Source organism: Apium graveolens, chromosome 9 (genome assembly GCF_009905375.1).
Source record: "Apium graveolens cultivar Ventura chromosome 9, ASM990537v1, whole genome shotgun sequence".
NCBI classification, from domain to species: domain Eukaryota; kingdom Viridiplantae; phylum Streptophyta; class Magnoliopsida; order Apiales; family Apiaceae; genus Apium; species Apium graveolens.
The window spans coordinates 248608645-248680408 of NC_133655.1; the positions used below are offsets into that span (position 1 = coordinate 248608645).

At 34.3% G+C, this 71764-nt stretch overlaps 5 protein-coding genes across 5 annotated transcripts; 4 read left to right on the forward strand and 1 right to left on the reverse strand.

Annotated features, from left to right (window-relative positions):
* Positions 1-6970: 6970 nt before the first annotated feature.
* Positions 6971-10755, forward strand: LOC141686942 (putative 4-hydroxy-tetrahydrodipicolinate reductase 2, chloroplastic). The gene is made up of 9 exons (XM_074492055.1): positions 6971-7127; positions 7258-7480; positions 7577-7814; positions 8626-8759; positions 8841-8915; positions 9370-9471; positions 9763-9872; positions 9950-10037; positions 10488-10755. Exons 2-9 carry the CDS (start codon positions 7271-7273, stop codon positions 10554-10556), a joined length of 1026 nt encoding a protein of 341 aa, XP_074348156.1. The 5' UTR covers positions 6971-7127; positions 7258-7270; the 3' UTR covers positions 10557-10755.
* A 603-nt stretch (positions 10756-11358) lies between these two features.
* Positions 11359-17988, forward strand: LOC141686462 (dihydroorotate dehydrogenase (quinone), mitochondrial). The gene is made up of 11 exons (XM_074491497.1): positions 11359-11763; positions 12173-12255; positions 12537-12860; positions 13171-13426; positions 13875-13955; positions 14075-14182; positions 14259-14288; positions 14703-14840; positions 15012-15049; positions 15164-15263; positions 15855-17988. The coding sequence occupies exons 1-11, from the start codon at positions 11629-11631 to the stop codon at positions 15927-15929; spliced, it is 1368 nt and encodes a 455-aa protein (XP_074347598.1). The 5' UTR covers positions 11359-11628; the 3' UTR covers positions 15930-17988.
* LOC141686463 (glyceraldehyde-3-phosphate dehydrogenase A, chloroplastic) lies at positions 16527-18821 on the reverse strand. The gene is made up of 5 exons (XM_074491498.1): positions 18625-18821; positions 18298-18408; positions 17698-17996; positions 17364-17608; positions 16527-17279 (listed from the first exon to the last, which is right to left on the reverse strand). Exons 1-5 carry the CDS (start codon positions 18664-18666, stop codon positions 16777-16779), a joined length of 1200 nt encoding a protein of 399 aa, XP_074347599.1. The 5' UTR covers positions 18667-18821; the 3' UTR covers positions 16527-16776.
* Positions 18822-40589: 21768 nt separating this feature from the next.
* LOC141683482 (superoxide dismutase [Fe] 3, chloroplastic) lies at positions 40590-45672 on the forward strand. Its single transcript, XM_074488219.1, has 9 exons — positions 40590-40787; positions 40997-41109; positions 41714-41803; positions 42834-43025; positions 44415-44586; positions 44837-44910; positions 45020-45046; positions 45169-45192; positions 45305-45672. Exons 2-9 carry the CDS (start codon positions 41008-41010, stop codon positions 45428-45430), a joined length of 807 nt encoding a protein of 268 aa, XP_074344320.1. The 5' UTR covers positions 40590-40787; positions 40997-41007; the 3' UTR covers positions 45431-45672.
* Positions 45673-50288: 4616 nt separating this feature from the next.
* On the forward strand, positions 50289-62177 carry LOC141683481 (myosin-1-like). The gene is made up of 24 exons (XM_074488218.1): positions 50289-50745; positions 51009-51597; positions 52020-52121; positions 52198-52341; positions 52449-52599; positions 52714-52741; positions 53142-53307; positions 53433-53496; positions 53654-53667; positions 53746-53830; positions 54635-54738; positions 54857-54995; positions 55333-55451; positions 55576-55728; positions 55812-55901; positions 56067-56144; positions 56584-56742; positions 57071-57271; positions 57912-58117; positions 58215-58350; positions 58573-58702; positions 58808-58954; positions 60512-60579; positions 61058-62177. The coding sequence occupies exons 2-24, from the start codon at positions 51262-51264 to the stop codon at positions 61670-61672; spliced, it is 3435 nt and encodes a 1144-aa protein (XP_074344319.1). The 5' UTR covers positions 50289-50745; positions 51009-51261; the 3' UTR covers positions 61673-62177.
* Positions 62178-71764: the final 9587 nt, after the last annotated feature.

A 71764-nucleotide genomic window follows, 5' to 3' on the forward strand; every position in this document is an offset into this window, starting at 1 on the left:
CAGCAACATTACAGAGCTGAAATTGATAACATTTCCTTGGATGCTGACACTTTTACTCATCTTGTTTTAGCCTATCAACTGTTGGCTGCTCAGGGCAATGTGGAGGCAGAGCAGACTTTGAACATTGTACACACTTCAGAATCTCTTCTAAGAGACAAAGCTGCTGTTAATAGTCTGCCTTCTCAAGCTGGTGAGCCATCTGAAGAATTTGGAGCAAATTCTAATGACGATGACTCTAATTCTTTGGATGGGAGCATGAACTTAGGGGGAGATGCAGGCCCAAGTTCTGTCCAAGTCTACCTGAATGGGCATGGGCAAAGGAATCTACACCAGGACAGTTTGGTGTAGCTTTGGTCAAGCAAGTAATGACTATTCAAAAGGCCCTTCAGGAGACTACAGATGCTGGTACAAAGGCTATTCTTCAAGTCATCTAGACTCTCTGCATCTCTTGCAGTTGCAGCATATCAGACAGAATTTAAGTGTGGATGAACTCAAGCAGGATATTGCTGATCTGAAATCCAACAATACTGAGAAGTTGGATTCAGTTATGCCTTATGGTACTATACAAGATTTGTTGGTGAGATTGAGGAGAGAATCTGATGCTGACAAGAGGCTGGCCAGGTTGGAAAACAGAGTTCAAATCATTGAAGACTCTATGGTCACCATTCTTCAGAATCAACAATCTCAAAGAAATCTACTCATGCAGCTGGCAAAAGCACAAGGCTTGACCCCTATCTTTGATGATAACAAAAAGGGGGAGAATAAAAGGGAAGGGGAAGGAGAGCCATCAACAATAGTTCAAATATCTAAAGTGTTAGTTCCTGCCATCACCACTTCTCCAACTCTTCAAATTAAAGGAAAGCTTGATGGAATTGATCTAATCCAGATAGCAGCAGCTGAGATGAAAGTCAAAGAGCAAAGGAAGAAAATTGATGAAAGGATGCAACAAATCTTTGGTTCTACAACTTCTAAATCACAATCTGTGAAGCATAGCACAAAGGTGGAGCCAATCATTATGGAGCTCAAGCCAGTTATGAGGAATAAGGTTGGAGAGACTTCTTCCAAGAATCTGAAACTTATGGTTCTCAAGCCCAACAACAGATCCAATAAGGATTCTACAAAGAACTCTCTAAGCCTTGCTCAGCTGAAAGAAGTTGACTTTCCTCTTCCAAAGCCTGATGAAGGCAAGGTTTTGGGTGGTAATATCATGAAGCATAAGGAGACCAAGGATGTGGTTGAAAGGAGGAACATGGCTATTATCTTTAGAGAGGGAAAGAGTATCTGTGTGATACAAGGACATCCCAAATTCTCAATAGCCAAGAGGGAAGAAGCCATAAGGTTAAAGGAGGAAGCTAAAAAGCTAAAGGCTGACAAAAGAGCACAAGCAAAGCTTGAAAAACAGCTAAAGTCAAGTCAAACTGAAGATAAGAAAGAAATTGAGGACAAAAGTGAAGATGCAGGTATGGGGACATGATTAGTGATGATGTGGAAGAAAGGAGTAAGGAAAGAAAGGAATGGCATAAAGGGAACAGAAAGAAGGCCAATACAAAAAGAAAGATGGTAGATGAGACTAAAGAAACCCAATAAAAATCCAAACCACTACCTTCTATTCCTGAACCCATTGTGCCTGACCCCTTTATAAACATCCATGGTGAAACAATCACTCCTAAGGAGGAACCAATTGATTGGGACACCATCAAATTGCCCACCTTCTTAACCACTTCTCCACCTTCAAAGAAACAGAAAAGGAAAATCAAATCAACACCTCCTCTAACCTCAATTAAATTCACTCAGAAGCCTAAACCTGAGCCACAAGCCTCTAAGGATGATCATGTTCACATTTGTGACATAAAGGAATTTTCAGACATTGAACTCTATCTGGATGAGCTGGAGGAAGTAAGGGGAATAGATGCCTACTGACAGCTTCCAGAGAGATTAGTATTCAAATACAAAGAAAGTGGGGAAAGGACTTGGCCTCTCTACAGGATTCTGAATGAAGGCTACTCTACCTTGGTTAGAGTTTACTCAGCCATAAAAAGGGATTCTGGCTTTACCAGGACTGTCAAGACTGAGATTCTCAACAAGATTGCCATCATAAGGAAGACTTGGTGGGAGCCCAATGCCTTGCCTAGAACATTACTCATCCAAGAAAGAGGAATTACAGTTCATAAATCACCTCACTGGTTGATGGAGTTCAGAGACAATAAAGGAGTCAGAAGATTTTTCAGACTTGAAGATCAGCTCAAGATTGCCAGTAATGAAACTCTCAAGGATATGCAATCTAAGTTGGACATCAATGAAGAAGATGAAGCTAAGTTCTACAGACAACTCCAACTCCAAATAGAGGAGAATGACAGGAGGCTAGGAAAGAAAACAAGGGGTCAAAGGAAAAGAAATTAATCTGCTCAGGTTAAAGGAGCACCCTTGGAAACAATGTAATTCTTCAATTCCATCTCAGCATACACATTTTTGCAGCACTTTTGAATTTCTGCTTTATTACAGTTCATATGTTTATTAAGTGTTTTGTTATCATCAAGTTAAACCCAAATTTATGCCTACAATTCTAGTAGACATAAATAGGGGAGATTGTTAGGAATATGTGTATTAGTTTGATGATAAGTTAAACAAAACACTTAAGTAGAAATCTAGTGTTTGTAGCCTCAACGGATAAGACCATCTTGGCTATCCGTTGAAGGAGTAGCTTCACTTAGAAATAAGTTTAGTATTGTAGCACATTTCAGTCTCTGTATTTAAGTTTTACTTCTTAGATGTTGTGGGAAATTATCAGTCATGTTGACTACTAGTGGATATGCAAATAGGAGGGCTAATTGTAAATATTTCATGCCTTGTAATTTTGTATAAGTGAAAAAGTATCAACTGATATTAAAGACCTTCAACGGATAAGAAACAAAGTTTCAACGGATGTCTCTATAGCTTCAAAGCAACAATACTAAACTAGAAACTCTAAAGCTTCAAAGCAACGTACATTTGTGTTTGAATATATATCTATCTGTATTAGCTCAAAGCAATTCACACACTTGCTCATCAAAACACATAGACTAGAAACTGCTCAAAACTTGAAAAAGTTTTGAGATTTACATTCAACCCCCCTTCTGTAAATCTCATTGTTAGTTCACTGGGAATAACAGCCCTTATAGTTACCATTTATAAAAAAATATTTTTTGTGGGAATCGAAACCTGGTCTTGCAAATACTCTATACAACAACATACCACTAAGGTACTAAATCATATGAGTTGTTAATCATATAAATATTAGATATGCTTGTGTGTCTTGAAGAAGTTAATATTTAATATTATATTTACTGTGACTAACGAATAATTTTTAGTTATCTGTCTTTTTTTACATTTACCATGCTTTTAGAGGGAATCGAACCCGGTCTTAAAAATACTCCACACAACATAATATCATTAAGTCATGCAACCATATATATTGTCAATCATACACATATTAGATCTGATTGTGTGTCTCGAAGAAGTTAATATTTGGAATTATATATATTGTGACTAACGAATATTTTCAGGGCTTAATGCTCCTAAATGCATGGGTATTTTTATGATTATAGAATTTGATTAAAAAATTAGACTATTAAAAATCCACTACAGGCTCATATAACTCTTTTAAGTACGTACTTTGGGATATTTTTCTCCAAATTTTAATCATTTATTTCTTTTTATATATTCTACTTCAGTCATTTAATCAAATTGACTGTAAAGTTATAAAAGTCAACAATAATAAGATAAACCGAGTACTATTATGTGTACTTACGGGTAAAACTATTTCAAATTTTTATTTAGACTAATATATTTGAGCTTATTCTAAACTCAGCATTAGAATGTCACTTAATTTCTAAAAAATACTCAAAATTTGATCGTTTTCCACAAATGATGTCAGAGCTTTATCAAGCTAAAATGTATTTTTTTACTTTCGAATTTAGTCAACGGGCTAGAAAATGATTGAGAATAAGCTGTTTCCACTGATATTTTTCATACATTTTATTTTAAATTATTAGGGGCTATATACTTTATTTCTAACAAAATCGGCACAAACTAAATTTTTTTAAATTATACGCTATGTATTATAAAATATTATTAGATAATGACCCGTGATAGCCCAACATGGGGCTATTTGTTCAAAAGATATTTTATTCCATATAAATATTAAGATAATTTATTCAATTTAAAATGTCTAAATTTTCATTAGACTTACAATTTTTTTAAAAAAAAAATTATTTAAATGGATTCGAACTTGAATCTATACACTAGATTGCACATCTCCTACAACGAGACCAAACACTCACATGTGTTTTTAATCATGCAAATTACATGTGTGTATGGGTGTCGCATGAATTAAAATATAATGACAAACTTATCATTGTGCTTACTTTTGTAAAATATAATTAATATTTAGGGCTTTCAAAATTGAGTATATACATTAATTTATATATATTTTTACCAATTGAAAATCGCTCATTTGTGTTTTTTATCACAAATTATAAGAGTGTGCATATCGCATGAATGAAGAAATTTTTGATAGTTTAATTATTGTGTTTCTATTAACATATTTTAATATTGATCAAATTTGTATACTTATTGATTCAGACTGTAATATATTATGTATCATATAAGGTCTCTTTATACAATTCTAAATTATTTAATTTAGTGTAAAAATAAATTAATAATAAAAATTTACTATACATAAATAATTGCACTGAAAATTACGTTACTTGTGTTTTCAATCATACACATGGTATGTATGTGTGTGTGTGTGCCGCGTGAATGAAACAATATTTGGTATTATTGTTATGATTTATTAACAATTTTTTTTATCATAATTTTAGTTTTACATATCTTAATTCGGATTATAATATATTATTTCACATTATAGTATGAATAAATTATATATAATATATAAATGAACTATATTTCAAAGTAGTGTTAAATAATAATAATAAACTACTACATATGAAAATCAGATCACGCGCCCACCTAATCTTATATTTCCACTCATACACGTGATACGTGTGTGCGCGTGTCGCGTATTATATAAATATTTGGTATTTTAATTATTATAACTTATCAAAAATATTTAAACACGGTATTTTTTTGTATTTATTTATTCAAATTATATTATATTACTTTATGATTTAAAATAAAACAATAAGTTAGATTAGAATATAAAGTAGCGCATACCTTTAGTGAATTGCAAACAACATTCCCACATATGTTAAATCGATGAAGAACATCAGGGACACATCAACACAATTATAGAGAAGAAAATTTGACAGATAGACCATTATGTACCAATATACATTTCAAACCAAAATCACATCATGTACCAATAAATATTTCACACAAGAACTGTTATGTATGGATGAAACTATGTAAGCTGGAAAAAAAACTCTACTTTTATGAATTGGGTACATAAAGAAATTTTGTGTCCACAGTTTTGTTATTTATGTGACTCTTTGCAAATATGGACCAAAAACACAAGTAAGTCGGTTTATAAACATTATGCACAATCTTGTAAACTATTAAGTATCTACACTACTCATTTCGCAAAACAAAAAATATTTCAATTATGAATAGTTTTCATCTATAACTAGGTAATTATATAGCTAAAGTACAATATATTCATCAACAAATAATGAATATCGCACACACCACAAAATCTCGAAAAATTAAAATTTATACTAGAACATGACCCGTGCCTCACACGGGTTTTCATGCTAGTTATAATAATAATATAAATGTTTGTTGTTGACGTGATTCGAACCTGGAAACTTGTGAAGTATATTTTTTAATATTTAAATCTGACGACTCTTATTATTTGATGAAGAAGATCCGGCGGTGGTGATGAAAAGATATAACCAAAATGAGGGGTTAACCAAACTATAAATTATACCTCATTCCGCTTATTATAGTATAATATAGTATAAATATAGATAGATAGGGGAATGATCAAATAAAAACCCAAATTAAAATAAAAACTAGAAATCAATCGTGACTGTCCAATCCTTACTTCAGTTTTTAATCTGAGCCATCTATTTTTACTAAATAAGCTAACCTATTACCTTTTTCTACTCAAACATGTTACATTTTCTATTTTTTTCTAACTAAAACTCTTTTTTTCATAAATACCATGGGCAAGAATAATTATATTAAACCCCCTATTCTTATTTTCAACATCGACAATTGTATCTAAAAGATAATTTTTTATATTTATTTTTGTTCAAATAATTATACTTTAATTTAAAATTTTAGATGCTTATTTTTTAATATACTTATAAATCAATATAATCAATTTTTTGACCTTACAAATTTGTTTGAAACATGTTTGATCTAATAAACGTTACATTCTGGTTATAGATTTAAAGTAGGAAACTTGTAGAGAATCAAAAAATATTTTCGAAAAAATTCATAATCAATAAATTTCGGTTTAAAATAATTATTTTATGATTTGTTTGAAGTGATTAAAATATAAGAAAATTTTAAAACGACATATACCTATTAAATATATTAAATAATCGATTTTATTTCATAAAAAGCTAAGATGTGTTTTATTTTTTGTAACCATATAAATGATATTTTGTTTTACAAATTTAAAGTACAAAATTTATTGAGAATAAAAAACTTTATCCAAAAAGTATAAAACCAATAAATTTCGACTTATGATAATTTTTCGACAAATTTGTATGAGTGGTTATTATAAGAAAATTTTAAAATAAAATATACCCATTAAATTTTTTATAAAATCATTTTTTTAAATTTTGTATGAGTATATCTTAATTAATTTAATAAAATATAATAATCTACTTTTGTAAAAAGTAAAATTTTTGGTAAAAATAAAAATTCATCATTCGAAAATACAAATTCGATTCAGAAATCATAAATTGAACAAAAAAGAGGCAGAAAAAGAAAATAAACCCAAGAAGGGGTTTTAGGGTCTGCCCCTGCCTATACATACATACATACATAATGTGTATAGCATACTGAGTACTGTTACTGTACCACCATTGCAGCTGCTACATAAGTATCCTTTACAAAAGCCTCTACTCAAATCTAACATCTGGGTCTTTTACACCTCACTCACGTCTTCTTATAAACAGGTAAATTTCACCTCCATTTTTATGATGTTAATTACACTAATATTTAGCTGCTATTGTCTTTTTAAAATTTGTTAAACCCTAGTTCTTGAAAACTTAATTAGTCTTAAAGTTCTCATTTAATTATTTTTAGGGACATTATATACATGATGATGGCAGTTCTTGAAGTCCCAATTAATGTCTTTGGACAAAGAAACAATTTTTCGTTTTCGAGTAGCAGGAGACCCCCTAATTATGCTTGCGGTATTCGAAAGCCGAGATCTTTTGTGTTGATTTCAGCTACGTCGCAAACCCCGGTTCAATCTGTCCAAGTGAATACTTCGATTGTTACACAGAACTTTGCTTTCCCCATTATGGTATTAGTACTTGTACATTCTTGATTTACGTTTGGTATTAATGTGAATTGATATGTTTCGTAATTGGTCGAATGGTTGATTTGGGTTTTGGTTTAGGTGAATAGTTGTACTGGGAAAATGGGGAAGTCGGTCATTGAAGCAGCGATGAATGCTGGGCTTGATCCGCTTCCTGTATCGTTTGCTTGTGAAGAGGATTCTGGTAAAATTATTGAAGTTGGGGGAAAAGATTTTGAGCTGTACGGCCCTTCGAATAGAGAAAATGTTTTGGCCAAAGTTTTTGATGAAAATCCGGGTTTGATTGTGGTGGACTACACAGTGCCTATGGCAGTAAATGGTAAGCAATTTTTGATGGTTTTTTTGGGTGATGTAGGAAAGTAAGAACCGAAAGTTGCTTATACAGCTGTCTGTCTTCTCAAACGCCTTCAGTTATTGTTTGAAAGCGTAGAATAATTATATTCTGTAGTTGAATTGAGAGTAGGATGAAATTTGTTAGGAAAACGAGTAGGACGAAGGATGAAACATTGCTAGAAATCTAATGGAGGAAGAATGAAAATTACAAACATTCACTTGTATACAATTGCAATTCGTTCCCTTCCAATTACATTCACCCCAACCAAACACAACGTATTAGAATAGAAAAAATATATATATGTAGTGAGTTCTATCTGTATGATCTGGTATCTACCATCAGGCTCTGTACATATAGCACTGCAACAGCATTTGAGCTTACAGTAGCTACTCCAATTAAAAGGGACACATCCTAGACATTGAATGCCAACAAGGAGCATGTGATTTATATTAAATTTGAAAAAATGGATGCACTATTCCGGATATCCTGCCTTATTAAAGGTTGTAAATCTTGTATTCATATTACATTATATGTTATCTAAGTTAAGTTTCTCTGAGGTGTGTGCTTCAAAAGACCGACTCACTTTCTGTAAAGTGCTACTTAACTGTAGCATTGATGCTGATAATTGTCAGTGGCTGAATGTCGGATGGTCCCATAAGTTGGCGCAGAAGCAATATATTGGACAAAATTTGTATAGTACGAATTGGAAGTTGATATGTAATTTACCTTAGTTTGTTAATATGTTTATTGATGAGCTACATGATTATTTGGAACCTCCACTGAACTTGATGATCAGATAATGCTGAATTATACTGCAAACTTGGAGTACCTTTTGTAATGGGAACCACTGGCGGCGACAGGGAACAACTGTACAAAACTGTTAAAGACTCAAATAATTATGCTGTAATCTCACCTCAGATGGGAAAACAGGTGTCAAATTATTTACTTCGTAGTCCTAGTATCGTGTGACATTATATTTAAATGTAGTCAACTTATTCAATTTCGGTTCAGGTTGTGGCTTTTCTTGCAGCAATGGAATATATGGCCACACAATTTCCTGGAGCCTTCTCAGGGTATAGCTTACAGGTACATTGTTTCTGTTGAGATTCCACAGATACTTAGTGAATAATTAGACACCCAAGATCATGCATCAACATGCCCCCTGTCATCTTTAAGTTTGAATATTAACATTTGTGCAATTTTTTTAAAATATGTAATGCACACATCTTTGATATATGTTATCTGTGTGTGAAACTGCGAAGAGGATATATCATGTGGAATAACTACCATTCTACATAATCTGCAATGTATTTGTTGACAGTTTCACTAAGGTTATGTAATAATTATGTGAACTTCAAAATGAACTAAAATTATGTAAGAAAGGATAAACTAGCCCACGTAACCTAGAATACAATTTAATTTTATATTGAAATCTTTTAAACTACAAAAGCTACATAAAATTGTTATAAAACTATTGCATTCCAATATCCTGTATAAGTTTGTCAAATATATTTTGATACTTTTTCCTTAAACTTTCCAGGTTATGGAATCCCACCAAGCCAGCAAATTGGATATATCCGGAACTGCCAAGGCTGTCATCTCCTGCTTCCAGAAACTAGGGGTGTCCTTTGACCTGGATGAGGTATCTTTGTGAATTATGACTTTATTTAATATTCATATACGTTTTGTTAGGATGTTTGGGATGAGTATTAAACCTACACTGAACTATATTAGCATGTCCATGACCATGCCTGTAAAATTGGTTCTTGATATAGACTCTGACCCTTCACCTGTAGTTCAATGTCATGAGATTTGTATTGTCGCTTAATATACTTTATATATCTATATATATATTACAGACATAAACATAACCATCTGATGGATCTCTAATCTGTTATGATTTCTGAAGTTTCCTTATGAGTATTCTTGTTAGGTACAACAAATTCGTGACCCAGACCAACAACTTGAGTTGGTAGGTGTCCCCGAGGAGTACCTATCTGGTCATGCATTCCATATGTATCATCTTACATCCCCTGATGAAACGTAAGTTTAGCCTGTCTTCGTTTCAGTTTCTCTTGTTTCTATTATGTCTGAGAACTCATTAAGTTTATTGTTTGCAGAGTATCTTTTGAGTTTCAGCATAATGTTTGTGGTAGATCCATTTATGCAGAGGGTAGCATTGATGCGGCATTTTTTCTTGCCAAAAAGGTTCTTGCGTGCCTCAAGTTACTAAAATTTGAATCAGTTTGATATAATTCTATCTTAGTCTTTTCAGAAAAAGCTTGTTCTTTACATATAATCTGTAGTTCTAAACTTATTACATGTCTGTTCTATATAGGCGTGTGTCTACCAGTAGAGTATGAAAAATAGGAAATATGATGAACTTTCTTAAATGAAGAAACCATTTATTTATGAAAAAATAATTCCCGTAAAAAAATGCTCTTCATTGTCTCCTTTTCCCTGTCCTATAACTTTTTTGCTAATGACCTATCCCATGACCTTGTTACGGGATTGAATCCTCATTAGCCTTTGGCCTGTACATGGCTTTTCCCTATTCCTAAAAATCTAATGCATTGAAAACTAGGTAGCATACCATTAAAATAAAATATTCATTTGTCTATCCTTTAGGCTGATTGTAATCATTGTGTAAATATGCAGATTCGGTCAAGAGCAGAAAAGCGGATCTACAATATGATCGATGTCTTACAAGAGGGCAACATGCGGTGAAGGGATTTTTTTTTTTGATTAATTGTGTATTAACTTCAGTTTTTAGACTGTAGAGTGAGAATAGAATCTAAAATGTAGTATGGTCTTTTTGAGTGTAATCCATGATTCATCTTTTCACATTTTCAAAAGCCTGAGTTGAGCTTAAACTTCGATTGAATATTTTAATAGTAGCTTATATGAACGGTTGAATATTTCAATATTATCGTATATGAATGTTTTTCTTCTGTATGATGATAATGGTATAAAGATCGCATAATAATTATTTTAGCTAAATTAGAATATGATATGAGCATTATGTACTTTTAGAAATTTTTGGCACTTCTATTGTACTAATAAACTTGGGAAAAAGTTAACATCTGAGTGTAGAAACTTTTTTTTTTTTTGGGTAAAAGGTAACATATCTAGATGGGCTTAAACCAGGCGTATAATATTGTAGGGGACTTGGTAGTATGTACATTACGAACACCGAAGATCAATTTCGAGCTAACAATTCGAATCCAAGCTCATATTAGAGTAAATAAATAATTTAAATTTGAGTTCGAACGCAAACGTTTGAATTCGATTTAATAAATATTCAAATTTAGCATGAAAACTTGAATTATTTATGCTAATTAAATGATTAAATATTAAAAATTCAAGTAAATCTAATTTAATTTTTTAGAGGAGATAATAGATTATAAAATTTCCATTTCTTCCCTTTGTAATTGTATGAAAGAATTTTTTTATTTGAACTTATAAATTATAATATCAAATAAAAATATCTCTTAATACAACTGGCTATCTTTTCGAAAAATCTAAACTTAGCTAAAACCCCTCCGCCGTTGCCCTCATTCCAACAAAGCTAACCTATAAACCTGTCATCCCCCTTTCCTACACCTTAAACCCTCTCTCTCTCTCTCTCTCTCTCCAAACTTTACCGAGATTCCATCTTTTTGCATCAATAAACATATATGTATATCTTGTATTTACAATAACTTTGCTTTTTCAAAGTTGGTTTATTTTAATCTAATTAGGTCGCGTTGTTTTGAGGTTTAAGGTTGTCTGAATAAGAACAAGAACAAGTTTGAAGAAAATGACAACACGGGTTGCTTTGAAATTGCTCAAAGAACATGTTTTGCATAAGATTAAATCTGGGTTTGCTGCTTCTAGACATTTTTCATCTGTTCCTCCACCTCCTAGATCCAAGATTCCTCAGTTTTCCAAAAAAGTAACTGCTTTTAACTCTCTTTATATGTATATATGTGTCTATTCTATCTCAATAGTTATGTTTATGTTGTTTTAGACTTGGCCCATGTGGTAATATTAAATTTTAAGCTGGACTTGTCAATTGTGTAGTTATGTGCAAAGAATCTTGTTTTTGGTCTAGTGAAGTAGATATTATGCTAATGAAGGATTATTTAACTATCCCAACATTGATTTTACGGAATATGAGATTTTTTGTCATATAAGATATGCAGATTTATTGATGGAATGTAGTGATTAGGTAATGATTTCTTAGTGATGGTTGATGTGTGGATGTAATTAATCATATTAAATATTTTTTTTAAGTTTGAAGCAGTTCTTTTGGAAATGTACATTTTTCTCTTACTAAGACATGGGGTAATTTTGAAATGCAGGGGAGAATACTGACAGGAGCCACCCTCAGCTTGCTTATTGGGGGAGGAGCTTATGCAAGCACTGTGGATGAAGCAACTTTCTGGTAGGAGCTAAAAAGGTTCTCCTTCATTTGTTTCCAGCACTCGTTCATTTTAAATATGTCACAGTTCACAAATAAAATTTTAATCATGCAGGCTTTCGCCCATTGGGGAAAATTCCCCACAACTTGTTTTACTATATAGCCTTTTCTTTGAAGTTCATGAATTGATAAATTTTTACACTGACTTTAGTTACTTTCCAGTGATGTGTTTGTGTTACGATGGACATAATTTTTATTATGATGACTGGCGAGTGGCGCCTTATTGCTCTTATTTCAATTTGCAGTGGCTGGCTGTTCACAGCGACAAAAGCTGTGAATCCATTCTTTGCATTTCTTGATCCAGAGGTTGCTCATCGGTTGGCTGTATCAGCTGCTGCTCGTGGATGGGTTCCAAGAGAGAAGAGGCCTGATCCTTCAATATTAGGACTCGAAGTTTGGGGGAGGAGGTTTTCCAATCCTTTAGGCCTTGCTGCTGGTTTTGATAAAAATGCTGAGGCTGTTGAAGGCTTACTAGCAGTAGGTTTTGGCTTTGTAGAGGTTGGCTCTGTGACACCAGTTCCACAGGAGGGTAATCCAAAACCTCGTATATTCAGATTGCCAAATGAAGGGTAAGATTCATCTCTGCGTAATCTTTTTCACTAAAATTTGAAATTTCTTTATTTCCGGGCTAAAGTAAAGCTGTAAAGGTGTGATTCAATCAGTCATTTTATTTTCATATGGAAGCGACTTTATGCATAAGAAAAGTGCTTTACCATGATTACTATGGCTCTTAAGAAAGTACAGTTTCCTCTTATAATTGGCTATATGTAAGATGTTTGCTGAGCCTATTTTATTTTTTGTGTGTAAAATTCTCGTTCAGTTGTACTTGTTGGATTTTCTGTTAAAGTCAACTTCTACTCTTTTGCTTCCTTTGGACAGTGCTATAATCAACAGATGTGGCTTCAATAGTGAGGGAATTGTTGCTGTTGCCAAAAGGTTGGGAGCTCAGCATGGTAAAAGGAAACTTGATGAAACATCAACGTCTTCATCCCCATCAAGTGGTGGAGTCACACAGGGAGGAAAAGCTGGTCCTGGAATACTTGGAGTCAATCTTGGAAAGAACAAGACCAGCGAAGATGCAGATGCAGATTATGTACAAGGGGTTCACACATTATCTCAGTACGCTGATTACTTGGTAGCTTTCTTTTCTTGGCAAATTCAACAATTTAACGTTCTTTTATTTTTTTTGCTGTTGTTTGAGGAGTGATGACCACTGCTTAACGATTTAATTTACTGTTGTTTGAGGAGTGATGACCACTGCTTAACGATTTAATAACAAATTTAAAGATTAAATGTTAAATTTGTTTACAAGGAGTTCCGTTAGTTTTTTTTGGCTAAATCGTTACTCATAGTTATAGGCATGAAAGTAATTATTTATTGCTTCTCTACTCTACTGGAGCCAGTTTTCCTACTTTATGGAAGCGACATTATGTGCAACATATACATACATACATACATACATACATACATACATACATACATATATATGTGTGTGTGTGTGTGTCTGTGTATGTGTATTTACTTCTCAGAGTCCAAGTTTAGATTTTTGTCACCAACATGCTTGTACACATTTGTTATATTAGGTTATTAACGTCTCATCTCCCAATACACCTGGACTGCGCCAACTTCAAGGAAGAAAGCAGCTGAAGGACCTTGTAAAGAAGGTATTGTGATCTGAATTCTGAATATTACCATAATGTTTTACTGCTGAATGAAATTTGGTCTGTTGGTGGATTATAACGCAGATCTCAGGATTTACTTATATCTTTTGCTTGTCGTGAAGGTTCAAGCAGCTCGTAATGAAATGCAATGGGGTGAGGAGGGGCCACCTCCTCTGCTTGTGAAAATTGCCCCAGACTTGTCTAAGCAAGACCTTGAAGATATTGCAGCAGTATGGAAACCCTTTTGATTGTGATGCTATTCTCCTTTATTGTATTTGTTCTCATCAATTTTCTCTTTGATTGTAGGTTGCTCTTGCACTTCACTTGGATGGATTGGTTAGTTTACTACAACAAACCATAAATGATATATGTATATAAAAATGTTTGTATTCACTTGTACAGTAATAATAATGTAAATTTTGTACAGTAGTGTTTATTGGTTATATATAAGCTTGTGAACATTAGCAGATGTATGTTTAGGTTTTTCTTATATAAAAAGAGAATGACCTTTTAAAAAATAGTCCTTTATGAAATATGAAAGAGTGCTTTGGACTTCTCAATATATTTGTTTGCAAGTCACCTCCGCATACCTATATCCGGCTTGGATATTGTTTCTCTTGACAGAATGATTGTCCTCGAATTTTATGTCATGGCATTATATAACATTGTTTGCTTATATTTTCATTTTTGTGGTGCGGCTGTTGGATTTTTATACTCAAGGCGTCTTAATTATTTGCTTAATCCTTGTAGATAATATCAAACACAACAATTTCAAGACCAGATCATATAAGGGAAGATCCAGTTGCTAAAGAATCGGGTGGCTTAAGTGGGAAGCCTCTCTTTGATCTATCCACCAGTATCTTGAAGGAGACATATTTATTAACGAAAGTATGTTTATGTATTAAAAGCTTGTGGAATATTTCAATCTACAAGGAGCATATTGTATATACTTGATAATCTTGTTTCTGTCCCCCCCCCCTTTTGGTTTCTGCCATATTTTTGTATTTGTTTCCCAAATTTCTGCATTTGAGTCCCGAAACTATGTTTACTTCTAACCAGGGGAAGATCCCTTTGATTGGCTGCGGAGGTATTAGCAGGTAACTGTCTAATGCATGATTTAATGATTGACAATTGTCACATTCCTAATTCTAGTATGTAATTTACTATGTACTTTTTAATTTTGGATATGAACTTACTATGTGCTTTTTTAGTGGTGAAGATGTATACAAGAAAATAAGAGCAGGTGCAACCCTCGTTCAGCTTTACACTGCATTTGCTTACGGGGGACCTGCCCTGATACCTCAGATCAAGGTACTACTCTCATACTCTACATTGTCACAAAGAAATTGATGCCTGAATAGCATAATTTTGAAAATAATTTATAATGCAGTAGATAATGTATGTGGTGACAAGTCTCGTTGGTTTACTTAATTATTTCTATATATGTAGTATGTTCACATTTAATCCATGATTGATAATGGCCCACTGAAATTTGTCCCCTGCAAATTTGTAAATCAGATAGTAAGTGTCTGTATCTTTTCCACGTGTATATTCTTTGATTTCTTTATCTATGCAATAGATGTATTGTCGCCAGTATCTGACCTGACAATATTACACAGGGCTGTTCGAAGAAGTTTTATGGAGATTTTTTCTATAGAATTAGTTAGATTATTATTTCTAGTAAAAATATTGTCAGTATTGAGATAAATTAGTGCAATATGAAACATAAAGTTCCTGTGTCCTTGGAATGGTTCAAAGACCGTAAGATTATTTGGGTTCCTCTTTTTAGGTTTGTACACACGAGATAAATAATATAATTTAAATTAATTAAACACAAAATTCTTTATGTTTAATTTACTGTCATTTGTAAACTTTTAATCAAGTTTGTCTTCTCTTTCTTAGGCCGAACTTGCCAGATGCTTAGAAAGGGATGGCTTCAAGTCTATTCATGAAGCAGTTGGAGCAGATTGCAGATAGTTTTGTGAGTAACCACGCTTATGCTGTTCGATGTATCGCTATATCTTTACTAATCTTTGACCACATGAGAACACCAACCTTTTCTGGTCAAAGTTTCCAATTTGATTGGTGCAATTTTGTATCTTGCTAATTTTTCTGTTGCTTTTGATGTCTTGAAATGTGAGATGGTGAAAATTTTGGCATATGAATGTATCAGCTCCCAATAGGCATGGCAGCATGAACTTGTTACTAAATTATTCTATATTCCAGCTAACTGAATATCAGAATCTGTAAACTTAGCCAATTGTAATGGAATATGTAGTATAAATCCTTTTTGCTCACTGCCAGAAAACAACTAAATTGGTGAACCTTTTTTTTCTTCTTCTTTATTTTCTGTAATTTGACAAATCTACAGGACTACAGTATGTACTTGAGAGGCATCGTATACAGAAAACATTTGTATGTGCAGTACACTTTTGTAATATGTGTTGGATCAGTTTGTAATTGAATGATACTTGATTAATTAGGGTAATATTATAAATTCGTGTAAATATGTCTGTATCATGTCATTGGCGCATATGAAAATTTAGAACCCATATACAAGGGAGAATTCAACAATGCAGGCAAGACCAATGTGGTATATCTTATTCTTATTATTGTGATATAATGCCTAAAATTGCTTTACATACAGAAAAACTCCCCAAATCCGAAGCATCAAACTTGAGAAAAAAGTCCGCTAATGGCCCTTGTTTCCAAGCTGAAGTTGAGTTTCCAACATGAATTGATGAAGTTGATACTCATATTACAATTTTCAACAAATTCAGAAATCTACAAATGGGAGAAGTTAATATAGCAGTCCTGAGAGAGATTATTTCCACTGGTTGGCAACAATGTCTGCCAAATCAACCACCCTTTGTGAGTAACCCCACTCATTGTCATACCACGCAATCACCTTAACCATGTCGTCTCCCATAACCATAGTAAGTGATGCATCAACTGTTGAGGAAACATCTGAGCATCTGAAATCAACTGAAACGAGTGGCTCCAAACACAAAGCTAGGATGCCTTTGAGCTCGTTGTCAGCACTCTCCTGGAAAGCAGCATTGACCTCCTCAGCAAATGTCTTCTTGGAAACCTGAACAACAAGATCCACCACTGACACGTTGGGTGTGGGCACACGAAGGGCAATGCCATTGAGCTTGCCCTTGAGATTGGGTAGGACAAGGGCCACTGCCTTTGCTGCACCAGTTGAGGTTGGGACGATGTTGAGTGCTGCTGCACGTGCACGCCTGAGATCCCTGTGGCTTGCATCGAGCAACCTCTGGTCTCCGGTGTAGGAGTGAGTTGTGGTCATAGTTCCCTTTATAATACCTAATATGTCATATTTCAATCATGTCAGCCTCAAAGCATAACATTACTTTCTTTAGCAAAAGAAGCCTAAGGGAGAATGTTTACCAAATTTCTGGTCAAGAACCTTAACAAAAGGCGCAAGGCAGTTTGTAGTGCAGGACGCATTACTAATTATAGTCTCAGAATGATCATACAACTCTGCGTTGACACCAACAACATATGTGGGTATATCACCCTTCCCAGGGGCTGTGATGAGCACCTTCTTAGCTCCAGCTTGAAGATGTTTACCGGCACCTTCTCTGTCCACAAATACCCCGGTTCCTTCAATCACCAAATCGATTCCTAGTTCCCTGTCAGTTTTTTGTAGAATGAGTTACTGTTGAAATGTGTCATTTATAAGTCAATAATTACGGTAATGAAAACAAAGTAGGTGATATACCCCCAGGGAAGATTGCTTGGGTTGCGGTCAGAGACAACTTGGATGACCTTTCCATCGACAGAGATGCCATCAGTACCAACAGGCTTGACATCTGCATCAAAGATCCCGAGGGTGGAGTCGTACTTGAGAAGGTGAGACGCTTGTTTAACACCGCCAGTGTCGTTGATGGCAATAACATCAAGAGGCGAGTCTTTCCTTCCGTGCCAACACCTTAAGAAGTTTCTTCCGATTCTTCCAAATCCATTGATGGCTACCTTAAGCTTGGCTTCCACGACTCCCCTTCTGTTGCCTCCACCAATCTAAAGTCACAAGGTCATATAAGTTCTAGGCTTTAGGCTAGGATATACTTTCCAAGGCCTTATATATTCAGTGATCATGAGGTAATGCACATTGCACACCCGGCTAAAAATATCATAAACACTCTATGTTGTGTTACTGATATCACTGTGTAACAAACTATTAGCTATTAGCTATCTAAACGGAATTTACATTAACAGGAAAATTGTAAACTAATGCAAATAGAAATGTGAAAGCTTGATATATATATTAAAAAATAATTTGATTTACTGCTTACAGTGTCACTTAATTGAAGAGACTTACAACAGAGGTCTGGAATGCAACAAGAGAGAGCAAGTCATCAGATGTTTTCTTGTTAAATAGAAGAGCAGCAGATGAGCGCAGCCCCGTGAATTCTGAGAATCCTTTGTTCACCTGTCATTCATCACCGACATGCATTACTACTTTGCAGCTTAGTAGAAATTTATACACATAAAAAAAATTCATCTATGTTTATAGTATATATGATCAGTTCCTCAGGTCCTGTCTAGCTGTTTTTACAACATCACTTAAAGGGTTACATAGTCAAGTAAAATAGTAACGATCACAATAGTTTTTTAAGTATGATTTGTGAATGGGAATGTAAGAGACCTGGAGAGATGAACTGCCCATGGAAAGAGCAGCAGATGCCATGGCTGTTGTGATTGTTGTAACAGTAGAATGAGATGATTATTGTGAAGGATTTATTTAGGAGTGGGCACAAAAAGAGAATGTGGCTGAGAATATATATGATAGATAGACCTCTTACACATTATATGGCTATGCTTTTGTGTCTATTTGTTGCATATGTTAATTGCATTACCTTTTTTAGGTTTCTTCAATGGCCTTTCATATCACATCCATCTAAATATAAGGTTGTATTACATCAAAATTCTGCAACATGCACCTTATCTTTCAGAAATGCCACTCTGGCAATTCTACTTGTTCCTATAGGATGGCAAAGACTTGGAAATCTACATGCTGCCAGTACTTGCATGTTATTTGGTAAATCACAAGCTCGGAAGTATAAAACTCTTGTTTAATTCTGTTCAGGGAGTGTTGTGCACCTTTGGAGAATTTTTTTGCAAAGAAGTTTTGCACAAGTGTTCTACATATTTCCAAATATTATGATTTCATTTCTAATTATTTCGTCAAGGCGGCTTTGAACTAAAACCATTTTTGTATTTCAATTTCCCAAAATATCAATTGACGGTAATATCCGCCCAAAATACTCATAAAATACATATTAGAAAAATGTTTATTCAATTTTTTAAATTTTAACTAAGTCTACCCATAGTAGACACGCGTATTGCCTTTAAAAGCTATGCGTTCACAAATATGTGTATAACAAAAAAGACAAATGAAATACGAATGCTAGTCATGCGTTTTTTTTGTTAAAATTTTAAAAAACGAATACGAATCTCCCACATGCGTGTTCCGTGAGAATTTTGGACAGACACTCCCGATTTTGGGCATTTATCCTAAATGATGGGGTATTTTGATTTTACATCCTTTGAACTACGCCCAAGTACCATATTTGCCAATTGTCATATTCAGTTATACTCAAAACAACTGATATTATCTTGATTGTTTTGTTTGTGTCTCAAAACTTCCTGATTACTTTTTTTTGACAAAATTTCTTTCAATACTCCAAATAATCAGACTTAAGAATTCCCACCAAACAACTTGGAGGAGATGTAAAATCGACATGGCTAAAAGCAATACAGGGGTATCTAGCAAGCTCGTGAGTTGCCCTATTTGCTTATTTTCGAATAAAGCTAACAGTGGTGTTACTCATACTACTCAACTTCGCACTGCACTCTCTAACCACATCCCCCACCTCAAGAACATTTAGAAATGGACGACTGATGGCTTGTGTTATGCCAAAACTGCACTCTCTATATGACAAACTGACTTGTCGACATCTCCACTTCTCTATAGGCCAAATTGACTTGTCAATATCTCCATATATCTATAGGCCAAATTGACTTGTCGATATCTACACTCTTATACAGGATAAATTGACTTGTATACAAGTAAAGTGACTTCTCTATAAGTGAGATGACTTCTCTACAAGTCAAATTGACTTCCCGATAAGCTTGAGTAGTTCTTGATATACTTCTTGACATTTCTTGATGTCTGACTTCTTGACATTTGAATTAGAACATTTTTCAATTTACAACATTATTCTTCACCAAGCTGTTTATCTTCATTTTGAGGCATGATCGGGCTTGATCTTCTTCCGGAGACTTATTCCTAACTTGTTGATTGTTTACTAAAAAATACTCCAGTCTAGTTGAAAGAGATGTGTCCTAAGTCCAATCATGTATGATGATTTAGGAATAACTTTTATGTAATCTGTTTTGATTTCATTGATATTAATAAAAGACTTGTTTTGATTTTATTACGGGCTTTATCTATTTAAGTGTTTAAATAAGATATACCATAGTTTAGAGTAAAGCTTTTTATGGATTATGATGAGATCATAATAATGAGACCTAAAAATGATAACTCTAAACTTAAATATTTCCTGGTCGTAGGATTACTAACTGGTAATTAGTAATCCGCAAAGATCGGTACATACTATGTTTGCTTCATTATGAACGATGTCTGTTCTCATAGACATTTGTGTGGTGACACTATAACTAGTATGTAGATGCTTATTATATAATAAGTTCACTGAACATGACTCACACAGCTGAACAACTGATGGAGTTCACTCACGTGTTAGCAGTTGTTCACATAGTGATAGTTGTACAAGTATCCTTAGACTTGAAGTCATCATAGTCATCTTGTGTACACTGAACTATACTTTGGTTTAGTTCTTAGTCTCCAGGGACAATTATAAGGGCTTTACTGGGTATAGGAATTTGTACACGAAGATAGTGAATGATCAATAAAGGATCTACCCCTTCCAGTGAAGGAAGAGAATGTTCAATGCTGATCCACTTATGCTAGTTCAGGAATCTCTGGCCAGAGTGAATGAAATTAGAAAGGAGTTTCTAATTTACATTAAATAGAACTAAGCATAGTGAATGGGAAAGCAAATGATTAAATAAGATAGGCTTGACACAAGTTTCATTCCTTGTATTTAATCGTGACATTGCAGGGTGGAAGGAATTGATTGTACGGTAACTACTCACTTAATGGGTTCTTGGTATTCTAAGCAGTGAATTCGTATTATCCGGATAGTCGTGATATGCTGAGAAGTATCCCTCACGATGTAGAATAAATATGATTAATTAATTAATCATATTTAATGAATTAGAGAATTTATATAAATAATGATAAAATAGTTTTATTATTATTTATTTCTACTACCGGCTTAATATTGAACCTACAGGGTCACACCATAAAAGAGAATGATTTAATGGTGGAGGAATTAATTAATAATGGCTGGTAATTATTTATTTGTGAAATAAATAATTAATTAGCAAATTTAATAATTGATTAAATGAGATTTAATTAATTATAAATTAATTAAGAAAAGTTCTTAATATTATTAATTAAGAACTTAATTTTGGAAATTAAATCAAGTAAGAGAATTATTTCTAAAGTGTTTAGAAAAAGGATTAATAATTAAAAGGTATTTTAATTATTAGTTAATAGGTTAATAAGAATAAAGGGTTAATAATAATAATATTTTATGGGAAAATTTTCAGCTGAAAATTTTGCCTATAATATACTATTATAAACCCTTATTTTGCTTCAACCTAAAAAGTTAAGAAAACCATAATTCTCCCACCCCTTCCTCCTCCATTACATTGATCTCTTGGTGGATACCGGTGGAGTGCTTCACACTTGAGGAGCAGCTGCTAGGGATCTCCGCTTATCGTTCTTGGATCGCTATTAAAGACCTCCATCTTTCCATTAACATAAAGCTTTTTAAGGTAAACATATTGAACTACGAATTAAATATTATTTTTCGCATGGATCCTGCGGAGGGTTTCGTTTTTTTTAAGATTTAAATTTACGTTTTCGTTGCGTTTATGTGCTAAAAACCCTTCACTAGTATTCTTCAACATTTTTACAGACTCAAGAAATACCATCATAGATTACATAAAAAATAGAAGTCAACTAAATCTTAGGATTATCAATATGATTTAGTCTTGTTATATTAAGGCATATCTTGCACAACAGTTATTGATACTCAAATTGCTGATATCTTTACAAAACCTTTATCGGAAGAGCGTTTTCAGCATCCTAAGAAGAGAATTGGGAATGTGCAATGTTCAGTAAGCAAGCTAACAAAGTGATATCGGGTATTATTAGCTTACTCTTAAGCTATTAATTTCATTTATTTGGATAGCATGAAGGGTTTATTATGTATCTATTTTGAAATTTATATGCTATACGATCTGACCGTTATGAGTGTAAATTGATCAATATCTAGAAATATGTGTTTGCATAGTTTTAAAATTGTGTTATTAATTTATGCCTCATTTAAATTTTGAATTGCTATGTTCTCTGATATAATTAGAGATTTAGTGTTAGATTTGATAATTATTTTTGCTATTTTTTTATCTGTTTTAACATGAATTTTATAAGGGGGTTTAGTTCTTTTAATTTTTATTCCTAAAAACACTTTTTTTTAGTCACTAAAAGAAGTATTTTAGAGGCATTTTAGATAGACTCCTCAACAACCTATATACTCGCTCATCAATTAGATCTAGGGTTTTTACTATTCTATTCAATAAATATTCTCTAATCGCGATTGCTACGATCGCCGGTCGATTGATGAGGAAGAAACAGAAGGCACACGCCAAAGGTCAAGTAGGTCGCATAACTGACAAGGATTCACAGTCTCATTTGAAGTCTAAAGGACTTCGAGATGAAGAGATTTCAGATACGGAGGGTAATCCAGTCACTGTTGAAAGTGGAGATGAACAGTCAAGTGTGCAAAAAGTAGATATTGGAGTTGGTCGTGCTTCGGAGAGGGTGAAATTGAACTTTGGGATTCGAGATGAGTTTCAATCGAGGTTTGAATTGAAGCATCTAGGCACACGCAAAATCATTTTTGGTAAACCCCTTGCTGGTAAGGTTTTCGATAACTGTGGTACTGTTAGGATTTTTCAAGAATTGGGGTTTGGTTCATTTTTAATTAATTTACCTCAAATTTGTTACCCAGTGCTTCTTAGAGAATTTTATGGTAATTTGCATGTTGAAAAAGATCGTTATATATCTTTTGTTAACGGGGTTAAGATTAACTTGAATGCTGGTGTGTTGAGTGTGATGTTGGATGTTAGTATTCCTTATGGTTTGTCTATTTACAATAAGAGAGGTCCTAAAGATTTAGATGATTTTTCTGCATTAGATCAAGTTAAATTAATTACTGAAAATGGTGATTTGGTTGAGTATTATGCTCATAATACTGCTCAAGTGGTGCCAATGGCTCACTTATTGTTTAAAGTTTGTTTGGAGAATGTATGTCCTAACATTACAAGAAAAAGGTTAATAGACATCACACATCAGACGTCGGTCACTCATGCCACCGATATTAAAAGATTCATTAACATCATGCTGCATAAATGTGATGTCTTTCATTTTTTAAGCATCACTTATTTTAGAACCGATGTCTAAAATACCCATTAAAAAATTGAATTCACACCTAGTCCAATTCTTTTCCGCCTTGCTGAAAATCTTCCCCCTTAACCAAATTTTTGTTCCCCCATATTCTAACACAATTTAAAACAAAAAAACTCAACCTACTTCGTCTCACAGCAATCTCACCCAGTTAGGTCTCACACACTGTAGAAGGGGGTTGAATACAGTGTTTATCACAATCAAATCGAATGTAAGAACACAGAAAACAGATTTTATTTAACACAATAAACTCTGTTACAATATGGAATTGTCCTCTCTCAGTGATGAACAACTTATCACGAGAGCTGCTAGGGTTACAATGAATAATAACTTCGATTATGATAACACATCTAGTGTAAATCCTATGTCTGTGTTTATATACTACACAGTTACAAGTAAAATTCTAATTGATATGGAATATAATTCTGCTTCCTAAAATATATCAACTAGTTATCTTTTCTTCCAAGTATTCTATTCTTCATAGAATTCCTTCTTCATGCATATCTCTTCTTGCGTTTGTCTTGATCTTCTTTCCTTTCAATCAGCCGCCTTTCTTATCTGAAAGTCTCCTTAAGTCATGATATTATCTCCTGATAAATATCTCATGATAACTTAAGTTCTGACAACTTAAGTTCTGATATCTTAAGCTCTGACTTCAGTATAATTACTGATTTCCAGTTAAGTACTGATTTGTCCTGTTAAGTAAGATCTGAAAACTAAACACAAATCATATTAGTCATGACATTATCAAATATATCTAACAATCTCCACCAACTTGTAAATTAGCATAATATACAAGTTTAACAGATATTTGATGATGTCAAAAACATTAAGTACAAATGCATGAAAATTTGACTAGATAACTACAACTTACAGTCCTTGTAGCTTTACCATCCTCAAGGTCTGATAACAGCTTCAGTCTGTATACACATCAGAATTTAAGCAGTTGTAGATCTTTGACTTGACTTCATTTACTGATCTCTTTGATATCAGGAGTTATTCTGAGATAGTTCTTTAACAAACATCTCTCAGCATATTCAAGTTCATTAACCATCCTCATTTTAGCATTCTTCAATTCAACTGTATCTTCACCAATTTGAAAGATAGCAGCCCTGAGATCATTTATTCTAGCTTTCCTTATATCCTGATCTAGTCTGATTAAATATGCCTTGTCAGACTCAAGATTGAATTCCACAGCCTTATAACCCAGAAAAGTAGTTATAATCTTAGCAGAGTTAGGCTTCATCTCGACAATATCACCTTTGTGATCTCTGTACTTGAGATAGTATGTGCTGTCAGACTTTACAGAGTAAAGCTTCTTCTGTCTTTGAATTTGAGTCTTCAAATAATTTGCAGCACTATCTGTTAATCTATTCTTCACTTGAAGTAAGAATAGAACATGTTCCAGTTCCTCAAAATACTTCAGTGGTATAGCACTCTGCCTAATATGGTATACCCTTCCATCTGTCATAAAATATAACAACATGTGTTCTTTCAAAAATGTATGGTAAATCATCTGTACAGATTCAAGCTGATTCAATCTTTCAGGAGTTGCTCCAACATCTGGTTCACTTAAAGAAGTTGGATCATTGGTTGTGTTCTGTATTCTTCTTTCATCAGCACTACCCAATCCAGATTTATCTTTGGCTTCTTTTCTTGTAACAACTCTTGCTTCAAAACCACTTGTTGCAGTCTTCAAAGATTGAGTCTGTTTAGCTTTGGTGAATCCTGGTAGGAGTAACTTTGAAGGTTTAACATGAGCAATGTCAGAGGTTTCCTTTTCCTTATCTTCTGATATCAAGCCAACTTGAGCTATGTCAGAGGTTGCTTGCTTCACTGTCATATCAGAACTTACTATATCTTGACTCTGAACAACATGAGCCATGTCAGAGGTTATTTGAGAAATCTTCCTTTTTAACAGAGTAAGACTAGCATCTTCATCAGATATTTCTTCATCCATGAATGACACATAAACCTTTACAGGTTCATCAACTTTTGCTTTGCCCTTGGACCTTGGATCTATCTCCACTTGTGATTTGGCTTTAGTTACCTCAGGATTTGTCCTTTCTTTTATCACAATGCCTTTAGCCTTAGGATGTTTCTTTTCAACAACAGAAGCTTTAGATTTGGAGTTGACTTTTTCTAACTTAAGTCTAGCTTTTTATTCCTTTAGACTCTCAAAGTCCATTCCTGGATTTTCTTTCAGAAATAACTGTCTTAAAATTTCCTCATCAAGTTCCAGATGTTCATTAGAACTTATCCTTTTACCAGTATCAGAACTTATCCTTCTCCCAGTATCAGAACTTGTTCTTTGACTTGTAGTTCCAGCTTTGCTTGATGAAAAACATTTACCTTGACCATGACCTCCACCCATTCCAGAGTTTCCCTGGTCATCTTTTTCATAATCCTTTCCCTTCAGTGTCTTAACAGTTTTGTATTTGGACTTAATTACTGTCTCCCCCTTTTTGGCATCAGCAGGTAAAAGAAGAGAGACAAGCAATTCCACTGAGGATTTGATCTCTTTGAGTTGATTTTGATGAGAAGCTTAATTCTGCAAAATTTCATCAATCTGAGCCTGTTGCTTCTCCTGAGTTTTCTCAATGTACTCAATTATGTCTAAGGTAGGTTTGAAAAACCTTTTCTTGCCTAGCTTGACAAGAATATCTTGCTGATTTATGGATTCTTGAATCTTGTCTACCTTGGCCTGAGTTACAGATTGTTGACCTTGAAGGTGCCTTGTACTTAGTGCAGTAACTCTGAGCTGTGTCTTGAAATCATCATTGATTAGCATCTCATCATCTTTGGTTAAGTGCTCAGCAAGTATGGTTGAAGAAGGAACAAAATCAACTTTGTTTCATTCCTTAGTCCACTCCCTTCCTCTAGGAGTTTCACTCCAAGGTACTGGTGCATCTTCTCTAACAAACTTCTTGATTAATTCAGCTTTGTTTGGAGCTTGTTGAGGTACATGTCCTGATGGACCAGCTGTATCAGCATCTACATTAGCAGCAACTTCACCAGTAAGTTCAGCATTAGCAGTATCAGAACTTATAGAATCAGCATCATCAGCATCCTCTGATAAAAGAATAGTATGAGGGGCTACTGAGGCTTCAACATCATCCTCGAAGTGCTGATCTCCAACTAAGTTCTAATCAACAGCCAAACCTTGATGCCCACCTAAAATCTAATTTTCATCATCCAGATTCAAAATTGGTGTAGTAGGAATATCTTCATTAAAATTAGCATCTAGAATTGGTGTTGTTGGTGGAGTGATTTGAGTTGGTGGAGCTTCTAAGTACAAAACCTCAGGCACAATCAAGTTATGAATATCAATCTCAGCACTTGTACCTGGGTCATCAGTATGTACTTGTTCAATTATAGGTGACACAGGAGGAGTAGGCACTCTGTCTTGAGCAGTTTCTGGTTGTGATGAAGGAAGTGATTCAATAACAATTGGTTCTGTTGGGATCAGAGATTCCTGACCCCCTTCCTTAGCTGCTTCCTCATATTCTGATTCTGACTCAACTGTGTCCCTGTGAGCTCTTTGCTTTTTCATTTTCTTCAAGGGTAGGAGCTTTATCACCAGGATTTAACTTTCTAAGCCTTTTGAGAGGCCTAAAAATCCCAGTTACAATGTCTTTCTGATAAGAGATTTTCTCAGCTTTTACTACAACAGGTTCAGACATGGGAACATGTTCCTCATTGTCTGACTCATCTCTCAGAACAAGTTTCCTTCTCTTCTGTTGAGTCTGAGGTACTGTCTTAGTCCTCTTGGGTTTGGAAGATGAAGGCTTCACAGGATGTGCTGAAGGTTGAGATTGAGATGACTGTGATGGTTTGAAATATATCCTGATTGAGGGTTGAGTAGGTTGAGGTTGAGAAGTTTGAGGTGTTTGTGTAGATGTGGTATGTTCTGATGGCTGTTGTGGTGGCTGGGATGTGGGTTGAACATCAGGGTAAACAGATGTGTAGGTTTGAGGATCAGCATTTGCCAGTATCTGTTTCACTAACTGAGGTATTTGTAAGGGTCTAACCAATTATTTCTTAATGTCAGCATTTAACAAATCATTAAAAGCCCTTTTTGCAAGCTTAAAGGGTGGAATTAAATCAGTGGTAGGTTGGGGGTCATCAGCACAACAAAAAGTATTTATAAGCTGACAGAATCTAGCAGAGTATACTACATTCCTATCCTCTGTCATCCTATCCCCTATGAAACCTAGCACAACACTTGCAAAATCAAAGTGAGTTTGATGAATAAGAGCATACCCGATTTGCTAACTCATGATTGGAATAGCATCAAAGTTGGAGCATTTATTGGCGAATGCCTTAGTGATGCAATCAAAGAAAAAGCTCCATTCTTTCCTAATATTTGCTCTTTTCAGTTGTCCAAGCTTTCCCAAACTTTTCTCATAACCCAAACTGGCCATAAGCTGCTGTAGAACAGGGTCCTCCACTGTTGAGAATGTACAACCTTCTGGTAAGTGGAGAGCTTTGCGAACTGCCCCAGGAGTAACTACATGTTCAACATCATTTACTTCAAATATGATGCTTGGAGTACCAGTAGCACCACCATCATCAAAAATCCCAGTCCGTCAAAACGTCAGTACTTGGCTTGAAATGGTTTCAGGTTGGGTCAAAGCATACCCAATCTCACTATTTGCTAAGAAATCTTGCACAAAGTGCAAATCTGATGGAGCTTCAGCCTTGTTCAAGATTGCAACATAGTTGTTTGGTACAAACTTGGCTCCATCAACAATTAAATCCTTGGGCACCATCAGAAATAAGTGAGAAACTTGTTTGCCTGAAAGGTGTTTGTTGAAATGTCTGTATAGTGAACCGTCAGAAAATGTGAGAGAATAAGAAAAGAGAGAGTGAAATAGAATAAAAATATGAATAAAAGATTTGAAAATCTTTTATCTCTTTTACTTAGACAACTCACGTTACAGCAGTTAATGAGGAGTGGAACAGACCTTTACACCTGTCAAACATGCAGCAGTTAAGGCAAAAGTTAATGGGCACGGTAAATAAGCAATTATGACTTTGCACGTTCAGTTTAAAAAAAAACTGTTTCCACTAAACAAATGATTATTACTGCTTTATCTCACATAAACCAATATTCTGAAAAAAATGTGACCGTTGAGGTAATGATCAAAAATAAACCAAGTAAATAAATACTACCACGTCAGCATCAGAACTTGATTATTATCAGAATTTAAAAGTCATCGGAATATGGCTTCTTAACTCGAAAAGTGAATGTTTATTCCTATAATTCTTCACACAAATACTGATATGGGTACATCAGAACTTAATCATCAGAAATTCCATCAGGAACTTGTCCTCGGAATTTATGCAACTAACACTTAAACAGTTCATCCAAAATAACATTTATCACCACAGTAATTTTCATCATTCATATGGAGTGTATGTGTGCGCATTAAGCTAAATATCAGACAAAGAGTAAAGTCTGATTCACTTCAGTACATCCTAGAAATAAGACATAACTAAGAACTTTGCTTAAAATCTGTCATTATTCTGAAGTCTACTATAGAATGAGTTCATGCATGAGTCCATCTCAACTGTTTTGTGCTCATTTTATGCATCTTTTAAAATTTCTTTTTACAGTGGCTTCTCAGTGTAAGTGAGTCACAATTGCTTATCAGAATTTATGCTATTATCAGAGTATTTCTCCAGTAATCAGAGAATGTGAAAAGTCACCAAGAAAACTTTATTTTGCTTTTCTAATGCATATTACTTAATACCAGCAATGCACTTGGGTCTTCCCTCCCATATTTTTTACTCTAGATCTCAAAGGAGTACCTGATTTTTATTTCTTTTCTTTTCTATTGATAAGTGAGACTTATCAGCACTTAGTACATCCATCAGATTTACTAACATCGAAACTTAACAAATAAGAAGCACTATTCCAGTTTTTGACTTAGTAATAAGATACACAAAGTAAACTTCAACGAAGCTCAATATCAAAATTTGCTTGTGTTAAGAGATTTCAACATAAACAATTACTTCAGACATGGGATCTTTAGTATATTAAAGACTACTAGTTCAGCATCTAGCACAATTATCCTCATTGGATTAAATAGTCATAGAAACATTCATATCACTATCAGAGTTTAGAAATTCACATCAGACAACAATCAGCATTTAAGCAAATTTTCAATTTAGGCACATAATTCACACATATAGTAATATCTGTAAATACTGATCATAAAGTCTGATGTATTAGAACATAAACTAAGCAGATTTAGAAAAAGAACCTGAAACCATTCCAAGTTCATTTACCAATCTTGTAAAGGTTGCTTCACATAGTGGTTTTGTGAAGATATCTGCTAGTTGTTGATCTGTTGGAACAAAATATAATTCCACTGTACCTTCATCCACATGTTCCCTTATGAAGTGGTACCTAATGCTGATGTGCTTTGTCATTGAGTGTTGAACTGGATTACCTGTCATAGTAATAGCACTTTGATTATCATAGTAAATAGGGATTTTAGAATATATTAACCCATAATCCAGTAACTGATTCTTCATCCAAAGAATCTGGGCACAACAGCTTCCTGCAACAATGTACTCTGCTTCTGCAGTTGATGTGGAAATTGACTTTTGTTTCTTGCCAAACCAAGAAACTAATCTGCCTCCAAGAAATTGGCAGCTTCCACTTGTGTTTTTCCTGTCAATTTTGCATCCTGCAAAATCTGCATCTGAGTAACCTATTAGCTTAAAGTCTGATTCTCTAGGATACCACAATCCCAGATCAGCTGTACCCTTAAGGTATTTGAAAATTATTTTCACAGCTGTTAAGTGAGGTTCTCTTGGATCTGCTTGAAATCCTGCACAAAGACAGGTAGCATACATGATATCAGGTCTACTTGCAGTTAGATAGAGTAGTGAGCCAATCATACCTCTGTAATTAGTAATATCTACTGATGTACCAGTATCCTTATCCAATTTTATTGCAGTGGCGATAGGAGTGGATGCACTTGAACAATCTTGCATTCCAAATTTCTTCAACAAATTTCTGGTGTACTTAGATTGACAAATAAAAGTTCCTTCTTCATTCTGCTTGACTTGAAGGCCCAGAAAATAGCTAAGTTCTCCCATCATACTCATTTGATATCTTGACTGCATTAGCTTGACAAACCTTTTACAAAATCTGTCATTTGTAGAAACAAAAATGATATCATCAACATATATCTGCACCAAAAGTAAGTCCTTTCCATGGTTGAGTTAAAACAGTATTTTGTCAATAGTCCCTCTGTTAAATCCACTTTCCAGAAGAAACTGAGTTAATGTCTCATACCATGCTCTTGGAGCTTGCTTAAGGCCATAAAGTGCTTTGTCAAGTCTGTAGACATGATTAGGAAATTTTGAATTTACAAAACCTCGAGGTTATTCAATATATACTTCTTCTTCCAATTCTCCATTAAGAAAAGAACTTTTTACATCCATTTGAAAAACTGTAAACTTTTTGTGAGCAACATAAGCCAAAAATATCCTTATGGCTTCCAATCTAGCAACTGGTGCAAATGTTTCATCATAATCAATTCCCTCTTGTTGAGAATATCCTTTTGCAACCAGCCTTGCTTTATTCCTTGTAATTATGCCATCACTATCAGTTTTGTTTCTGAACACTCACTTTGTACCAACTACAGATCTGTTCTTTGGTCTTGGCACTAGGGTCCAGACTTTATTTCTTTCAAATTCATTTAACTCTTCCCGCATTGCTTGCACCCAATCAGCATCTTGAAGAGCTTCTTCCACTTTATTTGGTTCAGTCTGAGAAAGAAAAGAGTGATAGAGACATTCATCTGATGTAGCTGTCCTAGTTTTGACACCTGCATCAGGATTTCCAATAATTAAGTCAGGTGTATGTGCTTTAGTCCACTTCCTTGCAGATGGAAGGTTTTCTCTAGAACTGAATGCTCCCTCATGATCCATGCTGTCTTCATCAACCTTTTCTGATGCTCCCCCTGAAATTATGCTCTATGAGTTGGATCCTTCAAAATTGGATTTCCCAGAACTATCAGAACTTAGCCCATCAGAACTTGATGAATCAGAACTTGAAGAGCAAGTTGTAGGTTCTGATGCTTCTTGAGATGTGGTTGTATCTTCAGTATGCTCCCCCTGTACAGGTGCATCTTCCTTTGGCGTAGTCACCACAGTTTCAATAACATCAGAGTTTAATCCATCAGAGTTTGCAGTATCAGGATTTAGACTGTCAGGATTTAGACTATCAAGATTTACAGTATCAGAATTTAAAACTTCATTCTCAAATCTCAGCTGATCATGATCATTGAAATCTTCAAGTCCTGTAATCTTCTTATCATCAAAAGAGACATTGATAGATTCCATAACAACCCTTGTTCTTAAATTATAGACTCTGAAGGCTTTTGTGGAAAGTGGATATCCAACAAAAATTCCTTCATCAGCTTTTAGATCAAATTTGGATAGCTGTTCAGGATGAGTCTTAAGAACAAAACACTTGCATCCAAATACATGAAAATACTTCAGATTTGGCTTCTTTTTCTTCACCATCTCATATGGTGTCTTTCCATGCTTGTTAATGAGTGTTGCATTTTGAGTAAAACAAGGAGTCTGTACAGCTTCAGCCCAAAAATAGGTTGGTAACTTTGCCTCATCAAACATAGTTCGTGCAGCTTCAATGAGAGTTCTATTCTTTCTTTCAACCACTCCATTTTGCTGTGGAGTTCCAGGAGCAGAGAATTCCTGCTGGTCTTTGTAGAACTCTTCCATAATCAAATTCTTGAACTCAGTGTCATTATCACTTCTTATGATTTTCACAGAGTCTTTAACCACTTTATCCAGTTGTTTGACATGATCAATCAAGATAGATGTAGTTTCACTTTTTGTGTGCAAGAAATACACCCATGTGTATCTGATGAACTCATCCACTATTACCATAGCATATTTCTTCTTTGCAATAGACATGACATTCACTGGACCAAATAGATCAACATGCAGTAGGTGATAAGGCTCAAGAATTGAAGATTCAGTCTTGCTCTTGAATGCAGATTTTCTTTGTTTTGCCTTTTGACAGGAATCACAAAGGTCATCAGGAGCAAATACTGATTTTGTCAAACCTCTCACAAGATCTTTTTTGACTAGTTCATTTATATTGTTGAAATTTAAATGAGAGAGTTTCTTGTGCCAATTCTAGCTTTCTTCAATTGATGCTCTACTTAACAGACAGATTGCAGAACCATCAGTACTTGTTGAAAGCTTGGCTTCATAAATGTTACCATGCCTGTATCCTTTCAGAACAACTTTGCTTGTAGATTTGCTTACAACTTCACAGTGTTCTTCAAAGAAATCCACATGATAACCTCTGTCACATATTTGACTAACACTCAGCAAATTGTGTTTAAGTCCTGAGACTAGAGCTACTTTTTCAATGATGACATTCCCCAGATTGATATTACCATATCCCAAAGTTTTTCCCATCTTGCCATCTCCATAAGAAACACTTGGGCCAGCTTTCTCTACAAAGTCTGATAGCAGGGCTTTATTTCCAGTCATATGTCCTGAACATCCACTGTCCAGAACTAGGATGTTTTTCCTGTTGCCCTGCAATCACAAAGACCACTAATGATTAGTTTTAAGGACCCAGACTTGCTTGGATCCTTTGGCCTTATTAAGTTTGTTAACATTTGCAGCGGATTTAACATCAGAGTTTATGTTAACATTTTTCTTGTCAGCATTTACACTATCAGACTTTGCATCAGAACTTACACTAGAAGGAATAATGCTAACTTTCTTTAAAGAAGGTTTTATTTGATAATAATCATAGTACAAACTATGATATTCCTTACAAGTATAAATGGAATGCCATAAACTACCACAATGAAAATAAGGATTTTGTGGCCTATATCTAACAGACTGATTCTTAACTCCTGACTTTGAAGGTAAGGAGTTTATGTTCTTATTTTTCCTGCAAAAAAAAGCCAGATGGTTAGAATTTCCACAGTTATAACATTTCTTTCTAGGAGTATTGGGAACAGGCTTATAATCATTACTTTTTTTCACACCTTCCTTTCCATTCCTATTTTTCCTAGGGAGCTTTACCTTGTTTACATTCTTAACATCTTTCAGCTTATGCTTAAGCTGCTTCTTTGTCATTAAGCCTATGTTAACTTCAGTTGGCTTATCCTGTTTTGGTTTGTCAGAAGTTAATTTCTCTTTAACTTCTGATTTATCAATATCAGACTTTACAGCTACAAACTTAACATGATTTACCTTTGGCTTTTGTTTAACAACTATAGGCTCAATTTCTACAGTTCCCTTATCATTCTTATCATCTCCATAACCTAAGCCTTCTTTCCAGTTTCCACTACTTAACAAATTCTGAGTTGTTCTGCCAGAGTTAGTCCAAGTCCTGATAATCTCTCTTTCCTTTTTTAACTCAGTTTTTAGAGATTCATTTATTTTAAGTACTTCATCCCTAACATAAAAGGCATCATCTCTATCTTTCTGAGTTTGATGGTACATGACTAACTCTTTTTCTAAATAATCATTCCTCTTTTTATAAGCAAGATTTTCATAAGTTAATCTTTCACATGTTAAAGTTTGATCTCTATAACTAATGAACATGGTTTTAAGATATCTTCTCAACTCAGTAGTATCATCAGTATGAAAGGCATAAGTAGTTTGAGGTACCTTTAACTCAGCATTATCAGAACTGCTATCAGCATTTGCCATCAAGGCATAGTTCACCTCACTTTCAGAATCTGAAGTGTCTGTCCAGCTTTTCTTCTTTGTGACAAGAGTCTTGCCTTTGTCACTCTTCACTTTCTTGCAATCAGGAGATATGTGTCCTTTCTCACCACATTTGTAGCACTTGACATTTGAGTAATCTCCTCTGTCAGACTTTCCTCCTCTGCCTTCAGATTTTCTGAAACCCTTCTTATCAGAACTTGTACCTTTCCTAGAAAATTTCTTTCCCTTTCTGAATTTCCTGTATGCAATCCTTGTGATTCCTTTCACCATAAGAGCACACAGCTTTATCATCTCTTCATCAGCATCCATTTCAGGTAAGCTTTCAGTTTCTGAGTCATCATCACTATCAGTACTTGATGACTCAGTATCAGACTTTGTGATGAGAGCTTTTACTTTGCCTTTTCTTGAGTCAGCTGCTTTGGGGAATTCCTCCTCAGCCTTTAGAGCAACTGTCCTTGACTTTCTTCCATTCCTCTTGCTTTTTTGTTCCATCTCAAGTTCATGAGTCTTGAGTATCCCATAAATTTCATCAAGAGTTGTTTGTTCAAGATTATAGTTGTCTCTTATAGTGGTGGCCTTCAAATCCCAACTTTCAGGAAGAGCTAACATGAATTTAAGATTTGAATCTTTAAGATCATATTCCTTGTCAACTAGTGACAAATCATTCAAGAGTTTGACAAATCTGTCATATAAACCAGTCAATGACTCATCAGGTTTTGAGTCAAAGTACTCATACTCTTGAGTGAGTATAGTCTTCCTGTTCTTCTTAATTGAATCAGTTCCCTGACATCTTATCTCCAAGACATCCCATATCTCCTTTGCAGTCTTGCAGTTAATTACCCTATTTGATATGACATTATCAATGGTACTATGCAGCAAGTGTCGTACCTTAGCATCCTTAGCAATCGATGAGATATCTTCAGTAGTGTAATCACTCTTCTCCTTTGGAACAGACTTTGCTGGTTCACCTGCAACTACAACAGAGAGTTTGGTTGGCTTTTGTGGTCCTTCATTGATTCTGTTAAGGTATTCTGGATCTGTAGCTTCCAAAAACATAGACATCCTCACCTTCCATATGGGATATTCAGATGGTTTCAGTATGAGAACTCTAATAGTCTCATATCGATTATGGATTTGAGTCTTTGGAGGTTCTTCAGTTTTGGTGGGCTTGGTTGAAGTTTGTTCTTCTTCAGACATGATTATTTTTGGATCTTAAACTGTTTGTGTGTTAACAGATCTGCTCTGATACCACTTGTTAGGTCTCACACAGTGTAGAAGGGGGTTGAATACAGTATTTATCACAATCAAATCGAATGTAAGAACACAGAAAACATATTTTATTTAACACAATAAACTCTGTTACAATATGAAAGTGTCCTCTCTCAGTGATGAACAACTTATCACGAGAGCTGTTAGGGTTACAATGAATAATAACTTCGATTATGATAACACATCTAGTGTAAACCCTATGTCTGTGTTTATATACTACACAGTTATAAGAAAAATTCTAATTGATATAGAATATAATTATGCTTCCTAAAATATATCAACTAGTTATCTTTTCTTCCAAGTATTCTATTCTTCATAGAATTCCTTCTTCATGCATATCTCTTCTTGTGTTTGTCTTGATTTTCTTTCCTTTCAATCAGCCGTCTTCCTTATCTGAAAGTCTCCTTAAGTCATGATATTATCTCCTGATAAATATCTCCTGATAACTTAAGTTCTGACAACTTAAGTTCTGATATCTTAAGTTCTGACTTCAGTATAAGTACTGATTTCCAATTAAGTACTGATTTGTCCTGTTAAGTAAGATCTGAAAACTAAACACAAATCATATTAGTCATGACATTATAAAATATATCTAACACACCCCTCCTCCCAACTCTCTTAACCCTCTCTGCATAACCCTAGATCCAACACACACACTAATTCTCTAGCTTATATATACATGTCTCATAACTCATAAATCGCACTCTTTTTAACACACGAGTCTCAAAATTTGAAATATCACCAAATTGATTTGTTTGAAACTGACTCGATTTGTTCAATTAACATGCAGTTCAAATCAATCTGCTCAAAGCTCAAAAGTTCGAATTGGTAAATGGGTAGGCTTGCATAAGATTGAATTGAATTGATGTATTTTAAATTGGGGTTTTTTAACTTATGACCCCAATTTTTTTTAATTTTTTTTTCTTATTTTTCAACTTGACATTTTAGTTGATCGCTAGTTGTTAATTTGGTTTTGGAAGGTTATGTCGGTATCCTAATTCTGGATATTTTTGTTGGTTAATTAGAACATTCACTCAACAATGATTTGGCGGCGTTTGTGCAAAATAGTGCTAGAAATGATGTAATATAAAAGATTAAATTCTCAAAATACATTCACTAACATCACATATTTATAATATATTGATGTCTATTACATATAACAGCATTAACTAGAACTAAAATTACTGATGTCTATTCAAAATGAATAAGTCAGTTCTACTAATAAAACTTGATGTCTATTAAATATTAGCACATCAATTTTATTCATGAAATATGATGTCTAATATACCTTATAACAACATGCACTGTTATAAAAACTGATGTCTAATGGACTGAAGAAAGACATCAGGTTTTGACCGATGTCTAGAATAGACATCATCGGCAAAGACATCGATTGGCAAATAACATAGACATCGGCCAAAAACCGATGTCTATTGACTTTTTTCTTGTAATGTATAGGTTAGGTACTAGGTCAAACTTTGCTGCACAAGATGTTCTTGTTGTGAGTATACTCTTAGATGGTAAAAATTTGATTTAAGTGAATTGATTTTAAAGAATATGATTGAGATTTTTGATGGGAAAACAACCACTGGGTTACCTTATGGTCTGCTTTTGACCAAGGTATTTGATTGGTATGGTGTTGATGTGTCTGATACTGAGACCTTGAATGCTAAAGAGTTTTTAGATGGAAGATGTTTGTCACATAGTGGTTTAAAGGTTGAAGTTGATGACTCCCTTGTGGTTGTTGAAGTTCCTAAGACCCGACCATATCCCTATATCCCCTAATGTTGTTCAAATTAATGAGGATTTGTATACTATGCTCAATGAGTTTATGGCTAAACATCAAGGCTGGCAGACAGAGAATTCTGGAGAGGTTGGATAAGATTGCTACTGATCGGAAGATAATTAAGAATGTATTGTTGGGTACTGCTACTCCATTTGGACCTTATGAACCTTCTGGTGCATTTTCCTACACTCCAACAAGAAGATCGGTGGACAGCATCTTGGTTGCTACTGCAGATCAGTATGTAATGCACTTTCATACGGCATCTACTGCCACTAAGGATGGAGAACATAACAAGGAGGACAAGGATAATGATGAGGATCTTTAAGACAATGCCTAAATTCTCCCTTTTTAATGATCAAATGGGAGTAATTTAGGAAATGGATTATATTTGTTTTGTTTTAAGTATTGATGGTATGTGCTTTGTTGGTTTGACTTATTTGTTTAAGTCTGGTTGTTTGAGAATTTGGTGATTTAGTCACCATAAGTATTTATGTGGTTGTTGAGTTGGGATGATTGGTTTTGGTTCTAATATATTATCTGTTTATCTTAAGTCATTGCTTGTGTTTTTTATTTATTGCTTAAGATATAATTTGTGAACAGGTGATATATAATTTATGGGGAGTATGATATAATTTCCCAAAAGGTTATGGAATCATCAAAATGAGGGAGATCACCACCCTTATGATTTTGATGATCACATTATGAGCAACTTATAACTTATTTTGTTATCTAATCAGCAAGCTAAGTATAATATCTTCACATGTTACCAATATTATTTTGCAGAATTCAGATTTTATAATAAATTTAGTTTGTGAGTAAGCTAACAATGTTTTGTTCAACTAGCTTTCAGATACAACATGGAACTTATTCAAGATACATTTAACTAGCAGATTTCAAGGAGACTTAATAGGAATAAGTTGTGGAAGGACTCTATCATATATTTTACGTGTTTAAATATATTAGAATTTCTCAGATATTTAAACTCTTTTATACAAACCATTTCCTTTTTTCTAGTAGGTTGCTTTCAAACGTTTTTATCCAAACAACTTCCATAGAAATTGGTATTAAATTTAAACTAACGATAAACGTTTTCTGTCCGGTTTTAAATCTAGTTTATCTCTAGTTTTAAACGTGTTTTAGATTATCTTAATATTTAAATTAAAACAAACTAACCGTGAGACTTGGTCAAAATCAGAAGTTGTCTTGATTATTCAGAAGTTGACTTAATCTGTAAATACAATTGAATATACTTTCTTTTGAGTTTGATCCACGAAATATACACCATACTACCTGAAAAATACTATTTTGCATTCATTGAGTATTCTTATTATGAGCTCTAATTTATACACATATATTTATATTCATAGAGTTCATGGTTTAATTATAATTTTCATTTGATTTTGTATTGTTCAAGGTGTAAACACTTGTTGCTAAGTAGCTGAGTTTGGATAACAAAGTTTCAGGGAGTAAGATTGTTAGAGAAGGTTATACAGGTTTGATATAGGGCTTAGAGGGCAATTCACTCAACGGAACATGTGTTATCACTAAGCCGTTATCACGAATAAGAGATAAAAGAAGATATATTATTGAATCTTGTAATCGTATCATTTCAGTGATTAATAATATATATTCTCTTACCCAGATTGTAAGGGACATGAGATGTAGACCGTTAGACATATGGGTCGAACCTGACTAAAATTTTCTGTATTATTTACTTGTTATTTATTTTCTGCATTTTTTATCGAGTGTCAACTTGCTGATTGTATATATTCGAATTTAATAGTAAGTTGTGTGACAAATTAATAAATATTCTGGTAACAAATTGAAATCAATTTTAACTGGCCATAACACCTGTTCACGCCAGGTTCGGTTTTTTAAGTTTGACGGGAAAGCCCGGTAAGTGTCGAATTTCATTTTCTTGCCTTCTCGGAGTTCTAGCTAAGTCGAGCTAATAAATTACAATTTTTGCATATTTGTTGTTTTAGGCTTCGCTTTTTAATTGAAAAACATTTTTTATTTTCTAGCATTTGTTTAGCTCTCAAAAGTCAATAAGGGGAAAAGTATTTGCAAATTTGTTAAAAAACAAATTCGTACTTTTATTTGGTACATACAAAATTAAATGTCTTTTATAAAAGGATGCTAAGTTAATATTGAAAAGAAATCCCGAATATATTGTTTAGAAAAAAGTAGCCTAGATAATATTTTTCTAATTTTTTTCTTAATATCCAAGAAAATATTTACCGGCAGTTTTAATATTATAAGAAGTTATAAAAAATAGTTTGAAATTATTCATTATGAGAAAATATTTACCCAATTCGTTTTTCATATAGATAAACTAATTTTAAATTTTCTTTTAAAACATATTCTTATTTAAAAAACCAGACAAGAGACAAATAATTCCTACATTTTTTTACGTTTGTTAGACTTTCTAAATATATTTTTTTAAATAAAATAGTCGAATACCAAAAAATTCGAAAACAAAGCTGATGCAATTTTGCAGAATGTTTTTGTATTATTATGACTCGCAAAAAGAAAAGAATAAAACGAAGGATGTTTTTGGCATTATCACAAGTCCCGGAGCCCGAAATTCGATCCGGAAAAAAGCCCGAAAAGATCAATCCGGAAAAAAAACCCCGGTCCGGTTTGGCCTGCGGGCCTTAAATGGGCCTCTCTTTTTCTCGAAAATCCGGTCCGACTCAAAGACCGAAAAGCCCGGATAAAAGTCCGGTTCGGCCCGGATAAAAGCCCGGGTTTTTTGAAAAACCCGATTAAAAAACTGATTTTTTATATAAAATTTGAAAATATACAATACTTTTATGATTTTTAAAATAATATATCATAATATTAAAAACAATTAAAGTATATATGATAATTTATATATTATATTAAAAATAATTATTTATTTCGGTGTCTAAACTAATCTATCTAATATATTAAGATATTATTTTCTCTGGTATTTAAACTACTCATAATTCGAGTTATAAAATATTAAAATATTTTTTTAATATATAAATAAAAAGCACGGATAAAGCTCAGTTCGTCCAGATCCAGCCCGGCCCGTAGACCTAAAATAGACATTATATTTATTAGGAAGTCTGACCCGACCCGACCCGATTTTTAAAAAAACCCAACCCGATCCGTTTTTAAAATAACGATACTTTTAAAGCCCGGATAACGGGCCCGGTTGGCGTCTTGTGCATCTATCAAAGCAGCCAGAAAGTAACATTATCATCATCTGCACCTTCTTCAACTTTTTAGCGGGAAAATCTTCGAACTAAAACCCAATTGTAATTTTATAGTTGAATTGTAAAAGAAGTTACGAGAGTTAGTTACAGATACTATACGAGATATATACACATACAAAAGCACTACTAAGTTTAAAATTTCCGAGGTAAACTTTCTTTTAGTTGTGTATCAAGTTCAGACTAGCAGGCAACCTGTTTGATTAAATGCCTCAGTGAAATGTTCTGCATTTTAAAATTTGAATGTTCTCCGATTGTATTTTCAGTCTTTTTGTGTTATCTTTAATTTGGGATTGACCCGGAAAACTGAATTTCTATCTCTAATCCCTGTTTGTTACGTTGTTGCGACTGTGATTAGGATTCGAGGAAATGAGCTGGTCCTGTTGTGTTAATCTTTGTCCTTCGACTTCTAGTATTCTTGCGCTTGGTAACGATATTAAGCTTTTTAACGGGAACAAAGTTTCTTTCCCGGTATGTTTAGTAGTGCTTGTGTACACTCAGTTTTGACATAGTTTAATGGTTCATTTGTATTGCTCTTTTTAAGTCGGATGCTTAAAAGCTGTGCTGGTGGTTATTTTTGGAGAGCATGAATATGTTGTTCCTCAAGAATTACCTGTCTGCCCCAAATAGTTAAATGGTTCTCTAGGATGTCTACACAATGGAGTACTTTATATTGACCTTTTATATCTATTTTTCTGTTCTGTGACTGTATGTATACATGATTATAATATGAATTAATTGGGAATTTTAAGTTGCGGAAGTAGATTTCGCCTAAAACTTGCACTTAGAGAGTTTTGTGCTCATATATAACACAAAGTGTAGGCTTTTAGAATACCAGTTGTGGTGTTGGTAATTTTGTCGCAATGGACTGATTTGCATGCCTATGCCACCCTGATCAAGTATTCAAGTTCCATAAAACGATAGACAATTGTTAATTTGACAAATTCGGAACTAGATTTCATGTTGCGCAACAAGTTGTTTTCTCTGGCTCTTATATTTACTTAAAGCTGGATCACGGTGATAAGATAATTGTATTATATTTGTCCCTGACATTGACAGTCCTCTTTAAGAGCAGGTCCAAAGGCAAAAAGGAAGGTTGAGCAAGTCTGGCAGAGAAACAAATATTTGTTCCTATTATGGCTTGAAATCTCCTCCGTACAAACTTGTGAGTTAATATAAGTTTTCTCCAATTCCTGTAGGCTGTAATCAAGCTCATTTTGGAGAAAGTTAATAGTTTTTTTTTTCTCTCATTCCCATTATGGCCTGAAAATGTTCTTGTACAAACTTAAGTTCACAAGTTTTCTCCAATTTTTGCCTTCTACGTGAGTGTTTGGAGATATTCTGATTAGTGGAACTATAGTTAAATACGGTATCTAGTCAAACTCGCAATATCTTTTGCTTAGGATTTAATGTAGCTTCAGGCTACCTAATGTAAGAAGTTTATTTACGTTCATAAGATCATGTTGGTGTTGCATAATGGCATGATCTTATTATAACTTTCTTTAAATAGTATAATATTTAATGTAAAACCGGAATTATGGATTTCACATGCCCCTGGTATAACCGAAACATTGAAAGTTTCATTGGTAGTTTGGTCAGTCGGTTGGTCGGTTTGGTCAGTTTTAGTCGTTAGATCTTTTATAGCAAATAGGCGAGGACCGTTAGATCTAATATTAAAGAATATTCAATACTTTAATATGTAAAATACTAAAAAAGGTTAAAGGTTCAAATCCCCATCCCGTTAACAACATTTTAAATTGAATATTAATGTTAGTTCTAAACACACAGACGAATCAAATAATTCTATACTATTTTATTAAATTTTTATTTAATATTAAAACATTATATAAAAAAATAATAGAATATTAAAGAAGTATGTGCATTGCACGGGTTATAAGCTTGTAAAAATTAAATATAAACCCAGAAGTATGGCTTTTACATGGCTCCGATCTCTGAGGTTCACTACTAAGCCAGAATGCGTCTCAAAACCAAAATTGTATTATGCAGTTTTAACTTTGGAGTGTCCAGAATGATTATATAACCAGTTTCTACGAATCCATATAAGTTTTGCAGCCTCTTTATTTATGATTCAATTTGTCAGCTTCCCCATTTACTTTTTAATATCGACATGAATTACAGATTTATCTATTTTTGTTTTTTTTTATTTATATACTTGGCCTTCAAACCAATTGTAGGATGCCTTAGAACCATATATGAGCCACAAGACACTGGAGAAGCATTGGGGAGGACATCATCGTAGTTATGTGGAAGGTCTAAACAAACAGCTTGAGAGGAACGACTTTCTTTATGGATTGACAATGGAAGAGCTTATCAAAGTGACGTATAACAATGGTAATCCGTTACCTGAATTTAACAACGCTGCCCAGGTATTTCTAAGTTACTTAATAAACATGTTTAGTCAGGCCATATTCCATTTTAGAACTTCAATCTGGTGCATGTATGTGTATGTGTATGTATACGTAACACTACGCATAAACTAAAAGCTCACTACAAAAAGCATATCTACTATGTAACTTCATTTCTGAGCGCTGCTTACGGAACCAAAACACCCTTAGAGTACACTATAACCCGTCCGTACGCACCACGTACCTGGAATTTATTTAGGTTGGTTTGAATTTGTGTGTGATATTGGGTTGGGCGAACCCTTGGAGTATATATATATTTCATCAGAGTCACTTTTAAGCCTTCTATAGGAAACCTGGGACTAGCTTTTTTGGCTTGTCTTTGACAGATACTTCCAAGCGCGCATGTATGCGTTGAGATGAAGTAGCCAAAGCTTGGCAGATTTCTACACATTATAATCTTGTATCTACTTTTGTCAACTAAACTTCTGAACGGTATATGCTTGTGTGTGACATTAATAGGGTTCCTTAATTATTATATGTAGGTCCTCTTGGGTATTGCATCTCCCACCTAAATCTTTAGTGGAGCCAGTTGGGAAAAAATTAGGACTTCTATACACATTCATTCTAGAACCAAGATTTTAAGCAAACCTGATCTCTTGCGCAAACCTCCAAGTTTTATCATTTAGAAAATTGATCAAGTCTCCTTCACAAATATAGATAAACATGGGATTTGTATTAATTGATCAGTGTAACTTAAGTTGTGATCCAAAAACATGGTTGTCGTATAGTTGCCATGACGATGACTTGGCTTCTTAGTGCCAGTAAAAGGTAAGGTGTCTGCTCACCTTGTTTTCAGCATATGGCATAGCCCTGTTGCCCTAGGACGTCCATTGGTGTCTCATTGACCATGGACGACTAGGCGCCAAAAGGTGAGTTGCCCCAGCACACATCTGGTTTGACCATTTGAGATTGGTAAATATGCTTTGGTTTAATTTGCACGTAAAAGCAACTCTGCCCAATGACCCAACTTCTGTCTTCGAGGACATAGGATTTTACAATTGTATATCTTAAACATTAGGAAATGATAAAAGTTATATTGGAGGATAGTAGATAACTTACCATACTGATGCCTTATCTCCATGCATCCCAGCACCTCTTACCAATGTCATGATGCCTAAAAGTCTTGGCACAAAGGCCTCCCGGGACCCAGTTGCAAGCTGCTGTTTGATTAGATATTTGTTAGCTTAAGCTAGTTTTATTAATATGTTTGCACTTTTGATTTTGCTTCTCTGAGGTTTCTTTTTGCATGCTGGGCTCTTACAGTGACATAATAAATCGGACTTGTCTTCGATTATATCCAGAAAATCTAGTACTATTCTATTCAGTTATCTCATTGAGTTACTCTTCCAGGTATGGAATCATGATTTCTTTTGGGAATCAATGCAACCGGGAGGCGGTCACCAGCCAGTATTGGGTTTACTTAAGCAGATTGAAAAGGATTTCGGTTCATTCACTAATTTTAGGGAGAAGTTTGTAGAAGCGGCGTTGACACTATTCGGTTCTGGTTGGGTTTGGCTTGTATGTAAGTTTTGAATCTATAATAACAATATTTACCAGGTTACATTATAGTGCATAGAGTTCTAACTTCTAATTAAGGTTCTTGAATATTGATATCTACAGAATCTGAGATGATGTAACATCTTAATATGTTTCAATTATGTTTCAAGTGTTAAATCTCATATATGTCGATGTGATTGTGAAATTGTGCTTTAACTTATGACTCAGATAATTGAACAGCCTTTATAATGCAATTTTCTCTCTTGATGTTTCAGTAAAAAAAGAAGAGAAGCGCCTCGTTATAATTAAGACTTCAAATGCTGTAAACCCAATTGTATGGGACCACATTGTAAGTCTGCTTAGGTTCTGTGTATCAGTTTTTCGTTTTCATATCTCCTCAGCAAAGTAACTGCTGATCACATCGTAGACGTTGAACTAACCGTTTACTACTTTTACAGCCTCTCATCAGTTTGGATATGTGGGAGGTATATTTTCTCTCCCTCTCCCGCTCTTCATATATATTCTCTCCCCCTCTCTCCCCCTTTGTATGTATCATCCACACGGAACCCATTTGTATTAATGATGTTTTTACTTTGCTTGTCTGCAGCATTCTTATTATCTGGATTATAGGGTATCTCATCACTCCTCCAATTTACAACTTTTTTAAGTATAATATATTTTTGTCTTTCAAGTACCACAGTAAATTTGCATTGTTCTTAATTTCTTATATATGTCTCTCACAGAATGATAAAAGCAAGTATGTTAATGTGTTCATGGACCACCTTGTATCATGGGATGCTGCGATGGTGCGCATAGTTCGTGCCCAGGCATTTGTTAATTTAGGTGAGCCCAAGATCCCTGTTGCCTAAAATGCTTGAAAGAAACATGTGAGAGCACAAAGAATGGAGTTTTGCGCAATAGGAAGCACATGTACGAGGATCCTTCTCTCCTTCCTGCTTGGCTTGTAGTAGTGAGAAATCGTTGACATGGTTTTGTAATTTAGCCCATATTTACTTACGTCTCCTTTTTAACTGGAAAACTTCTCTAAAACCTATAGCTTTGATAAAAAAAATTCTGTTAGCTATCAAAAATCAAGAAAATTTCCTGGAAATTTCCAAGTTACTGCAAATGTTTCATGCCAAAAGTTTCTTACTTTGGATAAAAATGTGTAGGTAACCCTATATTAAATTTAACTGCAATATTAACGCCTGACTTGAAGAATTTTTTTTAACTTTTTTCAAGGTAAGACTGATTTATATAGATTTTCAATTGTTAACAGAATAGCATTTCCTTCAAAGAACGGTGCGATTATTTTATGGAATTTGGCCGGCTCAACTGCTCAAGTGTCGTGTATCTAATATTAATCAAAATTAATCCAAAGCTTAATCTAACCCATGACAAACAATCGAGTGTATACTTTTTAGACTTTAGTCAGCATATTAAAGTAGTAAAGCTACCAATTACCAAGTGAATCAAACAAGACGCGTACTTGACGACATTGCTACCAATCCCTCTTGCTGTACTTTATTTCCGGGGCTCCCTTTACTAGGGGTGTACATGGGTCGCCCAACCCGTTTAACCCAACCCAAACCGGTCCTGTTTTCGGCCAACCCAATCCGAATATTTTAAACCGTAATTTAAATGGGTTAAATTGACATCAAACCGGCTATATTGGGTTGGGTATGGTTTTAAATCTTATTGGGCCAACCCAACCCAACCCAACCCAGTGTAATCCAGTAAGTGTCATTACAGTATTATATGTTATACAAATTATAAACACTGATGGACCTGGGCCATACTGATTACTGAACTTCAAGTCCAACCCAATTATTTCTCCGCTGCATTCTCTAACCCTAAATTAAATTAGCGCGAAGCGATTCTTTTCTCCTTACAAGCCGCAACCCCAAGCTCCCAAGTTCCAACCCCAACTCTAAACTCCACCATCAAACAACAGCTCCACGGCTCCACCTCCAAGATTCACTAGACACAAGTAAGTACAAATCTTTTCTTTCTTTGTTTATCCTTCACAGTAAGTACATACGCATACACAAACACAATTACACAAATATATCGATTTTGTTTAGTATGTACTTTTTGATTAGATTTTTTATAGATGTATATGTATGCAAGTTTATGTTTATATATGACTAATTGTCTATGTATGTGTTTATGTTTGTCGTTGTGTTGGTTCTTTAAATTATGCACTGAAGTTGTTTGATAAATTGTTTGATAAAGTGTTTGATATCTTCTGCTCATACCTCATAGCATTTACTTTTTGTCGCTGTTTTGGTTTTATTTTATGTATGTGTTTCTTGTTGTCGTTGTGTTAATTGTTATGCGGCAGCATGATGTATTTACTTTTATGTGTGCGTGAAAGTGATATTGTAGACTAACTCGTTTGAATACGATTGAGTTTGTGACTGAAGTGTTTACTTTCTTTATGTGTAATTGGCAGGAGATGGACCAATATGTCTTTCCACTTGCGGCTGAGAAGGGTGATGTTACTAACCCAAATCCCACCCCAAACATGTCTCCATATCCCACCTCAAATACTCCAAATCCCATTCCAAATGCTATTCCAAATGACACCCCGGACACCTCTCCCATTGAGCTTAAATCACCTAAAAAGGAAGCTGACAATGAACCACTCACAAAGAAAAAGAAACCAGTGAGGATCTCCGATGTTTGGGATCACTTTACTAAAGTAACGGGTGGAAGTTCAATGCATCCTAGATGCAAATGTAACTATTGTGGAGCTGACTACGCTTGTCATAGTACCCGTGTTGGCACGAGCAGTTTGTGGGCTCACTACAGAAAATGCAAAAAGAATCCCGAAAGGACAGTGGACAGGAAGCAAAAACTGCTTAGCTTTCAAAAGGAAACTGCTGGAGGCCCTAATATATTGGCTGTTACCTTTAACAAGGTGAGATGCCGAAATGCATTGGCCAAATTTATTGTGAAGGACGAGCAAGCTTTTAAAGTTGTTGAGGGTGAAGGTTTTAAGGAGCTTCTACAAGAGTTACAACCAATGTTCGTTGTTCCGAGTAGGGTGACTGCTGCAAGAGATGTACATCATTTGTTTTGTCGAGAGAGGACAAAACTGAAGGAATGGCTGACTACTACTGGTCAAAGAGTATGCTTGACAACAGATTGCTGGACTTCTAGGACTCAAATGTCATATATGTGCCTTACAGCGCACTATATTGATAAAGATTGGAAATTGCACAAAAAAATCATAAATTTCTGCCTGATTTCGAATCATAAAGGTGATACCATTGGCAAGGCCATTGAAACCTGTTTGCTTGGTTGGGGAATAGAGAAGGTATTCACAGTGACCCTTGACAATGCTTCTGCTAACAAGGAGGCTGTTGGTTTCGTGAGAAGAAGGGCCTTTACTGACTTTAAGTGAAAATAGAGGGTTCGAATCTTGTTAAATATAAGTTGAGCGTGTGGATATGTTGAACAATGGACCCCAAAATATTATTTTTGAGTGTTAAATGGTCCAAAATGTCATTTTTAAAAATAATGATTCAAACTGTTACTTTATAACAATACGTTGTCTTACGTTTTGTTTTTTTAATGCAAAACGGTATATAGTGTGCCGTTTTGATATTTTATTTTATTTTTAATTTTTTTTTATAATTAGTTAAAGTAGTATTTTGGCTTAAAACGGTACATCATATAATGTTTTGTATCAAAACGGTGCGCATAAAAAAATTCAAAATGCCAAAACTTTACACGAAATACCGTTTTATGTTTTTTGCATAAATGTTACACAATATATCGTTTTGAAGTGATATTTAAGGTCATTTTTAATGCTCAAATGACATTTAGGGCCATCAACCGGATTAGTTTAACTAGCAAAGAAAACATGTACTTGACGGTTGGTTACTTCCCCGTCCTTAATTACATGTCCATTTTGCTTTTGTCGAAAAGTAGTATTACTGCCGTACTAGAGTCAAATTGAGCAATTTTTGACTCTTCATTAATTTTATCGATTTTTTTTTTAATTTGAAAGTTACATTTTAAAATAGAGTAAATATACTTATTAATAATATATTTTTTATTATTTTTCTCAATTGTATAATTTATATAAACTTCGATCACAGTTTGGTCAAGTTGACCGGTTAAAAATTAAAATGGACATATATTTAAACAAGGAGTAAGTATTTGATTGCGTTCATTCTTGTGGTGTATATTTTAAATTTAAGGAACTTAAACTTTTTACTAGGTTAATATTGCCCATTTTGTAGATATGATTTTAGAAACTCTTTGAGAGAGAATGAAAATACTGCTATTTTGTACTAGGTTAATATTTTTATTCTATATGGTGCTCAATTTTCCACATAAAATAAATTTGGTTATTGTGCTTTTAGTTATCATTCAAACATATTTTATTTGAAATCGCTAGTAATTTTAATAATGATATCCAATATAAATCATTGAAATTAGATAGTAAAACCATCAAAATAATATTGACAAAGTGTGGTATACTATTACGGTAAAATAGTTGATACTCCTATTTAAATAAAAAAGAAAGAAATATATAAAAAAAGTGGAAGCTTCGGAATAAATGGTCAAAACAAGTGTGTCGCGCCTTTGACCTTTGATTCCCTCCACAAACATATATCAACGGCTTCTTGTGCGCAACGTAACGCAATGCTTTGATTGTTTCTATTTCACCTTTTTGCCCCCGACCTTTTCTCTCATCGTCCTACTATTTGTCCTCATTTCAATACTTGTTTTAGTATGGTTTTTGAATTTTAAAAAAAATACAAAGTTAACTATGTATTTCTAGCTATTAGTTAAATTGATCGGTTAAAATAATATAAAATATAGATCATTTAAAATTTGTAAGATGATGTGCTTCAATAGCTTTGACTATACTAGTTAATTATATTTCAAAAATAATATATTTCAAGTTATTTTAAAAAATAATATAATATTTTAATATGACATGAAATTACTACAGGTCGTTAAAGTTTTAACAAATATAGCCTTTAACCTATATTTCGCGGTTATGTTAAATATTTTGCTAAGAGTTAAGACTTGGAGTGCCATTATTTTTACAAAAATTCTAGATATTTTTTATTTAAAAATGACACGTAAACTTTTAGTTCAGCATCTCCAATTTTCATTGGTTAAAATAATTAGCTAAATAAGGTAAAATATTGATTATTTAAAATTCAGTTAACTTGTAATGATTTTTTTCCAATGAAATTGACTTTAATGATTATATTTTAAAAAGACTATATTATCATTATTTAAAGTTGTTATAAGTAAAATATTTTATTTTAATATATTACCATATGTGTCATTTGCCTATAGGTCTATAAATGTTCAATAAACATGATTAAGATTGACTATATTTTTAACTAAGGGGAATGTCGTTGGAGTATACAAATTTTTAAAAATCAATATAATTTATATTTATATAGTATGCCATCTATAGAAATTTATTTTGATCCTTTTTTTTGTCAGGATTATTTCGGCCTTTTCTATTTTTGGTACAAACATGTATAACAAAAATACATTGATCATAATTGATGGCATGAAATTTGATGATGAATCAGAGCCACACTTGTTATCTTATAAATAAAGATTTCATGATATGTGCATATATTTTAGGAAGACCCCAATGATTCGATATGATATTCTAGTATATGCAGACACAGAAAATCATTACACTTGGTCCTTGAGCTGTTTGTTTCTTGAAAGAAAAAGGGGTAAAATAGTCATAAAGAACCCACCCGGAAACATTGGAGAATTTAGTGGAGGTTAAAAAGTGACAAAGTCAGACACAACACAAAACTGACACCATATGCCTCTTAAATCTTAATTATGTCTGAAGAATATATATTTGGATTGGAGGAGAACATGTAGTTTAGAGAGAGAAGGGACATTTATACATACATTTATTCTAAAGAAGACTCATTCAATCTTCTTCTTTATAAACCCCTTCTCTCCTCATTTCAACTTTTTTAATCAACTTGTTCAATCTCTCAACTGTTGAAATATTATATTTGTATTTGTATATGTTGCATGATCTTGAAATTGTTAGTGCTTGCTAGATCTTGATCAAGATCATCTTTTTATCACAAGGGTTGTGTTGTGATCTTGCTGTGGGATTATTTAACAGAAGCTTCAAAAACCCTGTTGCCAGATTTATTTGGTGGTGATTTAGGTAAGGGTTTTTGGGTTTTCTTAAAGTTTATTAAAGATCTGATTTTAAGTATTAAAAGTTGTTGTTTTGAGGGTTGTGATCTGGGTTTTTTGAAGAATTGAGGATTGTGTTTGAAGTTCTGTGATCTGTTTGTTGTGGTACTTGTTTATTGTTGATTCTTTTTGGGAAATTTTGATTATTCATCTTTGATTAAAGAAGCATTGATTGATGATATAACCCAATTTTGGTTGGACTAAAGTGATCTTGATTTCTTGATTGAACAGTAATCACTTTCAAGTGCTTGTCTGGGGCTATATTTTGTAGTGGAGTTTAGGTTGTTGATATCGAAATTAACAATAACGGTGATTGATCAGTGACTAGCACTAAGGTGATCCGTCAGCATATTGTGGTCTCTTTCACTACAGTGGGGAGATTGAAACTCATATTAATCTCTGGTTAAAAATATTGACCATCTAATATTTTGAGCCAAGGTAAGTTTGTTTGTTGCAAGAGGCGAATAAGCTTTAATTTAGGAAAATGTCTCAAAAAGTTGAAAGGGTTCCACATCTACAAACGATCAGATCACTTCCTGTTGACTTTCGATTAATGGATGCACAGGAAGATCATTCTTCAAGAAAGTCAGATACTGTAACTATGATCAACGGTAGTAGGGTTTATGATAGTATCCCTGAAAATGTCAAGGTGGCTGGTAAAAAAAGTAATGATAAGGTTGATAGTAACGGCTATGAGTCACCTTATGAAAAGGGGCCTTACAGGGGTGAAGGCTTGAATTCTGCAGCTTCTACTTCACAATCGTATGGCTCATTGTTTAATGATTCCAAGTGGAATGACACATCCTATGATGCAAAGAAGGTAAGTAATACACCTATACTGGATTTTTTACCCATATATTCTTGTCAAAATTAGACATGGTCATACTTGTTTGTCTTGTTAATTTATGTCTACAATTGTGTTTCAACAAGCTTATATGCATCAAAGACAATATTAAAGTAAAAGGATGTCCTCATTTCTTGCATCTTTGTTCCCGTATGTACATTTGTTAAGAAGAAATATAATTACTTGCGCCTGAGTTATTCTCAAACACTAAATATGAAATTGAAAATTAAAACATTATGTTCGTGTGTTAGTTGCATCTTAGCAAAATACTAGAAGTGGAGAAATATTTGTTTGGTATATTATCTGCAATGATGTTATGCAGGTTATCATTATACTTCTGCAGTTAAGGATAATTAATTTTCGACGAATTGGCTCACTTGTCAACTTCACTGTTTCAGAAGCTTCACTCCTGGTTTCAACTTCCAGATGGGAACTGGGAACTGGCAAAAGTCCTGACAACTTCGGGGTCACAACTGGTCATATCATTGTCAGATGAAAAAGTGAGCAAAATTATGTCAATCTAGAGTATATACCTAACTGGCACACTCAACATCATCATTACTTTATAACTTGTAGGTGTTAAAGGTGAATAGTGATAGTCTGACGCCTGCAAATCCTGATATACTTGACGGTGTTGATGATCTCATGCAATTAAGTTATCTAAATGAGCCATCGGTTTTGTACAATCTTCAGTACAGATATGACCAGGACATGATATATGTAAGCATAAGAATCCGTTTTCAATCTTCGTATTAATTTTAAATTTTTTTTATTGACACTTGAAGTGTATCTAATAATGTTGCGGTCTTGTACCTATTAATTTCTAGACGAAAGCAGGTCCGGTTTTGGTTGCCATTAACCCATTTAAAAAGGTTCCCTTATATGGAAATGAGTTCATTGAAGGATATAGGCGCAAAACCATTGTGAGTCCACATGTATATGCCATTACAGATACGGCCTTACGGGAAATGATACGAGGTGCTTATGTGGTGCTTATGTTGTAGTTCATACATGTATCTTTATTTAAGATTGGTTATAAACATCTATGGTTGGTGTTAGTATCTGACTCTGTTTTTTTGATTGACCCTCCAGATGAAGTAAATCAGTCCATTGTTATAAGGTTAGTTGTACATCACTGAATCTATATAATACTTTCTGCATGAATCATGCTCAATGATGCTTTTGTTAGAACTGTCTATCTTTATTTCATGCGATGCCCTTTGCAGTGAGATGAATTCCTATATTGTTAACGCTGTAAGATGTGCTGTACTGAATTTACCGTACAGTGGTGCAGTGTTTTACGGCATCAAGGCAAATAATCTCTAAAGGATATGTAGATATCTCACATCAGTTTTTAAACAATCAGAGTTGTTATCTTCTTTTTATTATTCAAGGATTAAGTGCCGTACAGGGAATAAAACTCAAATTTTTTGATACGGCCAGATCAAATATATGTCTAAGAATATGTGAGAAAAAACATATTCATTCCTGCACTGTTCAACATTTATTCTGTCGTGCAGTGGTGAAAGTGGAGCTGGAAAAACTGAAACGGCTAAGATAGCAATGCAATATTTGGCTGCACTTGGAGGCGGGAGTGGAATAGAATATGAAATATTAAAAAGTAATCCTATTTTGGAGTCCTTTGGTAATGCAAAGACATCAAGAAATAACAACTCAAGTCGATTTGTAAGTAATATTTTCTTACAGAGACATTGAAACGTAGTTCTCAAAATTATGTTGGCTATGAAGTGAAATTGGTCTCTTCTGTGTTACAACTTGCATCTGACGTAGTTTATTTAATGGCATGACAGGGAAAACTTATTGAAATTAACTTTAGTGAAACTGGAAGGATATCGGGTGCCAACATTCAAACTTGTAAGGCTCCAATTGTTTTGGGTGCCATCGAGTCATTTTATTTTTCAACTGTTCTTTCTATAATACATGTAATTGATTAGAATTATAAATGCTGACTGTTCTGTCTTTATTGTGATTTTCTGCTATCATTCTGGATCGTGGTTCTTAATTCATAAAGTTTTACTTGAGAAGGTAAATCTCTAATACTTAGACCATGCATTTAGCCAAGCCATTCTTCCTAGCACAGCTCACTAGTTTTATTTTGAACAGTCTAGGGTGGTTCAATGTGCTGAGGGAGAGAGGTCGTATCATTCATTTTATCAGCTTTGTGCAGGAGCACCACCTTCTCTTAGAGGTATTAATTGCTTTCACCTTGATCATGAAATAACATTTTTGTGGCCTATTATTTATTTAACCCTATATAATTAGTAACAAGATCTACTATTTGCATTGCCGCCTACACTGTTGTAACTTGTATATGTCTAGGTTTGAGAATTTGCACCTTAAAATAATATTCGTGACACTGTATATTTGAAGCGACAGGAACAGATTGGTTTATCTTTATCGCAATAACTTGTAACTATAAGGAAGTCTGTGTTGGGTATCAACGACTTCAACAGTAATAGAAGATGAAAGTCTGTTGTGACGGTCTTACAATAATAAAGGTTGTGATGGTAACCTCAAGGTGTTAGAAAATGGCCCTTTCCAGGATCTTATATTATTCTAACACTCCCCCTCATTCGAGAGCCCATTTATGGGTCGAAGAGTGGATCACGGGCGCCCATCTTTGGGGTATAAATTTGCCTTTCGTGTCCCTCATAAATTGTGAGAAATATTGGGGGTGGGAGGGATCGAACCTGAGTCCCCTGCCAGCCTGAGCTCTGATACCATGTCAAGGAACCAGTTACTCTAAAACCTCAAGGTGTTAGAGAATGGCCCTTTCCAGGATCTTATATTATTCTAACATTAATGTGCCCCACTACAAAATAGATGTTTTAGTTGAGCAACTTTTAAAGTCTTATAGTCATTTTAAGGACATTTCAAAAAATGTGTCTGGAAATTCGAAAATCGATGTTGTAAATCAAGAGTCCAACTCACACATTATATGTGACAAGTTCTTGCTAATGACGTTATTATATTTTTTGTTTTACTACCTTAGAGAAATTGAATTTGAAGAGGGCAGCTGAGTATAATTATTTGAGCCAAAGCAGTTGTTACTCAATTCCTGGGGTTGATGATGCTGAAGAATTCCGCATTGTAACGGTACTGCATAAAATATTTCTATTTAAACAATAACACTGAACTGTATTTTCCTTGTTATATTTTCAATGCATCAAACATTTAGTTGCTCCCTTTTTTAAAACTTCTTTACCACTCGCAGGAAGCTCTTGATGTTGTTCATGTTAGCAAAGAAGATCAAGAGAGTGTCTTTGCAATGCTTTCGGCGGTACTGTGGCTAGGAAATGTTTCCTTTGCGGTTGTTGACGATGAAAATCACGTTGAACCTGTGAATGACGAAGGTTACTTTTTCTGGAGAACCAACTGAATATTCTAAAGCTTTTATGCATTACTGACTAACCTGCTCTGAAGATATTATTAGTAGTCCAACGTTAAACTTTATAGTTTTTGTTACCTTAGATTGATACTTAGAAATAAGCAATAAGGTTTGACATTCTGAAAGGACCAGTTTAGCTAATATCCCACTTTTTTGTCTTATCGGTTATATTGTAGTTTGCCTGGATTTTCTTTTATGATTTATTATGTGCCAATTTATCTACTATAAAAGGCTTTGATAATACTGGTTCCACTTATATCTGAACTTTCTGTGAAAATTCAAGGCCGTGTCTCGTATTTCAGGTCTAGCGACTGTTGCTAAATTGATCTCATGTAATGTTGCGGACCTAAAGCTAGCTTTGTCAACTCGAAATATGAAAGTAAGAAATGAGAATATAGTGCAGAGGCTGACTCTATCTCAGGTATGGCTAAAAGTAATTAGTATTTTATGATATCTGAAATGATTGCCTAACATGTGTTCATAAATTCTAGAGGTGTATAGATGGGGTCCTTATCTTTATGCCAAGTGTTGTTCCCATTTTTCAGGCCATTGACGCAAGAGATGCATTGGCGAAATCAATTTATTCTTGTTTATTTGATTGGCTGGTTGAACAAATTAATAAGTCACTTGTAGTGGGCAAACGCCGTACAGGAAGATCCATTAGCATTCTTGATATCTATGGTTTTGAGTCATTTATTGTATGTTTTTGTGCCTTTCATTCTGTTTGTTTATAATTCCGATTTGTATATAACATTTTATTGAGTTAATTTCTTTATTGCAGAGAAATAGTTTTGAGCAGTTTTGCATTAATTATGCAAATGAAAGATTGCAGCAACACTTCAATCGTCATTTATTTAAGTTGGAACAAGAGGTGGCTCCCTATCTTTGTATCTTATACAAATGGTTTCTTATCTTCTTAAGCATCAGAAACTTGCGTAACATTTGAAATTCCTTACTTGCAAATTTTACGGAAAAAATATTGTCATGAATTCATCACTTAGTTATCATGATATTTTCTATAATATTTCTTTTTCAGGAATACATCCAAGATGGCATTGAATGGACAAGAGTGGATTTTGAAGACAATCAAGATTGTCTAAGTCTTTTTGAGAAGGTGAACTTTTTGTTGCAATTCTTTTTCATGCATTAGCTTTAATTTTTTTTTTCTTCATACAACTTTCCTAAGGATGTTAAAGACAAATTCGGTTCACTTGGGTTTGCATTGTCGCATAATTATTGTTTCCCTGAAAATATTATTATTTAATAACAATCAGAACTGAAAACAGATATGCTTTTCCTATTATCCCGAGGTCACTTTTTCCTTAATATCAAACCAATACTCTAGATTAAACTTTAATGAAGGGTTTTGTTTACAAGTCAGCGTACAGGCTACCAGAATGTTCTGAATAAGCTTTGTATACATCAACTGCATTGTGTCATGTGTGTTTCTATGCGCGTGTCAAATCTTTATAGCATTATTAGTATTTTGATGATAGCAAACAGAACATTTGAATCTCAATTTTGACAAACCTTCCTTTCTTAATATTCTGCAGAAACCATTGGGGTTATTGTCTTTATTAGATGAGGAATCCACCTTTCCCAATGGAACAGACTTGACATTTGCAACTAAGCTTGAGCAGCACCTTCGTGCTAATCCTTGTTTCAGAGCAGAAAGAGAAAAAGCTTTTACTGTGTGCCACTATGCAGGGGAAGTATGTAATTTGTCACTGATTCCCTTCTTTCTTTCGCTTCTGCTTCTCCATCTTTCTATTTACCTCATAATAGCCTGTCAAACAGATAGATGTTAGAAATATTTTTGGCATTGCACTATTGTAAAGCACCAGTGTCTAATTAGAATTGTTTAATAACTTGTATATTCTTCAGTCAGGAGAGGTAGCATACATCAAATTGTGTGTTGTAGATCTTTTTAGTTCTTGCAAGTTTAGACTTCTACGGAACAATTTGTTAGAAGTATAAAAATAGTTAATATATTTGATTCTTTTGCTTCTAAGCTCCATCTTTCTTCTTATATGCTCTTAGGTTAGGTACGAAACTACAGGGTTTCTGGAGAAAAACAGAGATCTGTTGCACTTGGATTCAATTCAACTTTTATCTTCTTGCCAGTCCAATCTTCCTCAGGCTTTTGCAGCCAATTTGGTTACTCAATCCGAGACTAGTTTAAGTGGTCCATTATCAGGTGGAGCAGATTTTCAAAAGCTGAGTGTTGTGACCAAATTTAAGGTACATACAGTCTCGAGGATCTTGATAATTCTTATTCATGCGCTTCATAATAAACAATATTACAATATCTGAGATGCATTATGGAAATTGGGTTACATATTTCCTTTTGATTATAATAAAATTCACTTTGCCTTTCATTCAGTGTTTGGAATTTAAGTTAGGGAAATCATCAAAAATATCATCCTAGTGCCCCCTTGAAGTATACTTGGCTGCGTGCGTCTCTTTAAAATTGTTCTTTTTGTATATTGTCAAAGGCCTTTATCTTTTTATGGTCTTGCTTCACAAATTTATTATCTGTACCTATGTTAAAAATGTCATATACGACAGGTAAGAATCACCGCATTCTAAACTTGGCCAATTTGGATTTTTTTAAAGCAACTCAATTTAAACTCAATCTCGATGTAAATCATTTTAGACGATTTGCTAGTATAAATATTATTTTAGGCTAGTAATAATCATACGTAAATTATTTAAATTTCATGAATCAAGAAACAAAAAACTGACCTTGGAAAGAATCTTGAAGTTGATATTTTTTTTAATGTTAACATGTAGTTGAAAATATCAAACTCCACTTTCTGTTATCCTTCTAGCATTGCTAATTTTCTGTACCTGATATTTGCACATATACTTTGGTGCTCAGGGCCAGCTGTTCCAGTTAATGCAACGGTTAGAGAATACAACACCACATTTCATCCGCTGTATTAAACCCAACAACAATCAGTCTTCAGGTTTATATGAGCAAGGACTTGTACTGCAGCAGCTAAAATGTTGTGGGGTCCTAGAAGTTGTTCGGATATCAAGATCTGGCTTTCCTACTAGGATGTCTCACAAAAAGTTTGCCCGAAGGTGTGCCCAACTTTTTTTTCGTTAACCTGCCTAAATGGTATGTCATTGCTATATCTTGGTCTCATTTTCCTCCTTTTTGATGTGATTAATTAATTAGGTACGGATTCCTCTTACTCGAGAGTGTAGCATCCCAAGATCCGCTAAGTGTCTCAGTCTCGATTCTTCATCAATTTGGCATTCTGCCTGAAATGTATCATATCGGATACACAAAATTGTTCTTTAGAATGGGACAGGTAAAATGTTTAGCACTGTTGTTTCTTATTCCTTTATTTGTTTCTCCTCTTTGTTTGTCCTTTTGTTTTGTGTAGTATTTAATAAAAAAATGCAGTGAATATAGATGAAACTAATGTACTTCTTATTATTCATTAAGCAGAAACAGTAAGCCAGCCAAAAATTTAATTATTAAGCTAGAAGATTTTAATTTTAAACTAACTAGCAAAAATTTTCCCAACCAGATTAGTGTTCTTGAGGACACAAGAAATCGTACTCTCGGCAGCATATTGCGATTGCAAAGCTGTTTCAGAGGTCATCAAGCTCGAGTTATGGTTAAGGAGCAAAGGAGAAGAATTGCTGCTTTCCAGTCATGTATGTTTCTATAGCTTTTAGTTTTTTCCTTTCAATCTCATGGTGTTTAATTAAACAATTTATCCTTGAGGGATTTGGAGAGTAATAACTAAACACATTTTGCAGTTATCCGTGGTGAGAAAACAAGGGCAGAATTTTCGGTCTTATTAAAACAATATCGAGCAGCTGTGCTTATTCAGAAGCAATTTAAAGGCAGGATTGGTAGGAGAAAGTTCAAAAATATCCATGATGCATCAGTGTTTCTGCAATCAGGTACTAACCGTATAGTTGTTTTTGCCGAGTCATTACATTTTAAGCAATTTTGCACTTGTATGATACTTGTTTGATGCAATATTTAAAATGTTTAGACTAGTTATTATCCTGCTCACCAGCATCCTTTCTGTATGAGTAGAATGATTAATAAAAAAGTTGTTTAACTTTTTTTCACAAGACTAATACAAAATCTAGATATCCATGTATATCTGTGTTAGCAGAGAATATGGGCTGTCAAATAAAGTATAAAGTGACAGTTGTCAAATGGAGTAGTTAATTACTGAAAGAGCTACATATACCTTCTTCCAAGTTTTTTGGTTTACATACCATTTGTAACTTTCAAGTTTGTAGCATTAATCTCATGGCACCTTCAAAATTTGAGTTGAGCATATTAAACCCTAAACCTTGAAGTTCTCTCTTTGTTCGGTCGACCCTTTTCCGATGAAAATGACCAAGAATTAGCTTTTTCTTATTAAATTTACTAAAAGTTTTTGTCTTTAACCTTCACAACTCTCCTAAGAACATGAACTTGCTTAAGAGTCAATAATTTAAACAACTCCAAATTAATAACCATATCTAGTTTTGGAGTTGGGTTCTATGGAGACCCATCTAATTTGGAGACTATGGAGACCACTCTTGTGACCATTAGATCAAATTCTATCCTGTGGCTGAGATTTAAACATTTTCAAATATTTTTTTAATAAATATTAAAATACACCAATGCCACTCCCTGTAACGTGTGTGCGACTGTTTTACGTATATAATATTTTGTAAATGGGTCTCATAATCCGATCCCCACAGATACGCTAGATTAAGAGTGCAGTACATGGTCCTGGCAAAAAAATGGCAAAAAAAGAGAAAGAAATGCAGTACATGGTTACACTAAAAAAAGAAAAAGAAAAAAGAGTGCAGTACATGGTCTGATTCAAGGTTTACACTTGTGCTTCTTATTTTTTGGGGGAGGGACATGGTCAAATTGTTTTCTAGTTTTTTGATATGGCTTTTTAGTAATCGGATGATATTTTAAAAGGGAAATGAAGCAAATGCAGAACATGGTATATTGTGTGCAGTACATGGTCTATGTATTAGTACTGCATGTATATAAATGCATTGGATGTGCGATTTTGAGTTGCAAAACAACTTTATGAATTGCAAAACATCTGGCTAGTTGGAATATTAGCACGCCTCATGTGATGTCAATGGCAAAGTGTCATTACTGTAAACTTGTAATGCCTGTAACCGCTAGGCTATAACTATGGTTGTGTGTAACTGTAGTAGTTAATACGTGTCTAGATTATAGAAACTCCTGACATTTTAATTAGCCATTTGAGGATACATAAATCCAGAAAATTATGGACCATTGGATTAGATGGAGAGGGATGGCCTAGATTGGGTCTCCAAGTCTCCAAAAAATCTAAGGTCTCCATAGAACTTGTTTCTCTAGTTTTGTTCTTAATGATGGCTCATTTTCATTTATTTGTAAGTTTATCTGTATATATGTGTGTGTATGTGTGCTTTAGTCACTCTTGCTCTGCAACTGAATGAAATATTTTGCAGTTATACGTGGCTGGTTAGTTCGAAGATGTTCAGGAGATGTAGCATTACTACAATTTGGGGTTAAGAAGGTGCTCACTAACTCTTCTTACCTTACAGAAATATAGGATCTTTTGTTCTTATGTTTGACCAGACTTTTAACAAGCAACACATGCATATAGTGTAAATTTGTTTAAGAGTTGATTTATCGCACTAACTGCGTCTAACTCAATGAATTATCAAGTTTGTTCTCTCCCTTGCATATAAATAATTATTTTGATTTGTATTTCTGATTTTAACTTACCAATTACACATCTCTCAACTCCTTGACCAAGTACTTTCCTAGCTATAAAGTGTATTAATAGTTCTACTAGTATATAATTTTTACATCCTTATTATGTGAAAAATATTAAAAATTAAATCTAGGCTAAAAAATGATCAAGGTGGAAATATTAGAGAGTAGATAATATGGAGAACTGGACTACCAGTTGAAAAATATTTAAGATTATACTTGTGCTTACCCTTGTTTTGTTGGCAACTTAATGACAACTGACAACCATGACATTACAGGGTCACGAGACAGATGAGGTGATTGTTAAGGCATCATACCTTGCTGACCTGCAGCGTCGTGTACTTCAAGCCGAGTCTTCATTGAGAGTTAAAGATGGGGAGAATGACATTCTTCAACAAAGAGTCCAACAATATGACAACCGTTGGTCTGAATACGAGCGGAAAATGAAGGCAATGGAAGAAATGTGGCAGAAACAAATGAGATCACTGCAGTCAAGCCTATCCATTGCTAAGAGAAGCCTAGTGGCCGATGATTCAGATACATCAGTCAATAATGACTCGAGCTATGATTCTCCGGTTGACTATAGAAGGCCCGCAAATGCAGGTCTGAGTGTTATAAGTAGACTGGCCCAAGAGTTTGATCAGAGGAGCAGAATATTTGGTGATGATGCAAAGTTCTTGGTTGAGGTGAAATCGGGTGAGGTGGATGCAAATTTGGATCCGGAACAGGAACTTCGAAGATTAAAACAAATGTTTGAAGGCTGGAAAAAAGATTATGGAACAAGACTGAGGGAAACAAAGGTGATCTTGAACAAAGTAGCAAGTGGTGGAGGAAGTGGTGAGAAAATGAAGAAGAAATGGTGGGGAAGATTGAACAGCACCAGGATGAGTTGAAAATTGTATACATATAGTCAAAATGGGATGTAATTTACATATACACACATCCTTCAACATGGCTTTCTTCTCATTTATGAGGATAAATTTACTCTCTGAAACAAGGAATTAGAGCTAGAGGTTTGAGGGATCATAATCGAAATCAATTTATGAAATCCTAATACATACATACCATACAAATTCATATACATTTACTTGAGTTCAAATTTTTGGGATCCATTGAGTACGGGGGCCATAGACTTGCTCGCGAATGGGCGGGGCCATCTTCAGAATGTACGAATAGTTAGAGTATCTCCTTCCAAAAGGTTACCAAATTTTTTCAAAGTCAAAATATATTAGTTTTTTTATCTTATCTTTCCTCCATATTATTTTTGATAACTTTTTAAAAATACATTTCAATAGTTGGCAACCCCAATAATTGCAAGTATGGTCCTGTTGTATATATGTTGTGTACTTGATGATTTCATGAATAAAACATCTTAGTAGATTTTACTTAGTGAAATAATGTAGCACTCGACGGATAAGATTTATAGTCCCGACGGACAGGGACGGAGCCAGAATCCTAACTTTGGGGTGGCGAAATTTTTTTTCCAGTAACTAATATATATATTTAATTTAATATATATTAAATAAATTAATAAATATTAATTTTAAAATTTTAATGTACAAAATATATCTAAATTCGTAACTATTGTAAATATCACTAATATTAGTACTAAATTCATAAAATTTATATATTTTTGAGGGGGCGAACATTCAAAATAATTTTTTTTTACTACTAAATATATAAATATGTAATTTTTTTCATAAATTTTAATATTAATTTTACAATTATACCGGAGTTTGGGGTGGCGGCCGCACCCGCCGGCCACCCCCCGCCCCCGTCCCTGCCGACGGATGACTCATTATAGTCCCGACGGATGATGACTTATTATCCATCGAGTGAGTAGCTTATGTAACAATAAGTCTGTAGCACATTTCTGCAATCACCATTGTATAGATTCTGTAAGTAGTATTCAAGTCATGTTGACTTTAACTAGATATGCAGAATAGGTTGATTAATTGAACATAGATGATGTCTTGTAATTCTGCATAAATGAAATGAAGTCAAGTGTCAGTTTGCTACCCGACGGATAGCCTACAATGAAGTCGACGGATGATCAAATAGACAACCCGACGGATGATCAATAACTCGACGGATGATCATGAACCCGACGGATAAAGAATTCAAATATCTGTTGATAGTGACAACACAGTCACATGCGTCGAGTGGATGCAAACGGAATGTGGTAGCCTATTCAACTGGATTTTCGAGAACAAAGAAGCATTGTCATTTTCATGCTATTATGAAGATATTCAAAGATGCTGGAATAGAGTAATGAAGTAGCATTGTAATAGACTAGATAGTTTTTGTTTTATTATCTTGTCTTATTACTTTGTAATCTTGGTGATATATAAACTAAGTAGTAGAAACTAAGACACTATCGATCTAAGCAAGAAAGCAGAGAAACATTTGTAAGCAGGATTTTTAGCATTTCTCTGTAGTCTTAGAAGTTCAATTGTAGTAAGCAGCTGTGAGCATTTCTGCACACAGGGTTCTCTCGATATATAATATATATCTCTGGTGGAATCATTCAAATCCACCGGAAAGTTTTTAAAGACTCTTATTTTTAATTACTTGTGTTTTTGATTCACTTAAGTTTTTATTCCGCATTGTGCTAATCAATACACTTATTTTTATATTTGAGTTAGAACATTTTATTTCAAGAAAAAGTTTCAAGAATTCCATTCAACCCCCATTCTGTAATTCTTGTCATATTGTTAAGGGAATAACAATTGGTATCAGAGCAAGCTCTTAACTTACAAAGAGTTTAAAGATCAAAACAATACAGCAAGATGAACAAGAAGGATGTTGGAGTCAAGATCCCTTTTCTGGATAAAGATAATTACCATCATTGGAAGGTAAAGATGTATCTTCATTTGCTTTCTCAAGATGAGGCCTATGTTGACTGCATAAAAAGAGGCCCTCATGTTCCAATGAGAGCAGCAACAGGAAACGAGCCATCAGTCCCCAAGCCAAGGCATGAATGGTCTGATCCTGACATTGAACAAGTCAGGAAGGATAAAAAGGTCATGAACATCCTGTTTAATGGAGTTGATAGAGATGTGCTTGACAACATTATCAACTGCAAAACTGCCAAGGATGTTTGGGATACAATACAGATAATCTGTGATGGCACTGAGCAAGTTATAGAAAACAAGATGCAGCTCTTAATTCAGCAATATGAGCATTTTCACAATGAAGAAAGTGAGTCACTCAATGACATTTTTAGTAGGTTTCAAGAAACTACTAAATGCTCTAAAGTTGCATGCAAGGGTCTATCAGACAAAAGACTCCAATATGAAATTCCTTAGATCTCTTTCAAAGGAATGGAAACCAATGACAGTCTCATTAAGAAACTCATAAGATTATAAGGAGTTTACTTTGGAGAGGCTGTATGGCATCCTGAAAACCTATGAGCTTGAAATAGAGCAGGATGAAAGGATGGAGAGAGGAAATAAGAAAGGAGGATCCATTGCACTAGTTGCTGAGTTGGAAAAGGAGAAGGAAGTGAAGATGGAAGCTGTTGAATCAACTTCAAGGGTCTGTGAGAACAAGGGCAAGGGGCTTGTAGTAGAAAGTGAAGATTCTTTGAGCCAAAATGACATGGAAGACATTGATGAACACCTAGCATTTCTTTCCAGGAGATTTGCCAAGCTCAAGTTCAAAAAGAACTTTGGAACAGCCAAGCTAAATAGAAACATGGGGGATAAATCAAAATTCAAATGTTTCAAATGTTTCAAATGTGGCTTGGCAGGGCATTTTGCCAGTGAGTGTAGGAAGTCAGATTCCAGTAAGAAAAAGTTTGAGCCAGTGGATTATAAGCAAAAATACTTTGAGCTGCTCAAACAAAAGGAAAGGGCTTTCATAACACAAGAAAATGACTGGGCAGCAGATGGTCTGAATGAAGATGAAGATGTCAGCTATGTTAATCTAGCCCTAATGGCCAAGTCTGATGAGACAGAAACAAGTTCTTCAAGTAATCAGGTAATTACTACAACCCTTGCACATTTGTCTAAAGCTGAGTGTAATGATGTCATAAATGACATGTCTATCCGATTCGAGATTCGAATTATATAATCCGATAATTATCCGAAAAATAAATTAAACCGATCCAAAAATTATCTGAACCTAAAATTTAATCGAAACTGATCCGAAATACTAGATCTGATTATAATTGAAACTGAACAAAAATCGAATAATATATTATCTGAATTGAACAAAATTGAATCATATATTATCTGAACCGAATATGAACCGAATCAGATAATTATACTATCTGATTCAAATATGATCCGAAATACTTAAAAGAATTTTATGTTCGTGATAATATAATTATTTAATCATAATATTTTATAAAAGTAAATTATATTATATTAAAAGAACTATATTTACTAAAAAAATATTTTTTTAAGTCTTAAAAAATGAAAAATAAAATAAGTTATGATCTAAAAATATACGAACCGAATTTAATCCGAATCAAATTTTGTACGATTTTTATTCGAATTTCATTATCTTTTAATCCGAATTAGACCCAAACCGAATCACATCTGATCTGATCCGAATGACCTTCAGTTATATCATAATCTGTAATATATAATAGATGATGTCAAAGATTCCTGGAGCTAACAATGTCATTAACATGATGATGTCAAAGATTACTGATGCTGACAATGTCATTAGCAATTAGTCAAACTTGGGGTTAGTCTTGTTAACATGCATGAATTTGTGATAAGCAATCTTCTCACAAATTGGGGGAGATTGTTGTGCAAGACATGCCTGTATCATAACAAGACTAAGTCATTCTGACAACCCTGAGATTAGTTGTATTGTAACCTTAATATGTAATTTATACTTGTAACACTTAATGTCTGTAAAATGTAAATGGAGCAGACTGGAGCATTTTTCTCTAAACAGTGTCAAGCCTAAGAATTCTATATGTAAGAAGATCAAGAAGATCATGCCTCGGAAGAATTATGAAGAAGCTTGGAGTTGAATAATTCTATTTAGTGAAAAACATTCTAAGTCAAGATCTCTACAAGTCACAGAATTAGTGTTATAGAGAAGTCATTCGAGAACTCAGAAATACCTATCAAGAACTCAAGAATTGCCTATCGAGAACTCAGGAAATGCTATTGGAGATATCGATAAGTCATATACCCATTCGAGAACTCAGAGATATCGACAAGTATACATTCATTAGAGAACTCTGAGTTATCGATAATCCAAAGTCCATTAGAGAACTCTGAGTTATCGATAAACCAAAATTCACTAGAGAACTCAGAGTTGTCGATAAGCCAAGTCAACAATGAAGTTTCATAGATATCGACAAGCCAACATGCCTATCGAGATGTCGAGTTCTCTACAGCTTAATTGGAGATCTCGAAGTGAAGAAATTTCTCTAAGTACAGAATTGCAGAACAGTTTAATATCCAAGGTTACAAATCAACAAACAATTCATATAGCTGGACTGTCAAGTCTACAAAAAGCAGCTTGAGAGATGTGCAAGATCAATGGCAAAGATTAACTGACAGAGGAATATTAAAGTAAACACGGGATGCTAAAGATATACTAAGCCAGAAATGGAAGATTTGCTTTTCTATAAATAGAAATGACAAGTGACAGTTTAGAAAAGCTAATAGCATGTTTATTATCCTCTGTGTAAACCAGCAGTTAACTGAGTTATAAAGTTAACACTGGTCCTCTAGTCAGTAGTAACAATCTAGATAGAAAATCCGGTATTCTCTCTCAAGAAAGTAGCTAAGTTCTAAAACAAGAACTTAGAGATTTTGTAGCAAAACACTGCTTGATTTTTAATATAAAATTAAGTGAGTTTTGAAGATCTTTGTTTTACATATTTGCACAGTTATTTATGTTTAACATCTATTCTACTAAATCATTGATAACAACCAACTGCTAAAGCCTAAGTCGATCAAAAATCAAACATTTAAGCCAAAACACATTCACCCCCTCTGTGTTGTATTCATACCTAACAAGTGTATCAGAGCAAAATCTGAAAGTAAACAGATTAGATCTTGGAAAAATGAATACACATAAAATCAGTAGTATCAAGATTCCTCCCTTTGATAAGGCCAACTACACTTTATGGAAAAAGAAAATGTTGTTGTTTATAAGAATGGCCAATCACCTTTATATTGGTATCCTCAAGAATGGGACCTTCACTTTTGTAGTTAGAGTTGAGGAAACCACAGATGGAGATATGGTTATTCCAGCTCATTATGCTCCCAAGGATCCCTCTGAGTATATTGAACCTGAAAGAGAGAAAGTTACCCTAGACAGTGCTTTGCAACTGATACTAATTGAGTCACTTGACAATGTAATGTATAATAACATTGTCAACTGTGACACTGCTAAACAGATCTGGGAAAAGATTGAAATACTTTGTGAAGGAACTGAGGAGGTTAGGTCAAATCAAAGAAGGATATTGATTTCTCAGTATGAGGGTTTTATGGCTAAACCAAATGAGGGTATTACTGATGTGTTTGAAAGGTTTAATAAGCTGATAAATGACTTGCAGCTTCATGATAAATTTTATGATATTGAAGAAGTGAATCTGAAGTTCTTTCTTACTCTCCCTGATCATTTGGAACAAAAGATCTCTGCAATCAGAGAAGGAAGGGATTTGAGTAGAATCACACTGGAAGTGCTCTATGGGGTTCTGAAAACTTATGAACTTGAAATGATTCAAAAGAAATCATTAAGGGTTGGTCAAGGATATGTACTGGATGGCTCAAGTGCACTGATTGTGAAAGATGGCCAGACCTCTAAAGATGAGCAAAGATCCCAAACTCCAGAAATTTCTACAAGTGAGAAAAGAGTCAATGACACTAAAGAGCAAGTCATACTGGAATTGGATGAAGAAGATGAGTTCTACACTCTTGATGAGCTTGATGAGCTAGACAAATCAATGGCTTACTGGGCTAGAAAATTCTCTAATATTAGAGTGAAGAAACCAAGATTTTTCTAGAGCAAAGGATAGTCCTTTAACAAAAATAGCAGCTGGACAGGAAAAGGGAAGTACACTCCTGATAGCAAAACTGGCTACAAAACTGGATCTGTTGATAGATCAAACATAAGGTGCTTTAACTGTTATGAGTTGGGCCATTTTGCTACAGAATGTAGGAAACCCAAGAAGGCAAGGAAAGACAAAGCCTATCTTGAATTGGAAGCAAAGTATGATGCTCATCTAAAGAAGCAACAAGGGAAAGCCTATATTGCTGAGGGCAAGAGCTGGGATGATTCAGATAATGATGAAGATGAAGAAGTTGAAAACTATGCACTCATGGCCTTGGAGCAAGGAGACTCTTCATCATCTAAATCACATGTACCAACTCTTACCACAATTGATTTAAATATGAGTCAATATAAGGAAACTGTTGAAAAGATGAGCACAAAAATGTTCCACATTCATACAAGCATGGTTGCTGCAAATGAGGAAGTTAACATATTGAAAAAGATCAATAAAAAATTTGAGAGTGAAAAACAAGAGACTGAATTGTTGTTGGTTGAGCTTGATGCTGCTAGGCAAGAAAATGCATACTTAAAGAACAAATTAAAGTGTGCAAGTGAAATTGAAGCAGTATTGAGAGAAAGGCTGGAGAAGAATGAAGTGAAGCTGAAATCCTTAAAAAATGCTTCTGATTTGATTGGCCAATATCATGAAAAGAACAAGACATGTGCAAACATTGCCATTGGTCTTGATTATGAGGGTTTGAACAACAAAAAGAAGTCTATCAGTGACAAAGGAAAATCAACTGAAACTGAGGATGTTCCAATTATTTTGAAGAAAGTTGAATCACCTTTGTTCAAGGCATGTGAAGTGAACTTCAGTGAAGAAGAGTTGATCATCAAACAGGAGATAGCTGATGAGGACAAGGAAAAGAAAAATGATGAGACAACTCAGTCTTCCATCCTTGTTGAAACACCAAAGGCCAATCAAGAAACTAAGGAGCCTGTGAAGGAGATTAAAGCTGAACAGGTCAAAAAGAAAAAGAAGAATAGAAATGGAAAGATTGGGATAAACAAAAGCAATAATTTTGCTTATGTTGCAGATGCTCCCAGAAAGAGGTGTGAGAACTGTGGATCAATGAATCACCTAACTCACCTTTGTAAAAAGACTGTTAGCAATACACCAGAAGGAGTCTGCAAGTACAATGAAGTTAAAGCTAATGATCCCTTTTCATTCTGTGACAAGTTTGACTGCATTCCCTGCAACATGAAAGTGATGAAGAGTTGCCACAAATTGAGAATTGATCTCATAGAATCAAAAATTGGTTCTGTATCTGAAAGGGAGAATGCTCAACAGTCTATGAATTCCATTTTATCTCAAAATTCACATTCTACTTCTGCAAAATCAGTTAACAAGAAGAAAGTGCCCAACACAGCTTGGGTAGCTAAACACAATTAATCCTCATTGTGTGCAGGGCAAAGGAAAGAAGGTCATATGGATCATTGATAGTGGATGTTCCAGGCATATGACAGGTGATAAGGCCCTGCTATCACAATTTGAGGAGATGGCTGACCCCTTGGTGACCTTTAGAGACAACAGCAAAGGATTCACAATGGGATATGGCAAGATTGTTTCTGGAAATGTTGTCATTGAAGATGTAGCACTAGTTGCTGGATTAGAAGTAAATCTTCTAAGTGTTAGTCAATTTGCAGACAAAGGTTTTCAAGTTATTTTCAACAAAGAAGATTGTGCTTTTATTAGCAAAAAGACTGGTGAAATTGCTCTTAAAGGAGTAAGAAAGGGAAGCTTGTTTGTTGCAGACTTAGATTCAACAAATAAGGATGGAGTGTGTTGTTTCTACACCAAGGCATCAGAAGAGCAAAGCAAATTATGGCATAAGAAGCTATCTCACTTGAATTTCAAAGCAATCAACACCTTAGTCAACTAGAAGTGCAACTGCTAATAAATGCCTACATGCATGTTTTCTATATCAAGTAGAGCCCAAGAAAACTGAAGAAGCCCAATTGGATCCTGATTGGATATGTGTTATGCAAGAGGAGCTGAATCAGTTTGAGAGAAACAAAGTTTGAAAATTAGTTCCTGCACCAAAGAATAGAAGCATAATTGGAACTAAGTGGGTGTACAGGAACAAAATGGATGAGAATGGAATTGTTACTAGAAACAAAGCAAGGTTGGTTGTTAAAGGCTACTCACAAGAAAAGGGAATTGACTATGATGAGACTTTTGCTCCTGTTGCAAGACTAGAAGCAATAAGAATTTTTTTGGCATTTGCTGCACACTCAAATTTCAAGGTGTATCAAATGGATGTCAAGAGTGCTTTTCTTAATGGTGAACTAGAAGAAGAAGTTTATGTGCAACAGCCACCTGGCTTTGAAGATCCAGAATTCCCTAACTTTGTTTACAAATTACTCAAGGCTCTATATGGATTGAAACAGGAACCAAGAGCCTGGTATGACACACTGTCAGAATTCCTACTCAAACATGGCTTTACCAGAGGTACTATTGATAAGACTCTCTTCTACAAGAAGCATGGTGAAGATATGATCCTAGTTCAAATCTATGTGGATGATATCATCTTTGGATCTACAAATGAAAAGCTTTGTCAAAGATTCTCTAGGCTAATGCAGAGTGAGTATGAAATGAGCATGATGGGAGAATTGAGTTACTTCCTTGGCCTTCAAGTTAGTCAAAGAAGTGATGGTATTTTCATCAGCCAAACCAAATATGTGAATGACTTATTAAAGAAATTTGGTATGATGGATAGCTCACCTGCATCTACACCAATGTCTACTGCAACCAAGTTGGATGAAGAGAAGAAAGGCAAGAGTGCGGATATATCAAGCTACAGAGGAATGATTGGATCATTGCTTTATTTAACTGCTAGTAGACCAGACATCATGTTTGCTACTTGTCTATGTGCCAGATTTCAAGCCAATCCAAATGAATCACATTTAATGGCTGTAAAAAGGATTATCAAATACATAAAGGGAACTCCAAACTTGGGATTATGGTATCCTAAGGGAACTGGTTTTAAAACTGTTGGATACACAGAGGCAGATTTTGCTGGATGCAGAGTTGATAGGAAAAGTACTAGCGGAAGCTGTCAATTTCTTGGTCAAAGACTTGTATCCTGGTATAGTAAGAAACAACAATATGTGTCAACTTCCACAGCTGAAGCTGAATATATAGCTGCTGGAAGTTATTGTGCTCAGGTGCTCTGGATTAGAAATCAGCTAATGGACTATGGTCTAGTGTTACACAAAATTCCTATTATATGTGACAATACTAGTGCCAAATCTATAGTAGCTAATCCAGTTAATTATTCTAGAACAAAGCACATTGATGTTAGGTACCATTTTATCAGGGAACATGCTGCAAATGGTACCATTGAGCTCATTTTTGTTCCAACAGAGAAACAATTAGCTGACATTTTTACTAAACCTTTGGATGAAGCAACCTTCACTAGACTTGTGAGTGAAATTGGAATGCTCAATTCTTCATCCTAAGGCAAGAACTCAGCTAAATGTGTTGCAGCAGATTAATTTCTAATAAATCAACCTAGTTTGATTTAATTGGAAATTAACTGAAATATGAATTATAAATATTTCAGAATCTCTGTATATTTATTTTTCTTAAAAATTCAAAAATTAACTTAGAATACTTCAAAATTCTAAGTAAACTGCTTAGTTGTTAATTTACATCTTAAATGTGTAAAATTAACACAAGGCAGAATAACAGAACTCAAAGGTATAGAGAACTGAGTTCTCGATAAGTCAAAATGACTTATCGATAAGTTATTTTAGAGTTCTCGAGTGAGTCCTCGATAAGTCTATTTACAGACTTCTCGATAAGCTCTATTATGACTTATCGATAAGACCATGTAGAGTTCTCTAATAGTGTTAATTCACAGAGTTCTCGACAAGGATATTTTGAGACTTATCAATAACTCAGAACTAAAATAATTTAATTCAATGAATTATTTTAGACAAATACTTTTGGA

What these genes read in the sequence shown, in the direction of transcription:
- LOC141686942 (XM_074492055.1), top strand. Translation starts at nt 7,271, where the DNA reads ATGATGATGGCAGTTCTTGAAGTCCCAATTAATGTCTTTGGACAAAGA. An exon ending in AGTGCCTATGGCAGTAAATG is followed by an intron (nt 7,815 to 8,625) that starts GTAAGCAATTTT and finishes CTTGATGATCAG; the next exon opens with ATAATGCTGAATTATACTGC. An exon ending in CTTACATCCCCTGATGAAAC is followed by an intron (nt 9,873 to 9,949) that starts GTAAGTTTAGCC and finishes TATTGTTTGCAG; the next exon opens with AGTATCTTTTGAGTTTCAGC.
- LOC141686462 (XM_074491497.1), top strand. Translation starts at nt 11,629, where the DNA reads ATGACAACACGGGTTGCTTTGAAATTGCTCAAAGAACATGTTTTGCAT. An exon ending in TGAAGGACCTTGTAAAGAAG is followed by an intron (nt 13,956 to 14,074) that starts GTATTGTGATCT and finishes CTTGTCGTGAAG; the next exon opens with GTTCAAGCAGCTCGTAATGA. An exon ending in CACTTCACTTGGATGGATTG is followed by an intron (nt 14,289 to 14,702) that starts GTTAGTTTACTA and finishes TAATCCTTGTAG; the next exon opens with ATAATATCAAACACAACAAT.
- LOC141686463 (XM_074491498.1), bottom strand. Translation starts at nt 18,666, where the DNA reads ATGGCATCTGCTGCTCTTTCCATGGGCAGTTCATCTCTCCAG. An exon ending in TTGCATTCCAGACCTCTGTT is followed by an intron (nt 17,997 to 18,297) that starts GTAAGTCTCTTC and finishes TTGTGACTTTAG; the next exon opens with ATTGGTGGAGGCAACAGAAG. An exon ending in GGTTCTTGACCAGAAATTTG is followed by an intron (nt 17,280 to 17,363) that starts GTAAACATTCTC and finishes ATGACATATTAG; the next exon opens with GTATTATAAAGGGAACTATG.
- LOC141683482 (XM_074488219.1), top strand. Translation starts at nt 41,008, where the DNA reads ATGAGCTGGTCCTGTTGTGTTAATCTTTGTCCTTCGACTTCTAGTATT. An exon ending in GGAACAAAGTTTCTTTCCCG is followed by an intron (nt 41,110 to 41,713) that starts GTATGTTTAGTA and finishes CTTTAAGAGCAG; the next exon opens with GTCCAAAGGCAAAAAGGAAG. An exon ending in CTTATTATCTGGATTATAGG is followed by an intron (nt 45,193 to 45,304) that starts GTATCTCATCAC and finishes TGTCTCTCACAG; the next exon opens with AATGATAAAAGCAAGTATGT.
- LOC141683481 (XM_074488218.1), top strand. Translation starts at nt 51,262, where the DNA reads ATGTCTCAAAAAGTTGAAAGGGTTCCACATCTACAAACGATCAGATCA. An exon ending in TGAACCTGTGAATGACGAAG is followed by an intron (nt 54,996 to 55,332) that starts GTTACTTTTTCT and finishes CTCGTATTTCAG; the next exon opens with GTCTAGCGACTGTTGCTAAA. An exon ending in TACAATTTGGGGTTAAGAAG is followed by an intron (nt 60,580 to 61,057) that starts GTGCTCACTAAC and finishes ATGACATTACAG; the next exon opens with GGTCACGAGACAGATGAGGT.